Source organism: Rhododendron vialii, chromosome 1a, assembly GCF_030253575.1.
Source record: "Rhododendron vialii isolate Sample 1 chromosome 1a, ASM3025357v1".
In the NCBI taxonomy this organism is placed as follows: Eukaryota; Viridiplantae; Streptophyta; class Magnoliopsida; order Ericales; family Ericaceae; genus Rhododendron; species Rhododendron vialii.
This window is the reverse complement of record NC_080557.1, coordinates 44,253,881-44,314,828: the sequence shown is the minus strand read 5'-3', so window position 1 is coordinate 44,314,828 and position 60,948 is coordinate 44,253,881. Positions and strand designations below refer to the sequence as shown.

At 38.1% G+C, this 60,948-nt stretch overlaps 6 protein-coding genes across 7 annotated transcripts; 4 read left to right on the top strand and 2 right to left on the bottom strand.

Moving 5' to 3' along the window:
* The first annotated feature begins 3,420 nt into the window (after positions 1-3,420).
* On the top strand, positions 3,421-14,590 carry LOC131319204 (sister chromatid cohesion protein SCC4). 2 transcript variants are annotated; one of them, XM_058349370.1, is made up of 13 exons: positions 3,421-3,855; positions 4,373-4,524; positions 5,260-5,401; positions 5,717-5,833; positions 6,714-7,215; positions 8,720-8,758; positions 9,044-9,165; positions 9,903-10,049; positions 10,765-10,854; positions 10,944-11,068; positions 12,888-13,093; positions 13,717-13,841; positions 13,941-14,590. In XM_058349370.1, exons 1-13 carry the CDS (start codon positions 3,436-3,438, stop codon positions 14,124-14,126), a joined length of 2,373 nt encoding a protein of 790 aa, XP_058205353.1. In that variant the 5' UTR covers positions 3,421-3,435; the 3' UTR covers positions 14,127-14,590. The 2 variants fall into 2 exon arrangements, with proteins under 2 accessions (XP_058205353.1, XP_058205349.1); XM_058349366.1 differs by having other exon boundaries at positions 9,041-9,165.
* A 391-nt stretch (positions 14,591-14,981) lies between these two features.
* On the bottom strand, positions 14,982-16,998 carry LOC131319217 (NAD(P)H-quinone oxidoreductase subunit N, chloroplastic). Its single transcript, XM_058349381.1, has 4 exons — positions 16,020-16,998; positions 15,521-15,637; positions 15,321-15,406; positions 14,982-15,245 (listed from the first exon to the last, which is right to left on the bottom strand). The coding sequence occupies exons 1-4, from the start codon at positions 16,425-16,427 to the stop codon at positions 15,182-15,184; spliced, it is 675 nt and encodes a 224-aa protein (XP_058205364.1). The 5' UTR covers positions 16,428-16,998; the 3' UTR covers positions 14,982-15,181.
* A 216-nt stretch (positions 16,999-17,214) lies between these two features.
* LOC131319192 (glycine-rich cell wall structural protein 1-like) lies at positions 17,215-18,922 on the bottom strand. The gene is made up of 2 exons (XM_058349356.1): positions 18,597-18,922; positions 17,215-18,554 (listed from the first exon to the last, which is right to left on the bottom strand). The coding sequence occupies exons 1-2, from the start codon at positions 18,802-18,804 to the stop codon at positions 17,239-17,241; spliced, it is 1,524 nt and encodes a 507-aa protein (XP_058205339.1). The 5' UTR covers positions 18,805-18,922; the 3' UTR covers positions 17,215-17,238.
* A 1,202-nt stretch (positions 18,923-20,124) lies between these two features.
* LOC131319182 (ABC transporter B family member 25, mitochondrial) lies at positions 20,125-34,043 on the top strand. The gene is made up of 20 exons (XM_058349345.1): positions 20,125-20,531; positions 22,096-22,332; positions 22,493-22,679; positions 22,927-22,988; positions 25,467-25,510; positions 26,835-26,937; positions 27,091-27,198; positions 27,560-27,643; positions 27,755-27,815; positions 28,113-28,258; positions 28,341-28,457; positions 29,037-29,122; positions 29,463-29,551; positions 29,826-29,881; positions 30,514-30,594; positions 30,699-30,764; positions 30,861-30,953; positions 32,200-32,264; positions 33,191-33,326; positions 33,689-34,043. Exons 1-20 carry the CDS (start codon positions 20,271-20,273, stop codon positions 33,824-33,826), a joined length of 2,220 nt encoding a protein of 739 aa, XP_058205328.1. The 5' UTR covers positions 20,125-20,270; the 3' UTR covers positions 33,827-34,043.
* Positions 34,044-54,027: 19,984 nt separating this feature from the next.
* Positions 54,028-54,810, top strand: LOC131332052 (uncharacterized). Its single transcript, XM_058366090.1, has 3 exons — positions 54,028-54,091; positions 54,294-54,555; positions 54,594-54,810. The coding sequence occupies exons 1-3, from the start codon at positions 54,028-54,030 to the stop codon at positions 54,808-54,810; spliced, it is 543 nt and encodes a 180-aa protein (XP_058222073.1).
* Positions 54,811-55,597: 787 nt separating this feature from the next.
* Positions 55,598-60,406, top strand: LOC131319177 (uncharacterized). The gene is made up of 6 exons (XM_058349332.1): positions 55,598-56,173; positions 57,810-57,986; positions 58,185-58,310; positions 58,579-58,788; positions 59,300-59,464; positions 59,815-60,406. The coding sequence occupies exons 1-6, from the start codon at positions 55,901-55,903 to the stop codon at positions 60,163-60,165; spliced, it is 1,302 nt and encodes a 433-aa protein (XP_058205315.1). The 5' UTR covers positions 55,598-55,900; the 3' UTR covers positions 60,166-60,406.
* Positions 60,407-60,948: the final 542 nt, after the last annotated feature.

The window sequence follows — 60,948 nt, the reverse complement described above, 5'->3', positions numbered from 1 at the left end:
GTGTTTACATTGTAATAATCAAAATTAGCAATCTCCTAACCAATAATCAAATTTAGGCATTTGAATAATCAAAAGTAAAAATGTGAGACTTCACATTGCTGACTTTAACAACCCTCTAAATGAATAATCAAAAGCTGACGTGACAAGTTTTGATTATTCACTTTTGATTATTTCATTATGGATGCTCTTAGCTTAGATACAGTATCATTGATACCGCGACCCTATAAAACACTTCCTCCGAGGTCTGAGTGCAATATCTTTTCACCCATGACTGAGAAGAGTTAGACGATGGGGACCGAGGCCCCGTTTCAGAAACCTTCTTAAAAAATAAACAACTTATTTCACATTTTCAAACTCAAAAATAAAGTAAATGAAAAATATTTTTTCAATTTTTTTTACATCGTATAATGAGATTTTCCAAACAAGATCTATATTGCATATTTTTAGATTTCAATAAGCCTATAATTTTTGAGTTTGAAATTGCCTTCTTAAAAAATAAGAATTTTTTTTTTGTTGCGGAACGGAGCCTGAGTTTAATACTCTGTTCCGAATTGCTGGTTTCTTTTCACTGTTTGGAAACTCTTGAAAAATTGCCCGTATCTTTTAATTTGTAATATTTTTTATATTCGAGATATGGATCTATAGAACTCAATTAATTTTATTAAACAAAATTTTCGAAACCATAAAATACATTATAGATTATGAAATATACACAATTATTTAAGTGACGCGACTGCCCAAAATGGACCAATTTTCGGACCGAGGGGGTAGGTTTTTATAACCGATTTGCACCAAATATTTTTTTTTTTACTGGTCGCTGATCGCCCTCCATTTATGGCTTTTTCGTCAATGTTGGACCAAACTTGAATAGCTAGTCGTGAATTAGCAGGTAGATACAGTATCATTGAATAAGACTTCCGGTTGATTCTGTGCAATGATTCACTGCACAATGCTCCATACTTTTGATCCATCGAATCGTGCATTTAACGATTCAGATCTCATCTCAGCAACCAACGATCAAGAGTTATTTATTGTCGAGATGAAATTCGAGTTGTCGAATGCACGATCCGACGGTTCGGAAGTGCGCAGCACGGTGCTGCGCACACTACTGCACAACACCACAATTTTGTAAATACTAGTGATTTCGTGGTCTACGACTCTCCTAATTCTATTTTCTCAATTAAGTACTTAAAAAATAAGAACCTATTTTTAAGTTTAAAAATAATGGACTTACAAAAATAATTGGGGAAAAAACTAAAATAGTCCCTGTAGTTAAGTATTTGTGTCAATTTGGTCCCCGTAGTTGTAATTGGCTCGATTTACACTCTGTACTTTTCATTTTGTTTCAATTTGGTTCAATTACTAACTTCCGTTAGTCCGCCGTTAGTCCTTTAAACAACAAAATCATATAGCCCCCTTTTTTGGGGTTAAAATAGACACGTTCGGCTAAATAAGCCAACTGGCTTATTTTTTTATCCTTATTGAATTTTTTTTCGTATTTGTTAGTTTTTCATCAATTTTTTTGGGGTTATTGCATCGTCATGACGAGAGGAATCTAAAAAGTAAAAAATTATGATCGAAATCCTTTTTTTTTTGAATAAAGAAGAAAACTTGGCTTATTTTTGTTTTTATTAAAAAAAATTAGGTTTTGATCGTAATTTTTTACTTTTAGATTTCTCTTGTTATGACGATGCAATAATTTCCAAAAAAAAATGATGAAAAATTAACAAATACGAAAAAAATTAGAATAAGGACAAAAAAAAAATCCAATTGGCTTATTTAGCTGAATAAGGTTACTCATTCCCCTTTTGCCCTAATATACCTCTGAACCAAAACACAGCTCATTCTTCCATTCTCCATTGATAAGGAGGCACTTGGGAAGAAATTTGGTTATAATTTTCTACAAAAATTTGCCATCGAATTCAGCATTTTCATGATCAGCCACGAGGCATCAGAACCACTGATATTGTCTACATGTTCAACTTGAGGACAAATACTAAAATGCCTTATTTTTTTGCATAGTACTGAAAATGCATATAGAACCATGTCCAAAGTCACAACATAATATAGATCTAAAAGTCACAACATGATAAATAACCATGTCCAAAAGTCAGAATATTATATAAACTCAGTTTCAAAGTTACCATGTTATAACCTAATACATGGACATAACAAACCACTCAACTAAGTTACAATAAACCTAACTTAACAGCCCAAGTGGTTACAAAAAATAGTGCCGTGTCATTCCATTCATTTTCCTACACTTGGCCCATGCACTGATTCCTGACTAGGAATGTTGAAAAATAAACCTAAGCCAATTTTTTCGTCTTTATTCAAAAAAAAAATGAATTTCGATACTGTAATAATTTTTTACTTTTTAGATTCTTCTTGTTATGATGATGCAATAACCCCCAAAAAATTGATGAAAAAACTAACAAATATGAAAAAAAAATTTGAATAAGGACAAAAAATAAGAAAGTTGGCTTATTTAGCCGAACGGGTCCGTTTTAACCCCAAAAAAGGGGGCCATATGATTTTGGTATTTAAAGGACTAACGGAAGTTAGAAATTGGACCGAATTGAAACAAAATGGAAAGTACAGAGTGTAAATCGAGCCAATTATAACTACAGGGACCAAATTGACACGAACATTTAACTACAAGGACTATTACAGTTTTTTTCCCAAAATAATTTTTCAATTTTTTTCCAAGATTTGATAGATCTCGATATCCATATTGCATATTTTTTTATTTATTTTAGTCAGCTTATTATTTTTAATTTTAAAATTACAAATAAGTACTTATTTTTTTAGGGGATAAATCAGAACACCACCTAAATCTCCCAACAGAAGCTCAAGTCGTCTCCTAATTTACAAGACTTCTCTCTTTGGACAAATTCTACCCGGGCTTTATATGAACATTTTTCAACTACGGTCTGTTGTTTGTATACTTTTTCGATTTCTACCGTCGAGACGAAAAATATGACGTTAAAATTTAACTTGAATCTTGTAAAGATTACGAGAAAACGACTAAAAAGACCATGCAAAAAAGTCGTGAAAAGTTAGGCCGAATTCACCCAATTCCATACAAAGACAAATAAGTAATCATGGTTTGGGTGTAGTGAGTCTAGTGACTGACCAGTTGTTGGTCCTTTTAACAGAAAGTGTATCCGACCGCTTTGTTTCATCGCTCTCTCTATCACTCTCAATTTCACTGTCCAAAAGTGTTTTCGACAGTCCGGATTTTAAAATACTCTTCCAAGAAAGAGTTTACCTGGAAGACTTCTTATAAAATTCGGACAATTGATTGCCAAGACGGACGGTAAAATTGAGCGTTGCGATGGGGGAGCGGTGAAACGTGGGTCCTTTTTCGTTTGAATTGTGAGACGGAATGAGAACGATTATTGGGCTGGCCCCATGATCCGCATTGCTTTGAACATGGGCTATCCCAGCCCACAACTCATGATATTCGGCCCACTAAATGGGCTGGATCTCAGAACTCAAAACCAGAACAATGCGCAGCTTTTTGACCATGGTGGACTGAAGAAGAAGAAGAAGAAGAAGAAAACCCTCCCCCCACTGGGAGTGCCCCGTCGCGGCGTTTGGCGACCGAGAAAAGAAAGGAGCGAGAGCGAGAGAGAGATAATGGAGGAAGTGGCGGAGGGGCTGTGGGGACTGGCGGACCACCACGAGAAGAAAGGCGCGATCGGAAAGGCGGTGAAGTGTCTGGAAGCCATATGTCAGAGCCAGGTCTCTTTCCTCCCAATCGTCGAAGTCAAGACTCGACTTCGAATCGCAACTCTCCTCCTTAAGCACTCTCACAACGTCAATCACGCCAAGTCCCACCTCGAACGATCCGTTAATTCTCTTTCATATGCCTCTTTTTTTGTTTGTTTGTTAGGGCTGCAAACGATTCTTAGTTTATCTTATTGATGCTGGGCTCGTAAACGAGGTGAGCTCGAGCTTGAGTTAAGGTCGTTTAGTAAGCCAGTCGAGCTGATGTTAGTTGTAATTGACTCGTTTGTAAAAGCTCGGGGAATAGCCACGTAGAATAATGAAACAGATTAGATTTGTCGAGAAGAGCAAAATCGTGTGGATACGATCCTCATTGTATATCTTGGCGGTTTGGTTCGTTTGCATAGGCTCGTTTAGACTAAACGAGCTCGAACACCTCGACATTAAATGAGCCAAGCTCGATTATTTGACCTGGACTTGAGCTCGAACACTTCAAAGCTTGTCTCGGCTTGTTTGCAGCCCTATTTTTCATTACCTATCAGCCCTATTTTTCATTACCTATCGTCACCTAGATAGTAGCAGTCAATGTTTTCCTTTGTAATCTCAAAAGTAAAGGACAATATGTTTTGAATTTTGACAGCAACTGCTATTGAAGTCAATCCCTTCGTGCTTTGAGTTGAAGTGTAGAGCACATAGCTTACTCAGCCAGTGTTACCATCTCGTGGGAGCTATTCCTTCACAAAAGCAGATACTAAACAAGGGGTTAGCGCTTGCAGCGTCTTCTGGAGAGGGGTATGCAGGTCTTTTAGCCTCTCCTTGTTTGCATGAGGTTTATTGATTCGTATCACTCACTTACTTGTACATACTAGGGCCGTTTGTTTGATTGGATATCAGCATCGGATTGGATTATATATCCATCAGTTATTCCGGTGTTTGGGTATGAGCATTGGATATATGTTCTCACAAAAGTGTAGGATATACAAATATAATGGTGGTGTGGTATTATTAATTACCTTTTAGTACAGTGGAATTGTATATCCGGTGGAATTATATACCCTTTATTAGTATTCCTTTCAAATAAACGGGCCCTTTAAGTTCTACTAAGCATAGCTGTAGTTCCCATTGTGCTGTTTGGTAAACAGATGCTTGAACTTAGTTTACTTTGGTTAAGAACTGTTTCAGAATACCCGTGATCTCGTCGTGTTTATATATCTTGAAAACATGAGGGGATGATCTTGTGAGGAACTTTCTTCTGCATACTGATACTTGCTAGCTCATTAGGGCTGGTTTCACCTCAGTTATTTATGTCTTTGTGATGTGTGTCAATAAACTAAAAGTTCTGAGGAGTTCAGAGCGGAATTAGGTTAAGTTCTTCCTACTATATCGTTCCAAATATCAGGTCATTGGGATATTTTGCTAAGTTGGGTTAGTTACTTTGGTTAGTTCTGACTTCTGACAATCAGGCATCAGGGATCTTACTCTATGCCTTTTAGATTTTTGACTGATTGCTTGTGGTGTTTCTTGAAGGTTTTCTGCAAAGTTGTGGTATTGCAACTTCAGTTCACAGCTTGCAAATGCTCTGATAATTGAAGGGGATTATCAAGGTTCAATATCAGCTTTGGAAGGTGGACTTGATTGTGCATCTGCCATATTCTACCCGGAGTTACAGGTTTGTGTAGTTTCAAATGGAAGCTAAACTCTATGTGAATGTGACCTCTAGTTAATTGGGAGCATTACGATACAGGGCACAGATAAGAGAGCCATCTTTAGTATAGTACTATAGTGGCCGTACACAGGTTTTACATACTGTTTTGTACTTTTTAATTTCTTGGGGACTGATACGCACTCTTCACGGATGCAGAAGCCTAGATGTTGTCGGTTTTTATTTGGCAGGACTGTTACTTTAGATAGTCTGGTGTTCTCACCTGTGAAAGTAGTATGCAATTTGTATGTTGCTAATTTCCGTCTTCGCTTGGTGGATCAGATGTTTTTTGCTACCTCTATCTTGCACGTGCACCTCATGCAGTGGGATGATGTAAATTTGGTTGAGGGAGCTATCAACAAGTGTAACGAGGTCTGGGAGTCTATTCAACCAGACAAAGTAAGTCGAGGATTTGTCTATCATTATATTCTTGATGAAACTTTGGTTGGACTTTCAGTTTGTGTTTGATAGGCTTCTTTTGTAAGTTGCAAAATCCTGATAGCAAGGACTTTTTTAATGCAGTGAAACAGTACTAGGAAGTGGGAAGTTGTAACTTTTTTTCTTCTCTTATTTGATAGTTGGGTAGTATTTTAACATTTCTGTCGCTGATAGGACACAGATCATAAACAGTATTGCGACTATGATGCAGAATGATCTGTAATGTCTAAAGAGGTTTGGTTTAGTGGGGGCCCATTGTTGACTGTCCAATTATCGTCGCAGTCTTTTTTCTTCTAGAACAAAGGACTAACGCCTAATATATTTACATGAAAATATCTTTGGCTCAATATTTTGTGTAATCTGTTGTTGGTGACGTGTTTCTGAAAAGTTATGTTCTTGGTTTAAAGAGTGCATTTTCCCTTTTCGTCCAAGCCTGCTGAAAGGTTGGTATGGTCTTTTTTTGAGTGATGTTAACGAGAAAGGGTACTTACAAAAAGTAGAGGGATTCAGACAGTCCGCTCTACTATCTATTTGATCTTTATTGCTTGGACCTTAAGACCGGCAATGAGTAAAGTATGCAAAATAATTGCAGAACTAACACATCCACCATTAATAATTTTTGAGTACATTAAATATGCCCTGGTGCTTGGATGTGGATCCATGCGTTGACAATTTTGGTCTCATATAAATGGTTTGACTCTGTTTGATGGGTTATTACTAAGTTCCTCAAAATTTTCTTCTGCTTTTTTTATTTTTTATTTTTTATTTTTTATTTTTATGATCTGTCATTTTCACTAATTTTCTGTTGTGCTTTTTATTTCTGGGCAACTCCTTAATAAAGAGACAACAGTGCATCGGTCTACTCTTTTACAATGAACTATTGCACATATTCTATCTACTTCGGATATGTAATTACAAGGATGCTGCTCAACATGTTGAGACATTAGATGCTGCTATGAAGGCTGACATGCAGCAGATGCAGCATGTCCAGGAGCTGACCAAGGAGCTCAATGCATTAAACCTCAGTCTCTCTCGGTCTGACCTACAGTACAAAGAGAGGTCAGCACTTTCTAAAAAACAAGCTCAGCTTGAAGAACAGCTCAATAACATTACTGGACACAGTTCAGCTGGCAAAGAATCATTGGAACCAGCATATTTTGGAAATGTGAAACGGGCCTGGGGAGATAAACTTGAGCTGGCACCACCTCCTATTGATGGAGAGTGGCTCCCAAAAAGTGCTGTCTATGCACTAGTTGAACTGATGGTTGTCATTTTTGGGCGTCCAAAAGGACTTTTTAAGGAATGTGGAAAGCGGATTCAATCTGGACTGCAAACTATCCAAGGTCGGTCTCTTTATCTGGGAGATGATAATGTTCTTTTTGACTTAGATGTTCTTTTCGACTTGGTGCCATCTCTTGCTTTTGTTATGTTGAATCCCTCGAACATGCTTAGCCATCTGAAACTGAGGAAACCTCTTGATTATGGCTTTAAAGCGAAGGTGACTTCATCTTAATCTACCTCTAGTCTTTATGTTCCAAGGTGCTCCTACAATTGTATTCTTGAAAGGAATATGAAATTAGGAAAGAAAGTGGAATGATCTGGCATATGTGAATTTTGTGATGCGATCATTAGTAGTTCTAGTGAATACAAATGATTAAACTGAAGTGTTTAAGCATGCAGAATGAGATACTGTCCAATATTGCCAATTTGCCACTGGTTCGGTAGTGAGTAATTTTCTGTTACACTACTTTGACTTAAAGAAAGAGTACTAGGTATTGTGTCGAGAAGTACTGGCTACATGTCCACGTCCATACACTTTGTTTCCCTGGCTGTCCTCTAGTATCTTGCCAAAATGGGGTAGAGAATAAGCAATCCAATGCAAGATGTAAACAAGACATATCCGGGATCACCCATAATCTATTACTAGGTGGAACTTGGAAGTTTATCAAGAAAGATTACCATGGCTGCCTACATTGAAAATGAAAAAGACCCGTGTTCACTGAGTGTTGACTCGATCGGAAAGTAATTAGGTATTCTGTGGTCTGCAAGTGGATGATATACGAAAGATGTCAGGCCTTGGATTGCTTGTCTATTGTCAGTAATTCCTTTTTTTCTCCTCCCCAAAAAATTCTTTTGATGTGGCTGGCAAAAATGCTCTAGTAGTGTTAGTTTGAAAGTTTATGGTCCCTACATATCCTTTCTGTTGGTCAGCTATGTGGGGGGCAATATAGGTCTTCCATATTTGTATCAACTATCAAGTATCGCTTCTATTTGTACAAAGTGTTAATTCCCTAATCCTTAATGCCTCTGCTCTTTGCAATTTCTAGTTGGTACTATTAGCTAAAATTCCTGACCAATATTTCATTTTCGTTCTTGAGGAAGGCATGTCTTGAGTGATACTATTTTGCATTCCAAGTTGTTGGATGGATATGTTCCAAAAGCTTAGCCTCTTGTAGGCGATATTCTGGAGATGCACCTTTGGGAAGGCCAGTGCATGGGAAACCTTCGGATGTAACAGTATTGAAATTGGAAGCTGATCTTTAAGAGTGCCAAAGTATGAATGCTAATGTAGTTCGTGCTTAGCGTGCCACAGTCCGTAGATATTTCACAGCAGTCAGATTTTGAACTTTCGTGTTTATTTCCTCCTCGTCTTCTCTGGTTTCTTTCTTTTCTGATAAGTGCATTTTTCGAGAACTTAAGCATTTGGCAATGAATGTTCTGCAAATCAAAAGTATAGGTGACCTTTTTAAATTTTTGATTCTGTTTTAAAGGAGATAGGATTTATGATTCACCACACTGTGATGACTTGCACAAGATTCAAAGTCTGAACAACTGTGTCCTTTGCAGATGAGCTGGTGAAGCTTGGAATCAGTGATGGTGTCAGAGGTGAGCCTCAGATTACATTTTTTTAACTGAATTTTGTGTCTGTTCTAACATCTAATAAGGTGATTAATTAGTCTTGTTAAAGCATCCAACTGAAAACCAAATGGTGATGATTGGCAATGAGTGGAGAGACCGCCCAGGCTCAAACACTAATTAACCAATGTGGGACAAGCTCTAACAAGTCTCAATTTTCTTTACAGTGGCCAAAAATTGTTTTCATTAAAATTGCATGATCAGTTTTTTATAAAAGGTGCTAATGCGGGCTCTGTGAATTGTTCTGTCAAGCAGAAGTAGATTTGCAGCACTCTGCCATTTGGATGGCTGGTGTTTATTTGATGCTTCTGATGCATTTCCTTGAAAATAAAGTTGCTGTGGAGCTCACGCAATCTGAATTTGTCGAAGCACAAGAGGTTGGTGATCTATCCTTTTTTTAGATAATGCCTGTATGGAGTGGAGGTCCCTGTTTGTGTTGCGGAGCCAATCATTTGTGATTAGTTGCATCAAGAGATCTATTTGCCAAATGATTGAAATACTCAAAACTGGTAGTCCTGTTATTGATTTTATGATTTTATCTTTATCAAGCCTCATTTATAGTGCACATCTACTTGTCTTGTATAGTGGATGAGTTCGCCATAAACACCTTATTTAGAGTCTTGTGACTCTCTGAGAGAATTATGATACTCTACTTTTTTTTTCCCCCTGTTTCATGGGCTGTAATTTAGTTATTTCTTCTGTTCGAAGCAATTGAATATTGGTTCTGAAATTCATCCGAACTGTGGATATGTATCACACGTTTGGACACAATAGAAGGATATGTCATAGTTTAGTCTCGGAAGATTTGCTGATTACAATCATTACATCATCTTTTGGTTAGTTTTATTCATCAAAAAACAACACAGAAAAAATAAGAAGATATGGACATATGGTGGTGCGGCTGGTGCCTTCCCATTGGATTTTGTAATTTGGAATGCTTCGGTGCTAAAGTTGACATTCTTCCAACTATTTGATTTGGTTACTTTTAGTGGTCTTTTGACCATTAATATGTCTGATCTTTGTACCTGATACATATAGATGATATTGTCAAGTTTAGATATAGCATTATAGCTCATAAAATATAAACAGTGAAACATGATATATATGTTTGCAGGCTTTGGTGCAGATGAGAAATTGGTTCATTCGCTTTCCAACAATTCTACAGGCTTGTGAGAGTGTCATTGAGATGCTTAGAGGGCAGTATGCCCATTCTGTTGGCTCTTATATTGAAGCCGCTTTCCATTTTGTTGAAGCAGGGAAGGTACATATTTTAAATAACATATATACCACTAATACCAGCTATGCAGTTGCTCAATTTTAAGTCATATTCTGTCTTACCGTGTCAACAGGCTCCAGCCCATCTTGTTGATTAGTTTAAACTTGGATCTTGTGTTTGTCAAGGGGAAAGGATATGGAAGGGAAACAACATTACTTATCAAAATGCTAGGGGTACATATGAAATGTACATATTATGTACATATCAGTTTTGTGGGGCCCACTTCGGGTCCCACAAAGATGATTCAAACCGCCCATTATTTTTCAAACATTTTTTATGGATCCCTGTAAAAAATCAGCACAACCCGATATCGGTAAGGATTTTTTCTTAATTTGTGGAGGCGAAACTACTTAACTGCTTAGTTTTGCCCCTATAAATTCAGAAAAATCCTTACCGATATCGGGTTAAGCTGATTTTTTACAGGGCTCCATAAAAAGATGTTTTAAAAATAATTAGCGGTTCGGATCATTTTTGTGGGACCCGAATTGGGCCCCACAAAATCTATATGTACATTGTATGTACATATTATATGTACCAATAGCAGCACTCATTACTTATTTGTTCTTTCATTGTAGAACCTACACAATAAAATGATTGTTTGGACTAAAGAATGATTCGTTCTGTTCTCATTCTCCTGACCCTACCAAAAGAGAAAAAGATTATGCTTTGATTTTATTTTCTTGTTTTATTTTGCATTTAGTTGACTCAGAGCAAATCAATGCAAGCTATGTGCCAAATTTATGCAGCTGTCTCTTACATTTGTCTTGGTGGTCCAGAATCTTCTGCACAGGTGAAGCTATTTCCTCTTTTTTGTTTTTCAGATTCCTATATCTTCCGAATTATTACAGTTATCAATTCCTAAGCTGCTTTTCACTGCAGGCTCTTGATTTGATTGGACCAGTTTACCAAATGATGGATTCTTTTGTTGGGGTTCGAGAGAAAACCACTGTCCTCTTTGCTTATGGATTTCTATTAATGAGGCAACAAAATCTTCAAGAAGCCCGGTATATTCTTTCAACTCTCATTAACCTTGTTTCTGAGTAGGGTAGCTATTAATTACTTTGGGGCCTGGGCCCTCCTGCTGCCATAGATGAAGTCAACCTGATGTGTTCCTGTAGTAGTTGAGTCTGTAAATTAGCTATATCTTAGATGTTGGGAATGCTAGTTTACTTTTGGTGTAAACTTCCCTAAGTCGAAGAATTTATGACATTTCCCGGATTTCTTGGCACTTCAAGTCTTCAACCTTGATTTTATACAAGTGGAGTACATATCACCACCAAGAATAGGGATGCTGAAGGTTTCATTGAGGTGAGGCTTGATAGAGCCCTTGCATATGGAGACTGGAGATTAACTTTTGAAGGGGCAACATTGACACACCTACATCATGTTGGTTCTGATCACACAGCTCTCGTTCTTGACACTTGTCCACAAGGCCAGTGGAGTTTTGTCTCCTGCCGATTTGATGAAAGATGGTTAAAGAATAGTGAAGTAACGTCTGTGGTTCAAAGAGCTGAGGGGCAAGAGTTTGAGGGGTCTAAATTGTTGAACGTTGACTTGGTGACCAATTGTCTCCAATGTCAGGTTTCTTAACTTGTGAGTTTTGAAAAGTGCATGGATGTATATGTTATGTTATTAATTGTTTCCAATGTGGTGGGCCATAGTGTTGGTGTAACTTAAAACTTATTATAGTTATTATCATGAACTTGAGAAGACACTATTTTACATTCCGCTTTCCATTGTAAACTTTCATCTCAAAAAAATTGTTAACAGTGGTCTTTTAGTAATTGGGGTAGGAAATTTAAAATTACTAATGACTTAATTACAAGGTTCCAGTCATGATATGGATATTCAATTTCTGTAAGTATAAAAGTACAATATATATAACATTTGATTTAACTGGTGTTCATTTTAAAGATTTAAGTTTCAATAGGTGGGTTCTTATAGATTGGTTGGGAATTTCCTAGAGAGTCCTGTGTTTGGATAATGTTGCTATGAATAAATATTTATGCAAAAATGATGACCACCACTCATTTTGATATATATATATATATATATATATATAAAAGTTTTGTTAGTACATAAAAAATCTGCTTTAAAATCCAAAAAAATGCGTTGAAATACACTACCTATTAGAATGCACAAAATATGATCCTCATAATTATTAGATTTTGTTGGAGTTTGTCCCACATTGGTTAATTATCTCCTCCAAAACTAGTATATGAGCATGGGTGGCCTCTCCACTCATTGCCAATTGGTTTTGAGTTGGATGCCTAAACATTGTATCAGAGCTAGGGTTTTGGAGAATTTGTTCCCCCTTGTTTGCGCCATAAGTGCACCGTTAATTTGTTGGGATCCATGTGTGACGGATCGTTTGTTTAACTCTCCACGTGCGGGGGAGTGTTTGAGTTTGTCCCACATTGGTTAATTATCTCCTCCAAATATGAGCTTGGGTGGCCTCTCCACTCATTGCCAATTGGTTTTGAGTTGGATGCTTTAACAGATTTGTATCCTTTAGGGTCAAAATTTTGTAAAAGTGCCTTCAGATGCACAGGTTATAGCTAGTACTTTACAAGCTTTGGCATTGGTGGCTTATAAACTAGGAGTGATGTTGGCCCTGGACTAATTAGTTGGGATGCAACAAGTTATTGCCGTTTCTGAAATTTCGCAGACCATGCCATTATGCCAAATTTTCCTTAAGGGTTGTTTCATAAGTCTATAACCAACCAGGTTGCCTTTATCTTTTACCTCTAGATGGTCAGTTCATCAGTTAGAATCAAATGCCCCTCCTTTTCTCTTTCTCATTGGCCGTCAACTTGATTGCAGAGTTCGATTGGCCACTGGCTTGCAGATCACACATTCTCATTTGGGGAATCTTCAACTAGTTTCACAGTATTTGACTATCCTTGGCAATTTGGCACTTGCTCTTCATGACACTGGTCAAGCCAGAGAGATCTTGAGATCTGCCCTTACGTTGTCAAAGAAGCTCTACGATATCCCAACCCAGATTTGGGTGCTAACAAATTTGACAGGTATATATCTTCCCCCACTGTTATTTTCTTTTTCGATTCATTTTTTAGTTCGGGAATCCAGTTTGGTGAATTACAAACCATGATGGTTTTTCCATGGGGTGAGACCTAATAGCTAAAATAAGTGTCTTGGAACTCTGGTGGGGATATATATGAATATATGTAGTTTTGTGGTGCTTTTTATCTTCTCAATGTCTGTCCGTATCGGAAACACAGTTTGCCTTATGTGTGCTTAGAGGTGCAAACCAGCACATGATGACGTGCTAATGGTTCTCACTTGTATATGCACATATCGCTCTGACCAAGATGGTGATCTTGCACCATGAGAACAGTATAGTAAGCTTGATGTTTTTCATATGAATACATGATTGGGAAATTATGATAAAAAGAAAAATTAAGGTCAGTAGAAGTGCTTGTTAAACAATTCAAAAGTTACTAGTGGAAAATTGCTTGTAACAATTCCTGAAAAGATGGAATGGCATTGTTGATGTGGTCTGGCTAGCGGTTGGACAATATTCGGTTCTTCACTTGGCCCGTCACCTGACTCCACTTATTTGGTAATCAGGATTGTCATGCATTTATCTGTTCATTTTTTTTGCATAATTTATGCTTCTATTTTTGTGCAGCTTTGTATCAGCAATTAGGTGAGAAAGGCAGTGAAATGGAGAATGATGAATATCTGAGTAAAAAGAGAGCGGATCTGCAGAACAGACTACATGATGCATGCTCATCCATTCATCATATTGAAATAGTAAGTGCATAAATGTAATCTTGCATGCAAGTAGCATTGACATATTTCCAGCTTTAGAGGCATTCGTTTGCTGATTTCCACATGTTATAACATCAACAGATCGACAAATCACGAATTCAGGTTCATCAATTGCATGAGCTTGATGTCAAGCGTGCAATGGCCAGTGCATCAATGAGAGTCAATCTTGACATTCCAGAATCTGTTGGTATTTCTGCCTCAGCCCCAGCTCCGTCATCAAGGCTCATGGATTTAGACATCGGAAGACGTGGGAAGAGGAAAATATAGTTCCCTGCATGCATACCGTTGCTCTGTAGGTACAGTTCCCTTTCAAGTTCTTATCGTTCTTTCTGGGGTAGGTGTGAGTTTTATGAGATTTTAATTTTATGAGATTTTAAGTTAGTCCCAATGACAGCTTGAGAGTTGCTTATCAAAAAAAAAAAAATGACAGCTTGAGAGTTAGCAGTTTGATTAAGTTATAGTAATCGTTTTAGGATAGATGTCTCTCTTCATGCTGAAGATTTCAGTGAAATTGGTTTGTGTGAGTTCCTGTAATTAGGTTGATCCCGTCCTATGACCTTCCGATTGTATATATACGTGGCCCAAACTATGATCTCTAACTTAAATTGCTCCTAGAGATGTACAAGTCAGCAGTGTAAATGGTACTGATACGGCTGTATTCATATGTGATACTTTGACACACAACACGTCATTAGTAGTTTAACCATAACGAATTTCTAATTACAACTTCATGAAATGAGTTGCTCGTTCTCATTGGTACGCATGCTTAGGAAGGAAAGTCACTCTTCTAATGATTTTGATGCTTGCTTCTTGAGATCGACAGTGCTGCACATGTGAAGGTTGCACCATTGGGTCATGTTTGATTATAACCAGTTAAGGGGGCGTTTCCGATGTACTTTTTTTATTTCAGGCTAATGACAATAGTCAAGTTTTTTCAGCTAAATGGTATTTTAGTTGATGTGTGTAAGGAGAATGACCTGCCTAGAAATCCGTGAAACATTGGTTTTAGTCCATTTAGTTTAGTGGAAACATGGCACACAAGCGCAGGAAGGAAAACCCCATTATTAGGGGTTCTGATGCTTACAGCTTACCACTTGAGATGGATAGTGCTATACATGAAAATGGTGCAAGTGAAGGTTGCTTGATTAGAATTTTTTAATCACTGCTGCTGAACACTTTGCAGTCCAATTGGAAGTACTGTTATCTCAGTTATATGAACAATGAAAGCCTATGTTTTGGAGGAAAAGTAGAGCATAGCATTGGGGCCACTGGTTATGAAATATTTGCAGAGGTTTTTGTCTTGTGGTTGTTGAGCAATCAGATCACTCTCCCTCTTTCGCGGGAAATCCAGCAATTTCTTTGAGTGGTGTCCACATGAACTTTCTCCTGCACACGGGTGGAATTTTGGATTAAACAAAACAGAATCGGAAAATGGGGCAAATACTGGGTACGGGGGTTTACCAGTTTCCACATTCTGCGATAACTCGGACTTTAGGCCGGAGGGTTGGAAGCAAGACCAGAAACTGCAGTTCGGCTTTTGACAGTACCTGAATGCATTTGCAGAGAGTAGTAGCATCATCATGCAATCCTGTAATAGGACACCGGCCCAGTAATAGGACACCGGTCTAAGAGAATTTTAATGGTTGTATGGTCGTATTCACCTTGGCTTCAAGGATCCAAACCACTAGTCCTGTGGCATTGGGGGGCAACATCTGAAGCCTGTAATCCACTTCTGGTGGAAAATACCATCTTGCTATAGGCTGCTTCCCTAAGTGAGCCTGCACAGATTTTTGTCTGCGTAAGATTACTGGGGGTTCCATTTTTTTCACCCTATGCCCAATTCACCCAATTCGATCTCATTACTCATTGGATAAAACCAAAAAGGCCCCACAATTCTTTTTTCTATTCTCTCTGAGACTACATAGAAATTTTGTACACATTTTATTTGTTCAACACTTTCGGTTAATGTTTGCATATTTGTGTACCGGAGAGTATTTTGTGGAACTGTCATACCATCACCACGTGGTGCCAATTCGACTTCTGCATTCCGACTTGGGCACATGCAGCCAAACATGAAATGGATTGATGACACCACCAATCCACAAAATACTTTTTCAGTTTACGGAACTAGTTAGAAATGAGAGGAGCATTGAGACTCACAGGGCAAACAGGGTGGACTTTGGTTAGAGTGGTCTCGGGGTCACCTAGCCCGCGGGCAGATAGATCCAGGAACTGGTACCCCTTGTACCTGAGCCTGTTCAGGTACCTCCCCTCGTACCCGCCTTCATGCGGAGAGTATATGGCCAGCGACTTGTGCTCCTCCACGTCTGACAACCACCTCCCCAAATCGAATCTCACCAGATCTCCTCCGATGAAGTCCTGAATTCCCTTTGCGCACTTCACCACCACTGCCGAAGTCTTCTTGAATTGCCGCCGCTGCTTCCCCTCGCTACCCTGCTTTCTCACTGACGTCGCAAAGGGCAATTGCTGTTGCCGTTGGAGATTGATGGAAGGGAGGAGGGCGGCGTGGTAGTTTCGGGTTTTTATGTGGGGGTGAATTGTGGTCATTCTGCCAACTGTTTGGTGAAACTTCTGAGCGGGTTATGGATGTTGGGGTGTTTTTGAGTTTCTGGTTCTATGGTCGAGAAACAAGATAAGAGGTGGTATTTTTAGTCCTTCAGATTGTGCTGGCCAAGCTCTGGCCCCAGTTGGACCCAGTGAAGTTGGCTCTATTGTATTGTGGTTTATCTGATTTTTATTATCAAGCAGGACCTTAGATTTTCAATCAAATCGAGTTGTAAGTTTTAATTAATGCACCTCATGAACTTATTTTCATTTAGGTCGTTGATGACTAGGAGTTCATGAGTTTGAAATATAATTAGTTGTGGGTTTCCTTTTTAATCAATCTATTGAAGAGTTTTGAAAATTAAATTAAAGTCGGCGCAATAGCTAGTTGACCGAAACAACTAAGAAGGGACAAGACGGTGCTTTGGACACATGCATCTGTAGCCGTCCAATGCATGTAGGTTCTCTGGGCATCGAACGATTCCAGGCGCGTTGTATTTGGATTTGCATCCTCCATCTATATTTGTAGCATTGTTTGAAGGAATAACCAATAAAAAACTTTAAAGAAAAAAAAAAAAATCAATCCTCGTATTCAGCAGGACAGGTCACATTCCTAAATTATTGCCCAATAATCAATTCATGCTCAACTTCATAATTTTCTCAGCCCAATTGAAAGATACTAATCAAGAATGAAAACTTTATTCGTTGATCAAAAATTTGAGTTAATGACGGTATATTAGGACTCTACATTAACACAGAAGATTTTGATTGCGAGAATCAGTGCAGGCTGTGCATAAACAGTGGGGCTACCTAGCTAGCTAGACACTGGAGCCATGGCATCCTCGCCAATGACTTCACCTGTAGGAGAACTGGTCTCGTCTTCCGGTGAACTTTTGTCATGGCTTTCTTGGTCATTGCTTCCATAGTTGGTGTCAAACATTTGCGCGTCGAAGCCTATCCCAAACCACTGTTTATGGCACGCTTTGTTGTTTCCGGTGAAGCAACTGAGAGGTAAGCAATGGAAAGGATCGTCGAAAGGTGGAAAAGCTAGTCTCGGCAAGGGGAAACAGATGCCACCTCCAAAACCACCCCCACCTACCCCTCCCCCTCCATCACTGTCTACTGGGGCATCAGGGTCACTATAATCGGGGCTACCTCCAATACCTACCCCACCTCCTCTGCCTCCACCACCGGTTCCATAAGCTGGCATACCTGGCACATAAGGGCCATTGTAATCGGGGCTACCTCCTACACCAACCCCACCACCACCTCCTCTGTCTCCATCACCGGTTCCATAAGCTGGCATACCTGGTACATAAGGGCCATCGTAACCGGGGCTACCTCCACCTCCATCACCACTTCCATAAGTTGGAGTACCTGGCACATAAGGGCCACCAACTCCCCCTCCGCCTCCACCACCGGTTTCATAAGCTGGCATACCTGGTGCATAAGGGCCATCATAATTGGGGCTACCTCCACCACCAACCTCACCACCACCAGTTCCATAAGCTGGCACACCTGGCACATCAGGCCCATCATAACCGGGGCTACCTCCAACACCAACTCCCTCTCCGCCTTCGCCTCCACCACCAGTTCCATAACCTGGCATACCTGGGACATAAGGGTCATCGTAAACGGGGATACCTCCACCTCCACTTCCATAAGTTGGAGTACCTGGCATGTAAGGGCCACCATAACCGGGGCTGCCTTCGACACCAACTCCGCCTCCTCCTCCACTTCCATAAGTTGGCGTACCTGGGACATAAGGGTCACCATAACCGGGGCTGCCTCCAGTACCGACCCCACCTCCACCTCCATCATCACCACCGCTTCCATGAGTTGGTGTACCTGGGACATAAGGGTCACCATAATCGGGGCTGCCTACAGTACCAACCCCACCTCCCCTGCTTCCATAAGCTGGCGTACCTGGGATGTAAGGGCCACCAAAACCAGGGACAAGTCCGACGCCACCGCCAACACCCCATCTTCTGCCGCCTCTCCTCCCACCAACATTCCTTAAGCCTCCGGCTCGGGTTCGACTGACACCACCTCTGCCTCGACCCCAACCTTTGGCAAAAGCACTTCCACGGCCACCAAGAGTGCTCACTCCTCCTTGTCCAAATTCAATACCTGCACTCCGCGGCCATCTTCCTTCTAGTCCAAGGCGGTCACGTGCACTTGGTGGAGTTTTGAGAGCAGGATTATCAGAGGGGGAAGGGGGCAGAGTTGGTGGATCTATTCTTTCTGATCTGGGTGGATCTATTTGAACTTGGTCAATGGGGGCGAAGTCGCGACCAGTGCGCAGGATCCTCTGTGCAGGGCATTCTCGTAGGCTTAGCAGAAGCATGAAGGCCAAGCAAACCCATTTTATGGCAGCCATGGTGTGCTAGTTTCGATACTTGACACCTTTCCCTGGTATCTTTATAAGCTGAAACTTGCATGTTGCAATACGTAGTGTAATGGTTAGAGAGAGAGAGAGAGAAAGAGAGGGGATTGAGGCAACAAAAGTGTTTCAGGTATTTTGTTGTTGAAATCCGCCGACCAACATATGCCTTGTGTGAGCAAAAGATTGCGTTCTGTCACTTGCACCAAATCTACCACCAAGGCTTTCTCCCAAAAAAAGGTCATGGTACTTTCTCCGTCCTTTCTAAAATTTTGCTAAATTTACATTAATTTTTTTGGATTTGGCCATTCGTCTCGAGAAGTCTAAAAGGTAAAAAATTAAGACTAAAAAAATAAATTTCATTAAAGACAAAAAAAAAATGAAACCACTGTCATTTTTTTTAAAATCAAATAAATTCAAGCAGAGTTTTTTGGAACGTATTAATAAGCTAGACCCATGATGCGAGTTGTTTTTATGCCATAAATAAAATCGAGCACTCAAAAATTCTATTGAACCGGCAGATTCACATCTCTTACAATCGACACAATCCTCTGTTTTTGGAGCAGAGCAATTTGCTTAGAAAGAACTAAGGCTTTGTTTGGAACATATGGAAAAGAAAAGAAAAGAAAAATTCTCTTGTTTGATTTGGGAGGAAACAAGAAGGAAAATAACAAAACAAAAAATAATTTCCTTTCTTTTCTTTTCCAACTTTCAAACAGGTCCTAAGGCTCCGTTTGGAATCTATGGAAAGAAAAAGAAAATAGAAGGAAAATGGGAGGAAAAATTTACTATTCACTAAATTTAAAATCTTTATTTTTTTCTGGCTTTGTTTGGAATTTAGAGAAAGTGATGGAAAGAAAATAAGAGGGAAATTGGGAGAAAATGAGAAGGAAAATTTACTGTTCACAAAACTTGAATTCTTTATTTTCTCTCCTCTTTTCTCTCTAATCTAAACAATTGGCGGAAAAAATTTTAACCTTCTTTTCTTTTCTTTCAGTTTCTCTAAGCTCCAAACAAAGTTATTTCTCTTCCAACCAAACTATAGAAGGGAAAATCTTTTAAGTAATTCTTCTTTCTTTTCCCTGAGTTCCTTAGGCTTTGTTTGGAACTTATGGAAAGGAAAAGAAAAGAAAAGAAAATTTAAAATTTTTTTTCTCTTATAGTTTGGTTGGAAGAAAAAGAGATAAGAGAATAAAAATTTGAAGTTCAGTGAATAATAAATTTTTCCTCGTATTTTCCTCCCTTTTTCTTTTTCTTTCTTTTCTCTTCTTTTCTTTTCTAAAGTTCCAAACATAGCCTAAGTTTTTACTCCTACTTGGCTACTTCTTGCACATGCTCTCCGTAAACTGATCATATGTAGTAACCCGCGGCGTCTGCCGACTCGCACAAATTTACCCGCCGCCGTCTAGCCGTCATTAACCCTCCTCCACTCATAAACCCTCCCGAAAAAGAGGGACTCCGCAATGCAAGCGGTCGTCGCGTCACGGTGCATTAGGGCGCGCGATTTTTTGCTGCGCAGGAGAGAGACGATGGCGGTCGTGGGTTGTACCCGGATTTCTTGCCACAGCGCCGCCGTACACTTCCGCCCTCCCCCTCTGTCTTCGCAAGCCTTCACGACTTGCCTCTCTCTCCGCGCATACCAACGGCATGGAGCGAACCCTCACCTCTTGAAGCGCATCAATGGATTCTTGTCGGACTCCCCGCCTAGACCTCCCCAAATACCTGTAATACCTCCTCCTCCTCCTCCTCTCTCTCTCTCTCTCTCTCTCTATTTGTGCGTCACTATATGTGCGTACATGTATGATATGACCTTATGTCCAATTATGCACGTATGGTAGTGTTTTGTTCACTCTAAGTCACATCTAAGTCACATAATGCGCCAGCGTGAAAGCGTCTTCGAAGGATTACGTGACTAACTCCCCCTTTGGAGGGTTCACTGGACTGAAGCTGGAATGGAAGTATTTTCGTGAAATGTTTGTTCCGACATTTTGGTTGGCTAGAAGGGTGCAGAAAGTAGGTTAAACAATTTAGGTGAATGGTCATTCTATTGGGAGGCGAAGGACTGAGCATTCCGTTACTTTCGAGACTCGTTTAAGCGAAACAAACACTATGATAATAACATGTGGAAACTTTATATCCAACTCAAAATCAATTGGCAATGAGTGGAGAGGTCTCGGCATTATATTAAGTGATCAACCATTCTGCTCTCAAGCAATATAGGACTGTATTTTTTTAATATCCCCCTTCACGTGCAGCCGCGTATGAGGTCTGTCACGTGTAGGCTTTTTTTGGATCCATCATCGTGCAGTCTTTTTTGCTGGTTTGTCATTGTGAGGTGTATATTGTAAATTTTTAGACCGTGGAGTGGAATGGGTTCCGCATTGATACCAGAAACTTTATATCCAACCCAAAGCCAATTGACAAGGATACTACTCATATAATCCCAAATCTATGTAGCCTGGACACTTCGTCAGAATCCATGTAGCAGTTTTGGACGCTTTTCGGACACCAATACTGAACCGGACCGGACATGTGTCTGACACTCAAATCCGAAGCGTAATGTTTTTTCTCAACATTTTTGGTTTTGGACACTCTGGATCACTCTAAAAAATGCTCCAGACACTCACATGACTCGTCGGGGTGTTAAACGAACTAGTTTAAGAGTTAAGACTCTTATTGAACCTTAAAAAAGTCTTTCTTCCTTAAGAGTGCCTCACCTGTATTTAATTTGTGTGAACCAGTGCGAGAAGAAAGATAGAAAAGAAAGAACATATGATAGTTTATTGATTATAAAGATACATAGACAATGAAACGCTTTTTGTGGGAATACTTTTGTGAATGATGTGATGATAAATAAGATTTAAGGTAAATGGTGCTACTTATTTAGAATTAGAGCCTTTTTTATTCATATTGAATACAAAAATATTATTTAAAACGTGTCCCCCACGTGTTGTGTCCTCCAAAATTTTAAAATCGGAGTGTCAGTGTCTTGTCATATGTCTGTGTCTTGTCATCTGTCTGTGTCGGTGCTACACAGTCACCAGACTTACCACTAGATGGGTATATGTGTGGGTGATGAGTGGAGACAGACATAACTTTTACAATATATGTAGAAAGTGGTTGCTCTCATTAAGTTTTACCACTGAAATGGCGGCCCCCCTATGTCTCCAAAAATCGAGGAAATCAACGGACCTTTAGCGTAACAAAGACTACCTGTATTTAATTTGTGTTTATGTATATGAGGTGCATCGTCAATTTTATGGTGTTCTGATTAGAAGTCCTGAACAGGGTTCGATGCCAAATGGGTATTCTTTATACTCGACGTCTATGGGGAGTGAGGTAGTGAGTGGAAAACAAGGTACAAAGCAAGGGGAAAAGGCTACTGTTGTGAAAGCGGGAGATCCAGAGGAACAAGTTGCGGACACTAAGATTCTACGTACTCTTGTGAAGTACTTGTGGATGAAAGATAACCCTGAGTTCCGGTGGCGGGTGATTGCTGCCTTGGGTTTCTTGGTTGGAGGCAAGGTGTGTGCAATCTTTTGTAATTTTCTTTTGGTTTGTAGTGCATTAATCGTTTTACATTGTTCTCATGTTCTGTATTAATTAGCTGTAGCTAGGATGTAAGAACTGGAAACAGTGGTCTGCAACTGATCACTGAACAAGTTCTAGTCCTTTTGTTTTCCAGGTTTTGAATGTTCAGGTGCCTTTCCTGTTCAAGCTTGCTGTTGATTGGTTAACAACGGCAACAGGCAATGCTACTGCTCTTGCTTCTTTTACAAGTGCTAATTCTACGGTCTTAGCTCTTTTTGTGACCCCCGCAGCCGTTTTAGTTGGATACGGGATAGCACGGGCAGGGGCTGCTGCTTTCAATGGTACGTCACTTGATGTAGCAAATAATGCGTGGCTTTGATTTCCTGTGAAGTGAATCCCGTTTATGATTTCCTTTTTATTGTAGATTAAAGCTTCTTTATGCATATAGTGTTCGCTTGCAGATTGCCTTTTAACTAAGATAGTCTCCATTCCAAATCCAACTCATTTCTATGGTGTGAAATGTACTTTCTTAAGTATTTTTGGTGCATTTCCTTATGACATGCAAAGTTGTTGTTTAACTTGTTACAGAGTTGCGAACTGCTGTGTTCTCCAAGGTTGCATTACGAACGATCCGATCTGTATCTAGGAAGGTATGAGATTGCTGGTTTCTGGTTTCCATTTGTACTATTTGAGGACCCAAAATAACGTGCTCTTTGTCATGATTGGGCATATATGTGTTGTGGGCATTGTTGCCAATCTTTATCGAGGAATCAATTGACCAGCCAAGTGATATACCTTACTCTCTCCTTTGTTATCACTTTCTAAGTTTGATTATCAACTCTGCCTCATATAAAATTACAGCAATTGTATGTATATCTGGTTAAAAACTTCCAGTCAGGTGGGAAAAAAAGAGAGGACAAAAGTTTCAGTAGCAAATGTAGGCTAAACTTAGTAGAGGCAACCCATCCAATCACTAACCAGCTGAAGACAACCAAAGAAAAAAGTCCATAATAAAGTTGCTGGCCAGCGGCCAAACAAAAAACTCAGTGTCTCCGGATAAGTTTAATATGAGCACACAAAAGAGCATGCTTGGACACACACAAGAGACTCTTATGAGCAAGGCTTTTAAACCTGAAATCTAGAGACTATTCTTCTCGAAGTTCTGTAGACAGAACAAACTGCCATTAGCGATAGTTGAGGGCCCCACCAGATTATGTGTTCCTTCACCAATTCTTCCATTATCTGAGGGACTATGTATGAGTAAAGAAGTGACAACTGCTCTTTTGAGCCACTCTATGTGCAGAAATGAATCAAATGGTAGTAACTTTTTCTCATTCACACCCTATTGTAACCATCATTTCTGCTTGTGAAGCAATTTTTCATCAAGAGAAATGGTACACACCAGGAAAGTGAAAACATGAATTCCTCCATGAAGCCTACGTGGCATCCAAGAAGTGACTTTGTACGGAGCCCTTGCTCCTTTTCCATTTCTTTTATTCTCCTAATTTTTTCTCCCTTGCCAGTAGACGCCTCCCTCCTTTTTGTTTGCTAAGGCCCATTTGGCATAGCTCAATCTGATTGCTGATTTATTGATTTTTGTGGCCATTTCAGGTCCCACATAGATGATTCAACTACTCATTGTTCTTAAAATAATTTTTAATGGATTCCTACAAAAAATTAACTCAATCCGATATTGGTAAGGGCTTTTTTACATTTCGTAGGACGAAACACTTAATTTCAGATTAAAGATTTATTGATTTTTCGCGGGGCCCCACAACCACTCATTATTTGTTAAAAAATTTATTTTATGGATTCCTGCAAAAAATTAGCTCAATCCAATATAAGTAAGGGCTTTTACACTATTCTACCGATATCAGATAGAGCTAAATTTTTTTTTTTTGTAGGAATAGCCATAAAAACATTTTGAGAATAATGAGCAGTTTGAATCATCTTTGTGGGACCCAAAATAGACCCAAAAAAATCAGTATATCAGTAATTGGATTGAGCTATGCCAAACGGGCGTTAGCAAACAAAAAGGAGTGCCATTTCATGGGTTGGCGTCTGTTGTAAGGAGGAAAAATCAGGAACAAATAAAGAAAGGGGAGTTATTTTCACACTCCTTTTGATATCCACGCTCCCTTTCTTGTCTTTTAAAAGGGAGTGTGGATATAAAAAAAAGAGCAAAGAAATGGTAAAGGAGCAAGGGCCCCACACAGTCACTTCTCTGATTCCACGTACACTTCATGGATGAATTCATGTTTTCTCTTTCCTCTTGCGTACCATATATCTTTGGTCAAACCTATCTACACTTATTGAGCAATGAATTGTGTCTGGCCCTCATTCAGTCCTTTGTCCTTTCAGTCACTTCTAAGATATGGCCTGAAAAGAGTTCAGATCAACTTTCAGTGTTTTCAGAGAGTTAATCAAGTAATGTGAAGTCCTTGAGGAAGAAAGATGCAATGAAAGTGAATAGATCTGTACTATTTGATATGCCTTAAAAGTAGTGAATATATCTTTTTAAAATGCCAAATGCTGCGTTATTCAAGACTATTCTATGGTCATTCTGAGGGTTTGGGATCTTGGCATTATGTAGAAAGGTAGATATTCAGTGGTCTTTTGAGGGTGGCTAGTATAAGTTCTTCCTTCCCTTATCCAAAACAAGTATCTTTATTGCTATCTTTTCATACTTGCCTTCCTTGTTCTCCTTTAAAAGTACTTTTCTTTGACGGTGTTGCAATTTCTTTTCAAAGATGTTGGGGAGCAGAATGTAGTGTGCTTTAGAGATAGTTGTATGAACCATAGATGCTCTTATACTACGAGAAAAAGGACTAAGAAAGAGTTCGGCTGAAAACTGATGATGATTTGCAATGCAAGTCCTCAAGTTACATTGTATATATAAGTATATCATCTAGCTATATTCCATGCGGAAAAGGTTAATTCGCTTGACATTCAATTGACAAGTGATGGGTCTAAAACACCCTTACCTTGGCATATTGGTATTCATATTCATCATTTCATCTGTTGTTCACATGCTTCCAGGTTTTGTCCTTGGAATTATTGTTTGACCTTTAGGCAATTTAAGTTAACTCCATGTCAGTTGTGACATATGAAACAGTTGATTTTTGCAGGTGTTCGCACATTTGCATGAGCTTGACCTTAGTTACCACCTCAGGTGTGCTCACTTTCTTTCTAATAAGACTTTACCTGTTACTTTTATATTTGTTGGACGTACCATCAATGATAAAATTTGTGTTAGTTAGTGGACAATGTTTTCTATGAGATGTACGGGTGGTGTTCCCTTTTTAGTAAATCACTGAAACGGAGGAACGGATTTATTTATCTTAATGGCAGCGATGCATTTGAATAAGGTACCTTGTCCATTTGTAGGAAATCAGTAGAATTGTAGAACAGATGAATATATTTCTTGTCTGACTAAAGTACCTTGTTTCTGCATGCAATGATTGGTTCTTTGTATTCCTGGCTCTTTAGAAGGAGATTTTTTCTTCTGATTCTAGTGTTGATGTCTTGGTAGGTCCACAACTTGGACTGATTCAGTCAAGCTGGGAATGCTAAAACCCAGCATGCGTGACCTTGTGATATGTCTCGGGCCCTAGGCTTGACCCCTGGCTCAATCTGCCCAATCCAAGTGGAGTCAAGCCCGAGTTTGAAAGGATAAGTTGAAATTGGGGTGGGGTTGCTCAATATGGGGAATTCTTTAACGTAAGAAGCCTACCTTGCAATCTTTTTGGTAATCTTTATCTGAAAAGATAAAAACATGATTACAGGATGGGTGAAAGGAAAGCCTCTTGCTTTCTGTGTGTGCTTTCTCTCCTATCAGGGGGTTGACCTAAGCGTAGTACCGGCCATAAGCAAAGGCGAGCAAGAGTTTCCTCTTGGGCCCCCAAAAATTTGCTAAAAAAGGACCCCACCAAAAGTTGTGTAAATATCATTAGAATAGGTATATACAAGTGAATTAATGCTAAATAAGCCCATCAAATAAGAAAAAAAATTGATTATAAGAGCATAAGTCGTTCTGTTACTGAAAAATGCAAGAGGAATGATCCTTAAGTGGCTGTTCCAATATTTGTAATGTAGAATAGTTTTGGAGTAATTATTTTGTTTTTGCTCGTGAAATGCATAAATGGTCCCTTTTCTTTTTAAAGTTCGCCTTGGGCCTCCAAAATGTCAGGGCCGACCCTGTGCCTATGCACTTAAACTCGACTCCCTACCGGTGCCTAGGACTCTCCTTAGAAATTTAGAATGTAATGTATTTAATAGTTGGATGAAAGATTTCTCAACTATTAGATGGTTATAGATGAAAATTAGCTGCAAAAAAATAAGAAAAGAAAGAAAGAGGGGTTTTCAACATCCTTATGTAGTACTCTATATCATGGAGGATGATGATATTTGAAAGTTTAGCATTAGATTCTTCTTTTTCAAAATGGTTGTAAGATGAAGTAGTTGTACAGTTCCTTACTATCTGTTCTCGTTTGCAGTCGGGAAACAGGTGCTTTAAGTCGGATTATTGATCGTGGTAGCCGTGCAATAAACTTTATCCTTTCTGCCATGGTATTCAATGTCGTACCCACCATCTTAGAGGTATGGCTCTATACCAGTTGCCTATGGGCTTTCTTCTTGTTTGATTTCGTCTTTAATGACAAGGCCATATTTGCTTGAATCAGATGTCTGTTTTTGCTTTTACTTTGTTGTCCCTCAAGGAAATATCGGCAGATTTAACCTGTATCCTTCCAGATATGTATGGTATCAGGTATACTGGCATACAAATTCGGTGCACCATTTGCGTGGATCACTTCTCTATCAGTTGCTGCATATGTTATTTACACATTGACGATAACTCAGGTTCATTATCTACTGCACACTCTTCTTGTTTGTTATCATTTGTTGTTATTAGCTTCTGGTAGACTAATTTGTTTTAGTGGTTAAGTACCTAGTTTTGTTTTATACATCTTTGGTACTCTCTTCACGAGTTTTTCATCACTGCCAATTGGGTATTTTGACAGTGATTGTTCACTTTATAGATTAGTTGAGTCCTTTGACTTCAATTTTTGTCCTTTAAGAAATATGGTCTTACTTTATATGTACTGTTGACGTTCTAACATGATACTACTTGGGGTCAAACCTGCTACCCTGCATACTTTTTGCTTCTTTTAAGCTAATGATTCTTTGCCATTGTTTTCTCCACATAAATTGTATTTTCTAGTGGAGGACCAAGTTTAGGAAGGCCATGAACAAAGCTGATAATGAGTCAACTAAGAGGGCAGTAGATTCACTTCTTAATTATGAGGTGAAGTGTTATTGTATCCTTCTTGGATATGTTTCTTCGGTCTATAATTCCTTATCCTAGATTATTTTTCTGGTTGTTGATGTTTTCTCACTTAACGACTTGTATTTTCAGACAGTCAAATATTTCAACAATGAGGCTTATGAAGTACAGAAGTACGATGAGCTCCTAAAGAGTAAGTTTTTAACTACTAAAGATGAATGGCACATAGCATTTTGTAGTCAACTGTTAAGTGGTTGGGAGAAGGCTTGTTACAGTAGTAGTTGTTGTCTAATGCATAAAGACAGGTCCATGTGCTGATAGATCTGAATGTCAGCAAATTGAGTGGGGTCTTGCCAGCCATACCACCGTATAGCTTCGTTTTTTTAGTTTTCTGGTTCTTGTGGTTTACTGGAATTTAAGTTTTCCTTTTTTATTTTTAGTTCCAAAAAAAGTAAATCTAGTTGATTCATGAGGGTAATTCATCTTTCAGGGTATGAAGATGCTGCATTAAAAACGCAACGCAGCCTTGCTTTCTTGAACTTTGGTCAAAATGTAATATTTAGTGCAGCTCTATCAGCAGCTATGGTATTGTGTTCCCAGGGGATTATGAATGGCCAGATGACAGTTGGTGATTTGGTAAATGCCTACTTGATATGTGCACTCAGTCAATTTTGTATTCTTGAAAATATGAATCTCATAAATCATCAATGGAATGTAGGTTATGGTAAATGGGCTCCTCTTCCAGCTGTCTCTCCCTCTCAACTTCCTTGGCAGTGTGTATCGTGAGACTGTACAAAGTCTTATCGACATGAAGTCTCTGTTTCAGTTATTAGAGGTAGTTAGCAGCTGCTTGTGTTTCTCTATCAGTTTCAGTACAACAACTAATGCTTGCGTTATCAAATACTGTATGGTTTATATGTGACTTCAAAAACCTTGGAGCTCTGCAGGTATATCCTGTGTATGTATGCATTTACTGATAGAAAAAATTATTGTAAAAAGTTTGCTATGAAATATGAATATTTACTTTTATGGTGATGAACAGTATGCTGGTTTTCACAATGCAAATGATATGTAACATTTTGCTAGGGAGTTTGCCTTCTTTTCTACTTGTGTTGGTCTTGATCTATTAATTCAAAATTTCCAATTAACACCATCTTTTTTATCAGCGTTCTCATTTTTATGGATTCACCTTGACCTTTTTTTTCTGGATAGAGTTTGGAGGCAAATAAGTGCCTTAGGCAGCTCTGAGTTTTTTTTGTTGGGCTGTTTAGCTGTTGTCATTTTGTGCAGGACTATTGTCTTTTTTATGTTGTGTCAAGATCTTATGTTGTCAAATTTCAAGTGCTTTAAATTTCCTGTCTATACTAGTTCTGTTTAATGCCTAGAAAATAAATTTTGTTGATGGTTACCACAGGTGAAACCTGAAGTTCGAGATGAACCTGATGCAAAGCCTCTGGATCTACATGGTGGCGAGATCAAATTTGACAATGTTCACTTCAGGTTTTCATTTGTGTCTTAGTTTTGCCTTTTTACGTAGAAGGTCGAAACATCTGGTTCCGGATTGAAAGTGTATGAGGTAGAAACTATAGGGATATGCTTAGTTCTAGCAAATTGGACATTTTTACTAATCTGTTGTATTTTGAATCTAAATAGCTAAGTCTAAAAAGTATGACAGGAGTGATGATACACCTTTAGTTGATCGTTCTTATAGAACTTTGGGTTTTAATGACCTACTTGTGTGACCTCTACTGGCATTTGGACTGTATAGAACAAATCCACTCTTATATTATCTTTGTGATATATTTCTGCTGATTTGATCCCTTTGTTTCTCTTCCTCTAGTTATGTGCCGGAAAGAAAGATTCTTAATGGGGTATCTTTTGTTGTGCCTGCTGGAAAAAGTGTTGCTATTGTTGGAACCAGTGGCAGTGGTAAGGCTTCAGATATTCCATGTTTCTTTATATTTTCTGCCCATGTTCCGTACCCAGGCAATGTGATCCGTAAGCAGTTAAAGGTGCCCTCACGCTTATGCACCACAGATTGCTTTGTGCCCAGGGGATGTGGGATTTCACTTCACAGTATTGACATGGGAGATATGCACATGCACTGGAACTTTGTCTTTTCATCACTTAGTATCATCATCCTTGAATCACCAGATGATTTTTTGTGCAGCACCCTTGATTTTTAATTTTGATTTGCTTGCAGGAAAGTCTACCATTCTTAGACTGATGTTCAGATTTTTTGACACCCATTCTGGAAATGTAAGAACTGCTTCTTTTTGATGTTTTTTCCCCAGATAATGCTTTGGATATTTTCATCATCTGGCTATGTTTTATCTGTTGTGGCCTGTAGTAAATTTGATAATTATAATCTCAAAGCTGGACAAAAGTCCCTTTAGGGGGGAAACCAAAAAAGAGTTAATGAACAGCAATTAAGTGCTGGAAGGTTCAGGGTTCAAGCTGATCAAGCAGCATATATACTCCTTGTAGTAATCTAACTCACTATCCTACTACTTAACGCTGCCTATGGCACAAGGGAAAAAGGAATGTGTTTTTGCAATTTGGTCCCTGCATGATTTTACATATAAAAGTCCGAGGTCTTGCTTCAAATTATGATCAGCTGCATGAAGCTGAAGATCTAGATTAGTTTTCCTATCCTCATGGTGTTGACAGAAAATATAATTAATAAAAGGATAATGGAAGGGGGACACTTGGAATCCTGTGTGAATCTGCAAGGACCACCTTGCAAGGCTAGATATCAAACTATCAAAAAAATGTGCTCTCTTTTCCTACAACAATTAAACAAAATGAGTTCAGAAGCACTAGTGATATATCTAGTGAGGGATCGGTGTGGTGATTTCTTGCACGCGTCTTTAACTATTGCTACTTGACAGATAAGGGTAGATGGTCAACTTATACGGAATGTAACACTGGAGAGTCTTCGGAAGCCAATTGGTGTTGTTCCACAAGATACTGTGAGTTAACAGAACATTTTGTTTTGTTAATTTCCTCTTTTTCTTTTTCTGGTTATAAAAAGTTACGAAATTCATTAATCAAGCAACTCATTCTGCTTTTGCAGGTACTTTTCAATGACACAATATTTCATAACATTCATTATGGTCGCCTTTCAGCAACAACGGAGGAGGTTTGCGTTCAAATTATTATGTCGTAGATTGATTTATGTTTCGTCTACACAGGAGAGCATGTAATGTTAACATAGTAATTTTATGGTCACCTCTAGGTTTATGATGCCGCTCGTCGGGCAGCAATTCATGACACCATCATGAATTTCCCCGAAAAATATTCAACCGTGGTAGGGGAACGTGGCTTGAAGGTGAGAAACCAACTGCTTTCAGTTAGATGATACATACTTCTGTCATCATTGTATTGAGCAGTTTAAATCTCCAGTGTGTGCCCATCAATGTTTTAAAAACCGGACCGGTGAGTGAACCGGAAAATGGACCAGGTGGACTGGTCACTGGTTCAACCGCGGTCGAATTGGAGTTGAACCGTTATGTCATAATTATGTTAAAAATATACTCCCTCCGTCCCATAATGTTTGTCCGGTCCGCGAAACGAGGACTAAAAAATAATGCATTTCTTTCGAGAAAAAATTCAAATTTTTTTCATAAGTTAAAAGAACTCGTCGAGATCTAGTAAATTGTTGAATTTTTTTTCAACTTTTCTTACAAAAATAGTATTATTTTTACGTCTCCATTTTGCGGACCGGACAAATATTATGGGACGGAGGGAGTATTAATAGTGTAAAAAGAACAATGAATCAGTAAAGAGATGCAGTTTTCATGTTTTTCCTCCGTCCCACATCGGTTAGAATCCTTTTGGGAGCAACACTTTCGACTAGTCAGAAATCAAGGGTGGGTGGAGTTCCTGTGTGTACTGCCCAAGGCAAGTACTCTAGACCTAATGTTTTCCACTTTATTGGCGTTTAAAAGTTACTTTTTCCAAAGGCGAGTTCAAATTTTCACAGGTCCGGTTCAATTGATCTGTCACTGGGTTGACTGGTTCAGCGGTTTGACTGCCTATTTCTAGCGGTTTTCATTAAGGAGGCCAGTTTTCAATCTAGAACGGTTTTTGTCAATGTCTGGACCGGAGTATGGTCTGGTTCACGGTCCAACCAGTTGAACCGGCCGGTCCGGTCCGGGTTTCAAAACATTGGTGCCCATGTTTAACATGGAATTTGGAACACAGTACATGTCAAAGGGAGTATGCATACCCCACTTAGCAACAGAGTTTGTTCTGACCCCTAAACTGAAGTTTTTGATGAACAGAAACTTAAATGGTAAAGCTCTTTGAGCAGTTTTCCAGAATTAAACATCATGTTGAAGTGACTGTTTGGAAAGTTTGAGAAAATTATCTTTTAAGCGTGTAGTTTGGTGAAACCTTTGAGAATTTTGGTTCATGGGAAGATAACAACAGCTCTTCGGAATAGAAATGAAGATTTGGAGAACGTCAAATAGGGTTAAGTTGGCGACTGTTTATTGTCCAAATTATCTTTAGGCTACAAATTTTTAATTTTTTCAGTGGGTTTTGATAATTTGGCTATGTTTTATATCCTGCAGTTAAGTGGTGGTGAGAAGCAACGCGTGGCACTAGCTCGTGCATTCCTGAAAGCGCCTACCATTCTGTATGTTTGTTTTCTTTCATAGTTTTTCCCTGTTTAGGTTTGAGTAACTGTTCGAGCAATTAAGTACTCCCCTTCGGCCCTTCAAACACCCCGGTATTAATTTGTACTGTAGCTCATCAGCACGCAGCCTTTTGATAACATCTCATGATGAGTAAGTCTGCATATTTGCGTCATCATCATTAATCCTGAACTTACCACCACTACATTAAACTGGTATCAAGAGACAAGGTTATTCTGGAGAATTGTCTGAAAGTCTTCTCTTGTATCCTTGGCTGAAATGTCTTGTTTTTCTTAGCATCAAATGTTTTCACTTTTCATATTTGAGTGTGGGCTTATTTCAATCATCAACAACATAAGCATGACTAATATGCATCACACCCCTGTATGTCATGACCATATTTACATGCACAGGTTATTCATGACCCTTAAATCATGATGTGCAAAAGACCTTATGGTTATGATTGCTTTTGGATAACTTCTAGCTACTAAGTGACGATTTGCTTTGGACTTAGCTTTGCTTTCTGTTCCTGTTTTAGAATAATTTGTCAAGAGATTAGAAAATATTTTTAAAAATACAAATACACAATTGTATGTACTCTCGGATATTGTTTTCGAGAATTGGAAAACTATTTTTGTTGTCTAATATGAGTTGGTTCTTTTTTCACCAAAAAAAAATTAAAAGCGCTTTCTTAATAGCTAAGTTTTGAAGTTTTCAGAAAGATATCGTGGAAACTTGTGAAACAACGACAAACAGTTTTGAAAATGTTTATGCCTTTCTTCACAGTCTAATCAAATCTTAGGAACAGGGTTAAGTTGACATAGGTTTGTAGTCGCTTTCATGGCCCGTTCCTCTGCGAGGGAGGTGTTTATCTTTCTTGTTTCATTGAGAAAATCAACAGGATTTTCATTCGATTTTCTCTGTTCAGGCTTTGCGATGAAGCTACCAGCGCTCTTGATAGCACAACGGAAGCAGAGATACTGAATGCTTTGAAGTCCCTTGCTAATAACAGAACTTCAGTCTTTGTAGCTCATAGGCTTACAACGGCGATGCAGTGCGATGAGGTATTGACTTGTTTCTTTCACATTTCTCAAGTTCATAGAGATGGGAATGCACATCAGTTTTGTAGTAATTTGAAAGTAAAGTATTGCCAAATAGTGAAGGAATATTATTGGCTCCAACTTGTTCAAATATTTAATACTTAGGTCTCCCATCTTCTCAAATTCTATCATGTCCTTGGGTATCCCATTTTCTCTTATTTTTCCTTAAAAATTTCCTTTTTCCCCATCTCATGCATTTATTTGATTCCGCTTACAAAACAACTCCTGGCTATTTAATAGTTCAGGCATGCAGTTTCCATTTGGCTTTTTTCGGGACCGTCATCTCTTTGCTTATGGATTCTGTATTTCTGATTTATTTTCACCAGATTATAGTTCTCGAGAACGGCAAGGTGGTGGAGCAAGGACCCCATGAAATTCTTTTGTCAAAGGCAGGAAGATATGCCCAGCTTTGGGGACAGCAAAATAATGCTCCTGATGGAGCTGATGTAGCCCTCAAAGTCTAGGCATGGCAGTTTTGTATATTCCACAATGCCCAGAAAATTTCAAATGGTATAGTCTTGTAAAATACTGTAGTATCCAAGTTTTTTTTTAATTTATATAAATCAGTCCTCAATTATGTTTTCCTAATTGATAGTCAGTGTAACTGGAGGAAACAATCCCAGCATTTTCTGGCCATTGCAATTCTTGATGTGCGCATATATTAAACGGTGTGTTGTGCCATTTCTTTCTCCGGTTACAAATGGTGTAGAAGTCAATGCGGTTTGGATCATTGGATCGATAGCGAGGCATGAGTGAATAATTTGATTGGACTAATAGCGAGTGAAATGTTAAGGAAATTGATAATGCCAAAATCTTTTTTGTTCCTGTCAAATTTTTTTTTGTTCCTGCTAAAATTCAATATTTTCCTTTGATTGCATGACATAATTGTCCTTTACTGCACCACTTGCTTTACGAAAATGCCCCTTAAAATCTCTTAGGAGTATTTTAACGTTCTTTTGGCATTCCACCATAGCGTGAACCTTTTATTTTTTAAGAATACCAAAGCTTCAAACTTGAGAGGGGGGGGGGGTGTTGCATATAGAGCAACTATTTTTAGTTCGGATTTCAAGCAAAATTATGTTGAGAAACTTTTTTACGGGGTGTCCTGTAAATAAGTGTTTGCGGTACTCAATCGCGCACGTCCGAAGTGTTTTTGGACTGTCCAGATTGAAAACTAATTTTGACCGGTCAAAATTGAAAAGAAATCTCAACCATTAATTGCACGAATGGACGGCCGAAATTGCGTGGAGCCGTGAATCTGCCGTGAATAAGTTTTTCTCAATTTTGATCCCAAGTGAAAACAACCCATATAATTAGTTTGATCAAAGCAAAGCAACCAATCTAACAACCCATGTTTTCAATTCCTCCTGTTCACGATCATATCCTCCAAGTTTAAATGTTACAGATCAATCAAAGGCAAGCAAGTCCACCCAAATTGAAAAAGACAAGTCTAACAAACAGTAGAAGAGCAATACTCTTATATTTTTAAGCTAAAAAATATCCTTAAAAAAAAAGCTAAATAATAACAATAACTGCTTTGCACCATTTTAAAGCTGATAAACAGTAGCTTCGTTGGACCTTCATGAAGCTCTAGTATTCTTGAAAAAAGAGAGTTAAAGCTCTGATGATGATGAAATGCCAAAAGAACGTTAAAATACTCCTAAGGGATATCAATGGGCATTTTCGTAAAGCAAGTGATGCAATGGAGGAAAATTAAATCATGCAATGAAAGATAAATATGGAGTTTTGATAGAAACAAAAGGGGTTTTGGCATTATTAGCTCCCAATGTTAAAACCATCTGGTCCAGAAAAAATTATTTTGTGCCCTTTTGAGACACCGTCATGTGGTGTTTTGATTCCAACTTGAAGTTTTTGCGTTGCAAGGAGAACCGCCAACGGCTTTCTTCAGTCTTCACCAAGAACAACTCAAATTCGAGGCCGAGCAAAAGAAATAAAACAACTCAAATTCGAGAGTCCGAGCTTTTTCCTACAACGCATCCGACAACGAAATCTTATCGGCCACAAAGATTCGCTCCAACAGTTGCTCTGCCCAGCCTCATGCTTACTGTTATGCCCCCTACTCATCGAGGTCTGCACTTGCAAGAAAAATTAAACAAGAAAGCACGCTCCTAAGCGTTTGCAGGCAGTGTTGGCGCTTGCATCTTTCATACAAGCAAATGACTCTTGGTAACGGATATCTCGATTCTTGCGTCGATGAAGAACGCGCCATACATTTTGTAAAAGGTTAGACATTAGAAACCCACATTTTGCTTTTCAATGCAATGATATAGGATCACTGGTTCTAAAATTTCTTCACATGATAATGTCTCAGAAAGTGTCTAGACATTTCAACCATGACCTATGCTTCTAATATCCTCAACTCTATTGCGCGGATAGATTGCGTCCAAAGTTTTATATATTTATCAAAAAACTATCATTATGCGGAGTCTACTCTACCATAATACGCAACATTTAAGATCGAGACGGTAATAGATCTCTTAAAACAAAAATGAAAAACAATTTTACTCACCCTGCCAACATGTGAGTAACAAAATCTTCTAATTTGGTTGGTTCAAGTAATAAATTATTGTATTCGAAAGACTGAGCTCATTGTTTTGATCAATCGAAGTGGGAAAGTTGATATTTTCCTTGTAAAAGACGATAAGGAAAGGGGGTAGATGGAATCTGGTCATTACACCAGGTAAAAAAGCACCTTAATCATTGGGCCAACGCCATTCCGTTTTTTTTTTATTTTATATTATTGGCAGGGTTGAAAATAATACTAAACTATCCCAAAGGAGCCGCTACCAAAAGTACTACTACTATCTCACATATTGGGACATGACCTAAAACACCATTCTAGCAAGTTGGTTTGCAACTTAATTTGTTACCCTCCTTAGGAGGCGGGGTGCTTGGCAGCGATGTCGAGCGGCCGATACGGCCGTTCATCTCAAGAATCAACGGCTTCGACAAATGGACGATTCAAATCTGTATACGCTCAGATTTAATCCGAACCGTTCATGCCGAGATGAACAATCGGATGCCGTTTGGCAGGGGGTGCGCAGCATCCCCGGGTCCCCCTAGCTCCCTGCGTATGAGAAAAAATAAAAATAAAACTTTGTTACCCTCCCCTCGAGCGTCGACTGGCATCCACGAGAGCTTTGCACTCCTGGGCCAGCATACTATAAAGTGAGTTAGGGATAGATTCATTTGCACAGCCTACAGTCTAGTGTAAGTCAGCTTGAAATTCTCTCATTGCTTTGGTCCCGAATCATTTCAAAGCCCCTAGGAAGACAAGACCCCAAAATTCTGCCTCGAGTTAGGCTGGTGGAGTCTTCTAGTCTTCCTTTTTTCAAAAACACCTGATCCAATTAAAACCTGCTAGCTCCAAAGCTACTTCTGTCTGTGCTGAGTTACATTAATTTTACCCCATCCACTCTCTGGAAAATTCAAGAAATAAGTCTCACTTGGCTAGGATTTGAACAAGTCTCTATATATATAGCCAGAAAGCTATATATCCACAATTTCAGAGGTGCACTTGACAAGGGTACGTAGAACAAAATTAACTCAAGGCTCAACAGAGATATCATCAGAACCTTCATACTAGCAAGTAATTTCTAGATTTCCACATGCAAGTTTCAAAGAGTGACAATGATTAAGACATTAAAAGACTATACACCTTTGTTGATGTCGAGTGTTAGGTGTTGAGACACAGCCTGCAGTACTCCCTCCGGTCAGTAATATTATTTGTTAATTTGGGCATGAGAATTTATCCAAATTTTAATTATTACTCATAGGATATATAATAAAAAAGAGATGTTTCAAGTTCCTCCAGCATTGGCAAATCTGGGGTATATATCATTATCTCTCCAATTCTTTTTTTATCTTAGGCATAGATCATTATCAGTCAAAGCCCCTTACCAAACTCTGGTGATTAATAAGGAGTTTATCATGCATGCAAAACGAAGGAGCTGCGTACGATTGGGTAGGTTTGGTAGGTTAGTCACCAAGCGAGTAGTCAAGTGAACCAGCAGCAAGTCTTTACATCCAAAAGTGCTTTTTTTCTTCGGCGTAAGGATTTGAGTGAGGAACTTTACTTGGAGGGAAATAGGAATTTTGCCTAGACTATATTGAGCCAGCGCTTTAAAGGGCCCAAGGTTTACGACTTTTATAGGCATGGTTTTTGACCCTAGCCTCTCAAATGATCCCCTACCCCAAATGAAGCTTTTAAGTATATGTAAAATCTATGTTCCAAATTCAATTCCAGCTAGTATTAGAGGAATTGTGGTGAGTAATATAGTCATACATAAGCAGACTTAACAGTAAAAATAAAATTACCACCATTAGAGTCGATCAATCTTAATTTTCGTCTGGGGATGAGTTTTGTTGACCATCTTTCAAGTGGGTAGATAAAATTGAACTCATGCAAAAGTATCCAAAATTCCGATAGTGCTAGTGCCGTTGTTAGAGTGGATGAAGTCCGTCCTCTACCACAACCCTAATGTTTATTTTGGAGTTATTTTTTCCCTTAATTTATAGCTTTATTAATAGTGAAGCATGCATTTCTTGATACCATATAGCAAAAAAGGTAAACACCAATGTTTTTTGAGAATAAAAGTAATCACCAAAATAAAATTGCGAATGTTATTACATAAAACTAACAATAGATATCTATGGACACTTAATCAGACTGATTCGATTATGGTATCCAATGCTTTTTGCAGGACTCCACCACTAAAATGGCACTTGGCTCAGCTATTTCAGGACAGCTAGCAGAAATGATAATAAAAAGAAGTACTAGATGATAGCAGATAGTTTGGCTAACGTGTGGCTAGGATTCAAGAGGGATGGGTTTTGAATAGAAGTGTGCTCTTTTATCCAAATTCTTTTAATCTTGTTTAGTAGCTTAGTAATATTTCTGTGTCTGATGCAGTGCAACTTCTTTTTACGAAATTATTTGCAACGAGAAATAAGAATGATGTTTGAGCCAGAGGTACTCTCTTTTAATTTGAACAAACAAATTTGAAAATTAACCTCGATTTTTCATTAGTAAAAAACAACCAACCTTGCCTTAAGGCTTATGATGATGAATATAAACGGGTGAAAGAAACCCTAGACAACTTAAGAAATAATTAGGGCCGCTAATCAAACCCTAATCAAAGGAAATACGAAAATTATCAAAATAAGGAAAATTCAAATTTTACTAGAAAGTCAAAAGCTAGAAATAAATATCAGGTTGTCAAAACAGACGGCAACTAAAACGGAATTTCATATCACAAGATATTAGCAATCTAAATATTATTATAAACGGCAAAATATGCCTTTTGGAAGGCTAAACAGTATCGAACAGTCGAATAGCATCAACCCTAATGCCCACGGATCAATCTACCACCATTGCCTCGCCTCCAATGTGGTTTGGGGTGTGCTCGATCCAAACGCTCAAAGAACGTTGGACACAACCCGCTCTACATCAGTGTGTTTAAAATATATTTGTTCGGTTTGGATTTTAAAAAATGTGTTTGGGAATAGAGAAAATTTATTGAAAATCGTGCGCAGAAAAAAGAGTTGGGTTTTGAGACCCAAAACAAAAACCAAATGATTCTAAACCAATTACAAAGAGAAAAAAGAAAAACAGAATACATGGATAGCACCTGCCTTAAAAAATGAACCCAACAACTTCAGGACTCCAGATCAAATTGATTGATATACGTCTAAGCTAACCTAGACATCGGTTATCCAAGAAAGACTACCTCATAAATTGCAATTGTGCACATCCATGTTTAAAGCTGAATTAGAAATGGTTCTCTTTTTTTATATATATATATATAACTCAGGTGTCTGGGTCAACTTACACGTATATCTACTAATCCATCCTACCTGTCAGTACCAATCCTTGATTTTTAAAAAATTACTTAGGGTTTTTTACCACACGTGTCGATTACCCATGTGTGGCAAGAGCGACAACGTTCCAGGAGCATCGACATGGAACTAGGTTTTAATAAGCTGGAGTATCTTAGTTTAGTTACAGACAGAACCGGCTTTGGCATTACCGATCTCCCTAAAAAGAAAATAAAAACGAATATCTAGAGAGAGAAATTAATACTAATAAGCGAATAAAAAATCACAGAAGCCCATCTCTCGGAAGGGGTAATGAAATCAAAATATTGTACTTTCGATTCTCGATTCGATCCACGAACTGAGTTTGTTTAATGGAGTTTCAGGTGGGAACTTTAAACACAGGCGCACGAGCCTTATGATTCTCTCTTTTCCAAGGAAAGAAACCTTTTAAACAAATTTAGTTTGGCTCAAGAATTGATGTTGAAAAATTTAAGCCCCATTTGCGGTTTCAAAACAAAACTGATGACAGTTCATTGGTCACTGGTTGGATAGGCGGCAGATTCTCTCTCTCTCTCTCTCTCTCTCTCTCTCTCAGATTCTCTCTCTCACATGTGATTCATTCAACTAGCAAGAATATTAGTAATATATGCAGTCCCATTTATGTTGATCAGATGTGCGTTAGTCCAAACACGACGTATTACTATAAAAAAAAAATCAATATACTTTTATGTTGTATGACGCCAAAGGGTACACCGAACCGTGTAGGACCAATCTCGAGATTCTTGCGATAGGAATTAAGGTTCTGAATACCGTTTCGGATATAGTATCAGATTTGTCACTGAAACGGTACATATTGGTACCGGTATGGTACCGGGTACCGTTTCGGATTTGTCATTAAAATATAAAAATATATATACATTTAGTTATACATAAAGTCCTACTATTCGACTATTACAATTTTAAAAAAAATCATTTTAACATTTATTTTTAAAAATCAATAGCTTTCCAAACGGTGGGCTCAAAACCAAAGCCACTGGTTTTTTCAATTCACTGGTTTTCAAACACACTTTCTCGTCTCTTTTCTCCTATGTAAAAGTTTACGTTCCAAATTCCCAATGCAACTATTCCACATTTTTTTTCATTCCACTTTCAAAGGGGTGATGTTTTTCTCCCCAAAATTGAGAAAAAACGTACAGGAACAACAGATGACTGCCATAGAAGACTACCCACAGCGTTGTGAAAACTGAAAACTTCACCAGTTCACCCACAGTGAAGATAGATCAATTAGCTGCAAGATTACGCTGGACTGCCGGAGAAGACCAAGAGGAGTCAGCGTCAAATATTGCTCCGATCATCTTCTTTTTCTCTCTTTCCCCTCCATTTCTCTATTTTCTTCTTTTTCTCAGTTTTACAAAATCTCGGACGAAATTTCCCCGGTAACTTGATTGCTTCTTCTTCTTCTTCTTTTTCTATGTTCAATATAACATTTCAAGCTTTTTACTTTCTAAATACGCAAATAAACAAAGTGAATGCCAAACGATTTTCCTTATTTTTCTCAATTACTTATGGTCTATTTAAACAATATGTTATACAGCAAGAAATAAGCACTGAGCTAAAACAAATGACTTGTGAAACAGCTGGACTTTCATATATACATACTGAAATCCGTGTTAATACCATATCTACTTTAGCACATCAAATTTCACTATGTACCTCATCTAAAGAACCCTATGTAGAACTAGGGTTTAAGTATCGGCCAATACGCAATATTTTTGAGTCTTCCAATATCGTTGTACCCCGACACATTGGTTACAAGATGAAAAAACATATGCATATGTATCGGCTGTTTCCCATCACTAGTTGGTCCTTTTTCAACTTACATGCCTATTCATGACCGTAATGACCGACACTCTAATGTGACAGGTGATTTAGGCAATTTAAAAAAACTACGTCAAAAATGGTTCCTAAAAGTTCACGACTGCTACATTTGATTCCGCTGCATACCATTAAGGCATTTCATGAAGGTTTGCAGATTCAATATTCGGCAATCATGCAAGGGTGTAATGTACGTGGATTCGGAAAATAATTCTTTGGACGCGCGGTGAGGGTGTACAGTCATCACATAGTAAGAATATTTGTAATCACACAATATTTATAGTGCATAATTTATTTGGAAAATGATATTGGTACTCCAAAAAATGATGCAGGCACTCCAAAAAACAAAGAAAATTGACTTTGAAATTACACTGATTTTGGAGTGCCTGCATTAATTTTTAAAGTGCCAATATCATTTCCCAATTTATTTTCATGGTTTTTACCCATTTAGGAATTTCCACTTTAATGGTTGGGTTGATAGTGGATTTTTGTTTCCGTTACGTGATTGGCTATTCTAGTACGAGCAAATCGTATACCTAGGGAAATGATAATGCCAAAATCATTTTTATTGGTGCCAAAATTCTAGTGCACAAAAGGTTTGTACAATTTGCAATATACGATTTTTATGCACTGGAGTTTAGACACCAACAAAAACAGTTTTGGCATTATCATTTCCCATATTGTTTTAGGAATTTCAATGATAAACATGAATGCTATTTCCGGATACATAATGAAGTTCCAATCCAAAATTCTAGCCCAAATCTCGCAGTTAAGCAAAAATAAATTAAAAAAAAGGAAAGCGAATGTCAATTCAATTGCAATAAGTCTAAGGACACATACATTTTTACACAAATCTTGCACATACATTTTTATGGGGCCCACCTCGGGTCCCACCAATATGATTCGAACCGCTCATTATTTTTAAAATAATTTTTAAGAGTTTTTGTAAAAAATAAACTCGATAGGATATCGGTAAGAGTTTTTTCAGAAATAGTAAGGTGAAACAGCCTGATTCGCCTTGCTATTTTTGAAAAATCCCTTATCGATATCCTATCGAGTTGATTTTTTACAGAAACTCTTAAAAAATTATTTTAAAAATAATGAGCTGTTCGAATCATATTGGTGGAACCCGAGATGGGCTCCGTAAAAATATATGTGCAAGATTTGTGTAAAAATGTATGCGCAAGTAGCACGGCTCATTCAATTGCAAGAGAGACATACTACCATTGTCCGTAACTGTCTTAAGCCAAAGAAAGGTACGCGGAAAGATCGATGTGTGGAAATCTAAAACATTGCGGAAGAGAACTATGTATACATGGCAAGTTGGCTACCAAACACGAGAGAAAGAGGGTTTTTTTTTTTTTTTCCCCCTCGACGAAAAGTCAGTAGCGTTAGCTGGGTTTGAACCTCAGCAAATGCATAGGAATACGCAGTGCCAACTAATTAACCATCTCTTCACTGAGAAGATCAGAAATTTACTTTCCCTCAATCCACAAGTTCCAAACCTGCCAATAAAGTTTCCAAAATCATGCAGTATCCAAATTCACAATAAGTTGATGAAAGAACAAGGTAGACCAAATATCTTAGACATTAATTTACTCACTTTGCTTTGTGTTTCTGGAAGATCTAATACCTACCTCTCCAAACAAGGAATCAAACATGCCAAAGTTTTCGATCCGAACGCGAAGATCCCCTATTGCATGTCTACACTCATCCACACACACACACAATGTGTTAACTGAGAAGCCAAGAATCTAAAGATCAACCAAATGAAATAATTGTCTTCAACAAGGAGGTAGTAACCTCAATCAAAAAACAAAAAACAAGGAGCAGCTACTAAGAACCAAAGCCAGGGTAGAATTCGTTTACCTGTGTTGCGTGGAGGGAATATAAAGAAGTTGAGATCTGTTGCTAAATATTACCGAATAAATGTACTATACCATTGGAAATTGGGAAGCCAAGATATACGGTTGGGAAAAAAAAAGGGGCCGGGGGGCATCAAATTTCCCTTCAGAAATGAAGAACTGGATGTATTTTCAAGATTGATTGTATATAATGTTTTTGATCAAGGGATAAGAACCTCATTATTATACGACAAAATTTGCAACAAAACAAGAAAGGATCAAAATCTCCAATGGAAACATCAACGTATGAGAAACTTGAATTGTAGAATTGCTCAATGTGATGAAAGAAGAGGGGCACAAATGCATAAACTCCTAATCTTTAAAGGGGAGAAAATCCTCATAATGAGTAACAGAAGAAAGAGAGACCTCTAAGATTAGATCAATTAGTTGCAGCATTTTAACATCCATAAAATTAAAACATGCAACTAGTACATTACTACCATAAGGGTAAAGGGAATCAAATACCATTGAGAGAAAGTGGGAAAAAAGAAATTCTATAGGTACATACATGAATGATTGATCTAAATACGAGGCCCTAATTAATAGAAGAAACAAATTAAGAGAATGATAAAAGGGAGCTCCCTTCAGTCCAAGCACAGAGAAGAAAGGATGAAATTCATCTCCCGCATCATTCACACATTCACAATAGCATGAACTACTCCGGTCTATTGTGTTTGAATGAATGAGTCAGCAGATGAGTTCAAATCCTTCACCCACCCATGAGTGGACTGAAGGAAGCTCACTTATATCATTTACGAAAGTACATATGTCACGAAATTTCAACTAATTGATTCATGAAAAAGGGAAGAACAAGAATAATCACATAGAACTAATTGAATTGCAAATAGAAAACTTATGAATTGAAGACGATCGCATAATATTGACACTTCTCTTTTTTTAAGGAATTCATAACAAAACGAGTTGGAAAGACAATATCGATCACCATGGACGAGGTGTGTGTGTGTGTGTGTGTGTGTGTGTGTATATATATATATATATATATATATATATATATATATATATATATATATATATATATATATATATAAAGTATAAACATAACACTCCCTATGTGTTCTAATTTAGGATAATTAGCATAGCATTATGTAACGATTTAAAGATACTGATAAGTTTTTGCTTCTACTTTGAGTCCATCTTTTTTAAAACAAAAAAAGAAAAAGAAAAAGAAAGAAGCCAAAATAGATTACCTTTCAGTCTTAACAGAAATCGACAATGTTCATTGAACTATCATAAATGGGTGATCAGACGTTTAGATTGGAGGCCGAATATTAGAGTGAATTTGAAATGTCATCGGAGAAGGCAATCTTAAAACTATCTAAAAGGAGTCCATACTATCTTTGTAACTCCTAATCCTATAAGCTTTATGGAAGCTCAATGCTTTCAAAGCACGAGAAGATTGCTTCTCCCAAGCCTAGTTGTGATTGGATCATCAATTCATAGATGATTAATGGATCATAAATTTATTCTAATTAAAGAGGGCCGGGGAAATGGAAAAAGATAATTCTATAGAAAGATTTAATTTCTAAGAAAACGTATAAGCTAAATTTGATTCGTTTCCGTTTCCGTTGGTTAATCAACCAACAAAATTCTCGATCCAAACATAGCCTAAAGAGGAAAGCTCTTTCATAAACCCTAACCCTACTGATCTACTGTAGTAATCTTGAAAACTGAAGTTACACAGAATACGACAAGCGGCATTTAAATACCACTAAGCTTAAGTACGGATTAAATCATACTATATATGCATAAGATCATGATATATTAATTGCTTTTGAGATCCAGCATTGGCATTACTAGGAGACAATCGAGCTCTAGCCTTAATTAATTAATTAATTAATTCATCACTTATTGACCAAATGAAGAGATTAAGAGATCAAGCCGCCACAACAGGCAACATTAAAAGCATAGATATTTAATTAGCTCTTAATGGAAAACATAAATATAAATTAACAGATTAAGATGTGAATATGCATTTGAAAGTTAAAACCCACAAATGAGATGATCATTAATTTGAGCTTACCAATGGCTGGGGCAGTAGTGATGGTTCTGTTCATCTTCACGAAACCCTAATTTCCAATGAGTCAAAATAGAACTGAACCTGCACTGTTGACAGCAGGAAAGCCCAAGAAAGTGAAAATACTTATATATCCCCAAGTTATGGGGAAAAAAAGGACAGGAAAGTTTTGAAAATCAAATAAAATCAAGAACACTCTAGTAAAACAAGCAGCAAAAACTCAAAAATTGGAATCCAAAACTGCAAAAAAAAAAAAAGGGTAAAAACAGAAAAGAAAAAAGAGAGGAGAGAAAACGGCACAAATCAAGGAAGTTTGGGATTTGAACAGGCAGAGGGAGAGGGAGTAGTCGCTGTCTTCGTTACAGTCGGAGAAAGGAAAGAGACTAGCACAAATCTGGAGAGAGAGAGAGGGAGTGGGGGTTTTCTTTGTTTTGCTTTTCTAGCTCTGAAGAAGTTTCAGGAGATGACGACGAGTTGTAAGACACCAAGGAATGTGCATTTATAGGCATATGATAAAACCCCTCTCTCTCTCTCTCTCTCTCTCTCTCTCTCTCTCTCTAGATCTCTCTCTCGCTCTGGGGTCTATACATCTAGATTTAGGGACCTTTTTACTTTCCTACATGAGGTCAAAAAACAACAGCATGAGATATAAATATATAAAGAACACGAGGAGTGTTATCTTCCACGATTACTAGCATTATCTGCCCTTTGATTCTCTCTCTCTCTCTCTCTCTCTCTCTCTCTCTCTCTCTCTCTCTCTCTCTCTCTCTCTCCTTCCTGGCAGCTGCTGTTCGTAGACAAACACTGTCTAGCCTTTACCTTTCCACCAGTCTTTTTAAGAACCACTACATGTTTTTTTTTTTTCCTCCAAAAAACCTGCTCTATGTAAGAAAAGATATTGGCACTTCAAAAATTAAAACAGGCACTCTAAAATCAGTGTAATTTCAAAATTATTTTTTTTTATTTTTTAGAGTGCCTCCATCAATTTTTAGAGTGTCAATATTATTTTCCCTAATTTTTTGGCCTCTTTTAAAAATTTCAACTTATTAAGAAAATATTACACGTCATTTTTTCTCTCTTTTTACTCTTCAAAATATAATCATTGCATGTACTTACTCTCAAAAAGTAAGGAGAAAAGAGTAAACTCTTCACCTTTTGCCCATTACTTTTTAAATGGAGTAATATTTTTAGGACACTAAATTAAAAGTGCTAATTAGGATAAAAATTCGAGACGAAGGAAGTACTACTTTGAAAGATGTAGTGTGGATTATCACTAATTTATTATTCTTAACAACAGTAGGTATTATTCGTGTTACGTGAATTTCTTAAGTCTTTTATCAAAATTTTAAGACTAATTATTTGTTTCGATGGCAGAAATCAAAAAATAAAAATATGACTCGAAACTGAAAAAAAATTCATTTAAAATGATTGTGAAGACATCAAAGTCATGATCTTTCAAACTTTTTTTAGTCGTTTAGCAATCTTTTTTTTTATTAATTTATGGTTATTCCGTACATTCAGGTCGTCAAGTTGAATGACTAATTTAAAATTTTTGATACAGACCTAACAAAAAATTAGATCAGACAAGTCACGATCCCTAAAGATAGTGACTCATATTTAGGCCAAACGGCTCCAGAGTATAGGGCTAATAATGGGGATTTTGCATATTTATCTATGAAAATGCTACAACACTTATTTTGGTGTATTCCGTATGCACCTCCTTGAATCGCTTTGAATTTAGGACATTACGTATAGAAAATCATACTCCTTTGGACGAAATTCATAAGTTTTGGAGTATAAAGATTCATAACATTTGCATAGAAAAACATAACACATTTGTTTAAAAATTCATGCCATGAATGAATTCAAACTAATCTTATCTATTCATGTCATAATGAATTGATATACAAATCAAAGCTATGAATTTAAGATTGATCTCATGAACTTTCAAACAAAAAATATTATCATTAACAAAAATATTGTCATTCAAGGGGTACTGCATATCCTTTGTATTCAAATAGAGGTGTGTATCATAGTATTTCTCTTTTTATATTGCAAAATTGTTTTCCTATTTATGTGATTTATGACAATTTTTTTTTTCACTCATAAAAGTATAAATGATCGATGGAGGAAAAACTCCGAAAAAGTGCACAAATAAATCCCCTTAATAGTACCTGTTAAACTGATACAACATGATCAATGGACCAAAAATACCCCCAAATTAAGTATGATTAACCAAAAACGCGAAGACATGCTGTTTTAAATTAATTATTACGTGCATGGTTGTCAAATAAATCAAAACTAAAATAATACACATGTCTTAATCTAGGGTGGTCATGACAATTAAGCAAGTTATTTTATTTTATTTTTTGTCAAGCGGTACGAGAATACATGAAACTAGAAATAGCTCCACAATCACTATTAAGTCCAACGCAACTACTGGTGTCTTTAGGGAGACAATCTCAAACAATTTCACAATCGCTGTAAGACCAACCCAATACACAGAAATCCCCCAATACAAGTCTAATTAGGGGGAGAAAACAATCCCATAAAATATAAAGGGAAGAACTAATTTGAAGTACTCCTGACCACCTAATGAGATGCAAGAATTCTGACCAACAAGTTAAATTGATCGTAAGAGACATATTCATAACCTCATACGCATAATGCATACTTGCAAGGGCAACTAGGACCGTGAAAAGCGTCTAATTTCGAAAACTTTCAAACTACTATTTAAATCAACGAGAATGAAGATTGAGAGCACGAGCTGCATAAAGCGATGATTAATGAGGATGCACGTGGAAGGTATGTTTGAAGGATTATGTGACTAAGTTCACGAATATATACAAGTACTAGGTCTTTCAATGAACCAGATTCGGATCGAATTTGACAGGATTCAAATTGAATCAAATATTTGAATCCGACTTTCGGAAATCCGTCCAAGTCCATTCGGATCCAAATTCTAAGAATCGGATATCCTTTCGATTCGTTTAACTTAATAAAAAATTAGGCATAGAAAACAAAAATCCATCACTTGAAATGTTGGGATTACATCTGACAATGTAAGACCGGAAAAAAACCAACTGTACAATTATCGAATCGGATTCATAAATGTGAAAATACACAAATGTCCGGTTAATTAAACTAATTATTACACAAGAGTGCACTATTCTTTTTCTTTTTTTACAAAAAAAAAATTGGTCGTTTATTCATAACATTAGAATATCTATAAAATTGGTCGGATTGAAATTCCAATAGGTTACAACTGTAGGGTTGAATTATTGATTCCAACGGTCTCTCTCTCTCTCTCAGAACCTACTCCTCGGCACACAACGAAACACTCGGCGCCCACCAACTCATCTGACGTTTCGGGTTGGAGCCCCCCTCAATTTGTTGCCGTTTGATCGCATCAATCTCTGTACACATCTTCTCTATATTCACAAAAAAATCCATTTGGTTCTCTCTATATGGTAAGAATCCCCCTATCCTCAATTTCGCATAGGGTTTTCCTAAATTGCCGTTTAATCTCCAAAACAAAGAAAAAACTTAAAGGAAAAAAATACGATTACTAGGCTTGGTGTTTAAATTGGTGTTTAATCCACGAGATTTTTTAGTGTATTGAAGTTTCAACCTTTGATTGTTGTATTGAAGTGTTAGTTAGTGTATTGAAGTTTTAGCCTTTGATTGGTGTATTGATGTGTTAGTTCTAGAGATTCAATAAAACGTTTATCAGACTTAGAGTATATGGGTTCTTCATGTCATGGCGTGTGTGTAGCCAATTTCTGTAGCTTGGTAGTATATGGGCTTTAATGTCTAAATCCTGACAAAAAACTTTCAGTTCTTCATGTCATGGCCTCTTGGTTTATACTTTCAGTTCCAAAAACGTGTCGCGTCGTGCCTCTAGCCTGTATTTAGAATGTATAGCGTCGTGCCTTTAGAGGAAGGGCATTGCAAAATTTGGGCCACTCCCAACCAAACATTACAATCTATCACAAAACGAGTACGTCTAGCTAAATGATGCACTACCAATTTCCAACTCACCGAGCAATACTGGACTCAATCCTATCAAAACGCGAGGAGCTGTTCGGTTTGGGTTTTGAGAGTAATGAGTGGAGAGAGATTGATAGAGAAAATTTATTGAAAATCGTACCCAAATATTCTTTTTTTGACCCCAAAAAGAAGAAGGAAATCGACTCAATGACTTCTAGAGAATCACCTTCCATCACTATCTCAAGACAAATCAAAGATTTTGCCAACCCAATATATAGCCTCTCTTGCTGCGAAGCTTTGCACCCAGAGAAGGGTTGCCTAAAACTTGCATTCTTTTGGACATGGCTCCCACATACTGACCAAGTTCATCAAAATCAAACTGGTCAAACATCTCAGATCTTGTTTGAATCGGGTTTTACCAAATCGGTTTGTCAAAAGACTCAAAACACTCCCACATATCCCATTTAATTAAGCACCTCTTACTTGATTTTTTTTTTTTTTTTTGATCCACGAAGCAATAACTTCATTTAATAAAGGCTTTCGGCATCTACAAGATTTTTGTTCGCATACAGAGATAAGGCAGAAGCCGGACCGGAAAAGCTAAAGATAGACAATTAGCGCACAAAGCAGCAAAATGAGCGTCTAAGTGTCCTAAAACGAGCACAAAGCTCTCTTTGTGTCACTGCCCAGGCAGACCGATTCAAGGCCGGCGTGGAGAAGATAGGATACCAGGCAATGAGATGCCTCCGGATGGCAGAAGTCTGAATCATAGTCCGCAACCAACGCCGATGGAAATCATACAGGCAGGCAATTAAGCAATTGGTTAACCCATTTTTTTCCCACATGTGTGTAGTTCTATTGGAGACTTAGGAGTATAATTTAACCTCGCATAATAATGGTGTTTTCCCCACTTTCTGTAAAAATGTGGAATAGTGTTTTATTATATGATAGTTCAACACCCGACAAACTCACCAATTCACGCCCCCCCTCTCTTTCTCTCTCTCTCTCTCTCTCTAGATCATAATTAACATGTTTGGTTTCTTCTGTTCAGTGTACATGGTCATGTTTCTTTAATCAATCAAAATGATGGGAGAGACGTTCTAGGGTTGGAAACTTGGAAAATAGCTAGCCTCATGGTTTATTGTAAGCAACTTAACCACTCACACAAAGTTGAAACACGATGTCATCGACAAAGCTCAATAGAAAATATGAATTCATGTAATCGATTCTGATTGATTGGGACTTAAGGTTCAGTTTAGAACTTAACCATTCAAGCCATTTCAAGGACAGGAACCTTGAGGAGCAATGAGGTTGTGAAATCTTATTTTCGAGATTCATGCATTTGGAATAAATTGGAGGAGGAATTTATGGCTCAATCTAGTAAAACTGAGAAGTTGACTCTCATAAAATTTCAAAACAAATAGTTTCATTATAAAAATTACTGATTGATCCAAATATGGGATGAATTTACACCAAATATTGGATAAATAGAAATTTGATTCCTGGTGATTTAATTCACATTGCTGCCGATAAAAAAAAAAATTCACATTGCTACCCAAGGGTTAGCTCTATCGGTCAGGACTCTTGCATAATTGCATCTCACTAGGAGATCAAGAGGTCGAATCTCTTCACCTGCGTGTAGATGTTCTTCCCTGAGATGGAGTCTTCCATTCTTTCTTTGTTAATTTGTTTCTACCCTATAGGAGGTCATCAGGAGCTTGGTTGTGTTATGGACTCTCACAATTGATGTAATGCATCGAGTTTGTACTTTGTATTTCATATATGATGTAAACAATCTCTTTTATCGATTGAAAAAGGAAAAGAAAAAAAAGAGCCTGAAATTCATATCCTTTGCATACAAGTACAAGTTGTTGTCTAGCTTTCTTTTCCTAATTTCCATGGGCTTAATTGTTAATTATGTACTTCATCTCTGACTTAATTAATGATCATAATTATAACTTCTGCCTTGGTTTCTTTTTACGTACTTTGATTGTAAAGTTGTTTCTGATAAGAATCTTCGGGTCTCAAATGGTACATTTAAAACTCTTTTGCACTCCTTGTTTTAGGTTTTTGAAGTTCTCTTTAACAAACACAAGACGGCTTGCTAGTTTTATGATTCATCATGTCATCAAGAAATGGATCCTTAATTTCATGTAATTTTCTATCCTTTGAAATAATTGATCATCATTACAGAAAAAATAAATAGAACCCGCTAATTCGGTTTGGTAATCTCTATTTTGTCTATGTTGAAGGTCCCGATGTGTTTATGTACGTTCATGCAAAAATCAAGATACTCAATTTGATACAGATAACTATCTCAACAGATCATATTTGTCTAGAAAATTTAAAACGAAGAGTCAGACATCTAAATATCCAATTCACTTCAAGTTGTTTCATTCTCTTCTGAAAATTTTGATTAGACAAAACACATACAGATGTTCAATTAAAATGAATTGGATCGTCAAAAAATGATTGTGTGGATTCCTAACGTACACATGCCGATGTTCAATTAAACACATGCCGATCTTAACGCTCATGTAGCATGTCATTAACAAAACAATTTGCTATTCAAAAAAAAAAAAAAAAACCGATTTTGAATACTAAATTGCATATTCGTAACATACATGCTTGATTTATCAAGGTATAATAAGCGCACACAACTGTGAACTAATTATCATTTGTATGGTTAATTTGGAGGTTTCTCTTGTGCATGCATTACCCCTCTTGTTTTCTTGCTAGCCAAAAAAGGGTGATTAATGAGGGGTGACCAAGCGTAGCAACCTTCTTCAAAGTATGACCATAGATCCATAGGGACACCAAACCTTGCGACGAACAGCAGAAAAGACTATAGCTTCTACCACACCACACACAAAATTAGTGGAGCACAACCCGTGCTTCGCAAGAAGCCTAAAGTTTTAGATGGCGACAATCGATCGCATGACTCGAATGCTGGTTATATACTACGTACATACAGCTCTTGTTGTCTCTTCAAAGAAAATTAACTGATTCCAATGGCAATATTGGAGAAGCACGTCATGTGTTGATGTCTTGTTGCTAGTGTGCACATTACCAACACAAAATGCTCCAAATGATACCGTATATACATACCCTTTCCGATTTCTTTATGCAAATTTAATACATCCTGATATAAAGTTTCTTTATCTGCGTAGCTAGCTGCACCGCATGTTTGTTTGTCTGGAAAAGATACGACTTCCGGATTGCTTCCGAGAATCCACACAATGGTCTATTCAGCTTAAAAGTTAATTTGGTTAAAAATTAAAACTAGGGCAAGCAATAAAGAATTCTTTGGCAGATGAAGAATTCTACTGCTTGTGGGGGGGAGAGGAACAGTAGAATTTGTCAACGTGTAGAAAATTTTCTTCGTTACAACGCGTTATTATTAGGTGAAATTCGTGGTTGTATTAGCTCCTGGAAAAGGGTTAAACCTTTCGGCAGGGACGGATCTAGAAATATAGCCTCGTGAGAGCACCTTGTTAATCATAATGGCGAAAGTTCATTTTTTTTAGTCAACCACAGTAAGATCGTACAAAACTAAGGCATGGATTACTAACTACAAAAGTTTATAACGCGTACTTAGTTAAATTAGGTATAAAAAAAATGAGTACAAAATCTCAGACAAAATTTTTAAAGTATGTTTTAAATGAACATCAACAAATTTTAGAATGACCGAAATAGTTTTGTTAATAACTTTATTGTAAAATATTTCTTCCAGATGGTTAAAAATAAAGATAATCAAAAAAGAATAGTTTCAAATAGACAAACAGCTCATAAAGCAACAAGTATATATAATGCATCATATGATGAAATTTAAGCATAAAATTAATTCTATATGTGTATTTTTGAGATATATGCAAGTGTGTATATTTATATATTAGCACACTCTCATATATAATTAATTATGCTAATTTATACAAAAATATTTTAATTTCGAGTGGGGATACTTGCCCCGCATAGATCCGTCCCTGCCTTCCGGTCAGAATTTAGGCATTGCTTCCTCTTGGAGAGTTCACAAGAGGATTTTGACCCCTAATTGTTTTGGGGATTGTTCTTAATTTCTTCTGTTTGAAGTTTGTCGTGTTAGTTTGTACAAAGGGCTAGTCCCATGAGATCTTTAATTTGTTGCGTGGTGCTAGCTTTAATAAGATTTTATAAGTTAAAAAAAAATTTAAAGAATTCTTTATAATCATATCCAAACACATAGAAGGGAGATAGAAAGCGCTAGGAAACGATCGAGTCATAACATGGTGGCTGTAGTGGTTTGTGCTTGAGTCTTACTTCTAGGGTGGCCAAGTTCGAGTGCTGTAGACCTTCTTTTACGTATGGAAAAAAAAAAAAAAGGTCTAGTTCTAAAAGTTCAGGGGGGGAAGAGGATAAATGTAATTAAATGTTTATATATACAGGTAAAACAATTGTATGGGAATTGAAGACTCGTATTTGACCTATAGGATGTTACGTTTTAGTGTTAGGACTTTATTCATCGCTTCCGGAAGTTCAAAACCATTTTAGTAGAACTGAAATTCATTTCCTTATTGGTGGTTAATTTCATCATTTGCGCAGTAGATTTTAACCACCAAATTCGGCGGACGGTGAAATCATGGATGGTCTTGCCCATGCTTAGGCTTATTTTGCTTGGGTTTGTTTTATAACATTTGAGAATTTTGAGTGAGATATTTTTTGGAAGGTGGGGAGTTGGATCTTTTTAGTTTATGTTTGTTTGCTTTGTTTATCCTATATATATTTTTTGCAATTGTAAATTAGTTTATGTACACTTAAAATTTCAAATTCACAAAAGTAGTTGCCACAGGTTTTTGAGAACCAAATTCGACTCCGTTTATTATGAAAAAATTTGTTCCAGGAGTGCATATCAATCAAAGGTTTGGTTTCCATTTCCAAATTATCAACGCATTTACTTTCTTTCTTTACTAGCGTTATACTCGTTCGATGCACCTGTTAACAAAAAAAAGCACAGATTGTTTGGAGAATATCTCCTCTAGGAGTAAACATGGACTCTATCAAAGGGAATTCGATGCTGAGATGGTGGGAACAATTATTAGAAAGATGGAAAGGTATGAACGAGCATAGAGAGGGGTGGGCAGCAGTAGGTGCGATCATGTGGAAAATCTGGAAGTGCAGAAATGATGAGGTTTTTAATAGCAAGGGTGGAGACCGGATGTAGCGTGTACGTCTGCGGTCTTAAAAGCGACGGAATTTTTGAAGGCAAACCGTGAACTGAATGTGAGTACGGTCTCTCGCAAGCATTACCTGCAGAACATTACAACATATGGGAAAAACCCATACGAGGGTGGTTTAAGATCAACTTTGATGGAGGTTTGAACAACCGGAGCAAGTCGAGTGGAGCGGGTATCATTATAAGGGATGAATTTGGGATTTTTCGAGCAGCCAGAGTAATTCAGAGCAATTCATTATGGGAATTTGATGAGTCCAGTGGTGATAGAAGCTTTGGCAGCAAGGGATGCATATGGCCTTTTATTTGCAAGGGAACTGGGTTTAAGATATATCCAACTACAAGGTGATTCACAACAGATTATTAATTTTGTCCAAAAGCAGGAAGAAAGTAACACAAGTTGGGGTGATCATTGCCGATGTGAACAAATTAAGGGATTCGTTTGATGGATCAAAAGTGAGTTTTGTTAGGAGAGTTCGTAATTTGGTGGCGCATTTAGTGGCCAAGAATGCTGTGAGAGGGAATGGGATTCGTACTTGGGAATATTATCTACCCCCTTGGCTTTACTCCTCTCTTTATGAGGATAAGGGCCCAAACTGATGTATTGATCGATTTCTTGATAATAATATTATCCTAATCTTTCACACACAAAAAAAAAAAAGGCACATAAATGTCTGTTTTGTACATTCCTCGTGCTTCGAATAGGCACAACGCCAGTTTTCGTCACGCTGATGATAGATTTTTGATTTTCCATTTTATTGGTGAGGTGGAAGGAGGATTATAGTTACGTATGTCCAATTTCCTCTTAAGGCCCAGGACTGCCGGTCTTCGGGCCCAAATCCATCGGAACCCAACACCCACGTCCATACCAAATGGCACTTTCCACGAATCGGATCTCTTTTTTCCGTACTTGAATCGGATCTCTGTTCAAAAACTCCTTTTACATCATCCTTCAAAATGTCATACGTTCAAAATGCTCAACTCTCGCTTTTAATTGTACAATATGTGATAAAAAAAAATGCTTTCGCGCTCGTGTTCTCGCTCACGTACTTGCCCGCAAATTGTTTCCTTAGGGGACAACATGTGTGTTGGGTTAATCCGGATCGTCCATACTCAGTAATGGATAGTTTAAATTGCATCTTAGCCGAACAGATCTCGACTGTCCATTGTTATTCGGCCAAGATGTGTTGCGTGTTGAGCCAATTCGAATTGTCCATGTTCGGCAATGAACTACTCAAATTACATTTCAACCAAACAGATTTTGATTGTCCATTGCTATTCGACTGAGTTGCGATTTAAATTATTCGTTGCTGAACATGATGGCCCGAATCAATTCAACGCGCATGTGTTAAGGACAACACGCACTCTGGGTTCGAATTACTCCTATCTCACTGAGCTCCGAGATAACAAACGAAAAGGAATCGGATCTTACGCCGAATTACCAAAATACCAAGCACCGAACCAGGTTGCGCATTGAACGCATTTCACTCAGAGAGAGAGAGAGAGATTGAAATCGATATCTTTCGCATTCGGTACTGCTTTCGAAATTGCAACCCCGTAATTGAATCTGCATCACGCCGCAGCGGCGGCGCGGCGACGGCGGTGGAGGACTCCTCGGGCTCGGCGGTGGCGGCAGCAGCAGCAGCGTCGGCGGAGGCGGACGTAGTTTCGGCATCGAAACCGATCTGCTATGGCGTACAGAAGAAGGCCGGGAGGAGGAGCAGGAGGAGGACCAAGGCCTTCGACCTCGAACGAAGAATTCGGGAGCCCTAACCGCCTTCCTTCTCCCGCTCCACCCGACAACAGCTCCTCCTCGTCCTCCGCCTCTTCGCTGGCCGCCAAAGCCATCAGAGCTTCTTCCTCGTATCGCGACGCCTCTCTCTCCTCCGCGTACGGGCAGTCCGCTCTCTCCCCGTCTCAAAACCCCAACCCTGCCAGATCTTACCCTCCCTCTGTATCCAAGGTCAACTTTCTCTCTCCTTATATTATGTCTACACATTTATATAGGTGTAAATGCATACAATGTCGGGTGTAATTGAATTGTATGGGGTTTTTGTCGGTGCTAAGTCACATAATTCGTGTGATGTGTGCTTGGGCGCGAGCATGAAAGCGTGTTTTGAGACACATCCCCAACCTACTAAAAATCTGCTAGAGCGAGCGCAGTGCAATGATTGAGAGCGGGAGAGCGAAGTATTTTTAAGGATTATGTGACTAAGGGCCGGAGTACTTATTACTGGGTGATTTTGTGCTGATGCTTGTTAATTGCGACAAAAGGATTTGCGATGAACTAATGTATGCTCTCTGTTTACGACATTATTCAGTCTAGGACTGTGCTGTTTTTGTGGCGTATGACTATTCATCTGAGCCAAATTTGTGACACTGATTGTTTTACTGTGGGACCTGCGTCGTGTGAGGTTAATATTGGTTTAGTTTTCATTGTACAGACTGAATGAAAAGACTAGAACACAGGGATATGGGGGAGGGGGGGTTGGTGTGGAATGTGTATGCAATAGAAAGTTTTGAACAAGCGTGTGGAACTTGGTTTCGTGAGCCTAGATAATTTTATGATATTTTGAACTAAGACAAGTATAGTAGTGTGTAGTGTCTTGAAACATTGGTGTGGCGGTCTAACTCGCCAAGAAAAGTTGGGAGAGAGGCGTTCTAGAAAGGCGGCATGGACGCATGAACGTGCAAGATTCTGTTCCCAAAATCAGCTAATCTGAGGACCTATGATTAAGAGGCGTCTTCCATCTGTTTCAACTCGACCAAGGATATTCTTTAAAACATGAGACCTTTTACACACTTTCTGTGCACTTGAACTTTACATGATACCTCTTTTGTGAGTATTAGCGGCGTCTTTTTTGCTTATTAAATGTTTGCTTGAAGACTGACTTCTTTACTACCTAATACCTATTGATTAAACTGGGTACATTTTCCATGGGATATTTACTCTACGTCTATGGAGATTGGCAGAAAATAATAGCCGTTCAAGGTCTCAATAGAAATTGATGACCCTCATTTGTCCACCTTAAAGAAAGCCTGGTCAGTTTCCGAATTTTCTCTACCGCTTAGAGGGCTAGACATACTACAGGGGGAATGTCTAGCAGAGCGGAGCTAATTTAAAGTTCAATTTTATCCAAATCCGGTTTGGTTATTCCATCATTGAACTCAAGATGCCAATGAAATTCAGGGGAAAAAAACTTTGCTCGAAGTGACAAAAGTAGATCCTGGACATGATTTTAAAATCCCTACCTTTTGTCTCTCTCATCTACCTTTTCATGTTTTGTTGGGTCTTACTCTTCAATTCCCACCTAAGTTACGAAGAATGAACTAGATACCAGCTGACATGCTCACACATGCGTGTTACCTCTCATCTCTCTCTTATCAGCAATATATAAGGCCCCTCTAATCAGGGTTTTTTCTTTCCAGACACATTTGTGCTTGCTTGAGAGAAAGGGTGTACACGTCCCACTGCCTATTCCTTTTTGGATTAGTTGGAGACTTTGGAGTAGTTGTTTATTTTGTGTTTCAGTAAGTTTTACTAGTGGCATTAAAAGTATATTTCTTTTGCTCATCAGTGTGGTGTTTGTGATTTTTAGGATTCCGCCACCCATGAATACACATCAATGAAAAATTTGAGTGAACCTAAACATGGATTTTGGGGAGGTCTGGCTCGGAAAGCTAAAGCCATTATAGATGATGATAATGACACACAACAATCTGAAACACCTGGAAGAACAAGACCACAGATGTCTGGTACCGAAACAAGGAGTCAGGTGAGAATCAGGTTTAAAGATTTTGTCTGAATGATGATAGCTATGGAGCTAGTTTGTTAGAAATGGGTTCTGCCCTTTAGGTGTGTTTAGTTGCGAAGTAGAATCCTCTCTCAGACACCTGGTCGTCATTTTTTCTTCAAATGCTCTGACATGTGCTGGTCTTATGATTTGATTCGTTTATCCATGTGTTAGCTGCAGTATCACAGCCCAAATCATTCACATGAGGGCCGTCAGAAGACAGAAAATCCTGCATTACAGAAGGGCCTAGGTGCAATTACATCTTCCCTAACTTTTATAGGCGGCACCATCGGCAATGCCCTTGAGGTAAGCCTAGAGGTGAATTTGGGAGATTCTTTTGGGAGTATGTAAAATGTGCTCAGTTCAAGGTTGGTGGGTTGGAAATGAATTTTTATTTGGTAACTGGTTGCAATGATCGACGCTATCCATGCTAATTTGTCACCACCATCATGTCATCCTCCACATTCTGCCATTGGTTTTTTATTAGAAAACCCGTTGACAATTTCCCAATATTCTGAAGGCAGCTGACCTTGACTCAACTTTTTTTAATCACTGGCGCCCTCCACTTTTTCAGGAGGGTCTAAATATTGTGGAAAACCGGACCGCAGACATCATTCAAGAAACTCGCAAGCTGCAAATAAGGAAAAAAGGTGGCAGTTCCGAGAAACAGAAGCCGATGTCAAATGTTGGTAGCACACGCCAAGTCCAACAGCCCCTGATGCGAGCAGAGGTGCTACAGCAGATGGAGACTGATCTAGAAATCCAACTGAAGGCATCTCGCGACGTAAGGTGGCAACTGTGTATCACTGGTTTAAATAGTGAAGTATCATGGATGTACGGCCTGACTTTCTTTTTTTAAGTAATGGAATACTACAATTGAAGTAACCAAGTTGGTTCTTGTACGCATAACCAATAACGTTGATTTATTTTATACTTATGACACAATTCTATAATTTTATCTTGCGCTAGACACGTTGTGTTCGATGTGCAGTCCACCAGAACATGGCTACGCAAGTTGCTGCTTTTCTGAATTCACTCATAACTTATCTTCAGTTAGCCTGTATTTTTTGCAAAAGGGTCTTCTTCATATTGCCGGACGTCATGGTTCTTTTGCTGACCTTCACTTCATTAATCATGGTAGCAAAGTGAAGATGCGAGCAGGAATTTAAAGACGTGACAGGAACCATGGGGCAATTAATCCATAGAAGTTTGGTTACCACAAATGCAGTTTTAAATGAATTGAAGTTTGCTTGCATCAATGAGATGCATGATATGCCTTCCGGTTAACGTTGCAGGTTGCCATGGCAATGGCTGCCAAAGCAAAGCTTCTTCTTCGCGAGCTGAAGACAGTCAAAGCAGACCTAGCTTTTGCGAAGGATCGTTGCGGTCAGCTGGAAGAAGAAAATAGAATCCTTAGAGAGAGTCTTGAAAAGGGAGATAACCCAGAGGATGAAGATTTGGTATTACTTCTTTCTTATTGTGCTAAAGAGTTCCTTCTTCCCTTTTCTTCTCTAACTTCTTCCTTTCTTGCTTCTCGTGTTTGACATATTGTTACTGCAAAAAAACACTCTGTATTGTTACTGATTTGAACCTCCGTGATTATTTTTTAGAATGTATTGTGTGCAACACCTGTTTTTTAAACAGTTATTGGAGTTTTGTATCTAATCCTTAAAGTTAGAACAGTTATAGTTTTTGCAGTAGAATTTGTATGGTTTTTGTTCATCTTTCCCATTTTAGTTAAGATTTTGCTGCCTCCTTTTTCTGTTCCCAACAAAATAGAATATTCTAATGCCCATATTTTGCATATCAGATACGGCTTCAACTTGAGTCACTTCTGGCAGAGAAAGCTCGATTGGCGCAGGAAAACTCGGTCTTTGCACGGGAGAACCGTTTTCTCAGGGAGATTGTTGAATACCACCAGTTGACCATGCAAGATGTTGTGTACTTGGATGAGGGCAGTGAACAGGTTACTGAAGTTTACCCTATCAAGGCACCTTCATTGAGCAATATGCATTCCATTGGTGCCATACAAACTACAGCTTCTCCCTCCGCCCAAGTTGAGGCAAGAAGTCCGCAAGTGATCTCCCCAAGTGTTACCCCATTAAGCTCCTTTATCCGCCTACCCGAGGAAGAATTGGAAACACGCTCAGATCCTGCATAAATGGTTTCATCTTTTCAAACAAAGGTTTGAATTTTTATCTATAGCATTTTCAGTTTTCTTTGACACCTCATTTTCTCTCTTTGCTTGGCCAATATATAATTGTTTTGTATCTTCAAAATAATATTTAACTATTAACTTCTGTAAGCTCTTTCTGAACCTATTCTGCAGTGGCCTATTACATTGTGCTGTTGTCTAAAGAAATACTCTTGTTAAAGATATGAAATTATTCGTTGAGTTGTCCCTTCATAGTTACCATAACAGACTAGGCTAGCTTATCTGGGTACTATTATCTTTCTGCCGATCTGAGTTGTGCTGAGTTGTGCCAACAGCCTTTGGCCCAACGGATTTGGGAATGCACTTAGGTGCGAGAAGAAAACGCTTGTAGCCTTTATGTGAGGTGATACATTATCATAAGCTATAATTATTCTCTGTATTATACAAGTGAGTCTTACTTTTTCTTGTGTGTGGATTTTCCATTCAAGCAAACTGGAGTACATACTGTGTTAGCATAAGCACGAATCATGGAAATAAAGTTAAATTTCTTAGTTGTATCTGGTTATGCTTGAGGCATCCAGATTGCATTGATGTTTTTTCGGAGCTTGGAACTTAGAGATACCGATCATGTGAGGTGTTCTTTTTTCGTGTCATCCTATTGCTCGGTCGCGTTTATGATTTATTATTTTGTTTCTTGGTCTGTTAGTCTGTGACAATCTTTGCTTGCTACTGTTTAGGTTACTTTATATCTTCGGACTTTTTTTTGGGTTTGAGCTACGCTTCTTTCGG

Bases quoted from the DNA above. Each gene is read 5' to 3' on its own strand.
- LOC131319204 (XM_058349366.1), top strand. From the start codon at position 3,436: ATGGGCTATCCCAGCCCACAACTCATGATATTCGGCCCACTAAATGGG. The intron at 9,166-9,902 runs GTTGGTGATCTA...ATATGTTTGCAG, and splicing joins AATTTGTCGAAGCACAAGAG to GCTTTGGTGCAGATGAGAAA. The intron at 10,855-10,943 runs GTGAAGCTATTT...TTTTCACTGCAG, and splicing joins GTCCAGAATCTTCTGCACAG to GCTCTTGATTTGATTGGACC.
- LOC131319217 (XM_058349381.1), bottom strand. From the start codon at position 16,427: ATGACCACAATTCACCCCCACATAAAAACCCGAAACTACCACGCCGCC. The intron at 15,638-16,019 runs GTGAGTCTCAAT...AAATCTGTGCAG, and splicing joins AAGTCCACCCTGTTTGCCCT to GCTCACTTAGGGAAGCAGCC. The intron at 15,246-15,320 runs GTAAACCCCCGT...ACCCGTGTGCAG, and splicing joins ATCGCAGAATGTGGAAACTG to GAGAAAGTTCATGTGGACAC.
- LOC131319192 (XM_058349356.1), bottom strand. From the start codon at position 18,804: ATGGCTGCCATAAAATGGGTTTGCTTGGCCTTCATGCTTCTGCTAAGC. The intron at 18,555-18,596 runs GTGACCGCCTTG...CGCGGAGTGCAG, and splicing joins CAAAACTCCACCAAGTGCAC to GTATTGAATTTGGACAAGGA.
- LOC131319182 (XM_058349345.1), top strand. From the start codon at position 20,271: ATGCAAGCGGTCGTCGCGTCACGGTGCATTAGGGCGCGCGATTTTTTG. The intron at 22,989-25,466 runs GTATGAGATTGC...TGATTTTTGCAG, and splicing joins TCCGATCTGTATCTAGGAAG to GTGTTCGCACATTTGCATGA. The intron at 29,882-30,513 runs GTAAGAACTGCT...GCTACTTGACAG, and splicing joins TTGACACCCATTCTGGAAAT to ATAAGGGTAGATGGTCAACT.
- LOC131332052 (XM_058366090.1), top strand. From the start codon at position 54,028: ATGGACTCTATCAAAGGGAATTCGATGCTGAGATGGTGGGAACAATTA. The intron at 54,092-54,293 runs GTATGAACGAGC...CATTACCTGCAG, and splicing joins ATTATTAGAAAGATGGAAAG to AACATTACAACATATGGGAA. The intron at 54,556-54,593 runs GTGATTCACAAC...GTCCAAAAGCAG, and splicing joins AAGATATATCCAACTACAAG to GAAGAAAGTAACACAAGTTG.
- LOC131319177 (XM_058349332.1), top strand. From the start codon at position 55,901: ATGGCGTACAGAAGAAGGCCGGGAGGAGGAGCAGGAGGAGGACCAAGG. The intron at 57,987-58,184 runs GTGAGAATCAGG...TGTTAGCTGCAG, and splicing joins GTACCGAAACAAGGAGTCAG to TATCACAGCCCAAATCATTC. The intron at 58,789-59,299 runs GTAAGGTGGCAA...TTAACGTTGCAG, and splicing joins AACTGAAGGCATCTCGCGAC to GTTGCCATGGCAATGGCTGC.